Raw genomic sequence first — 72,089 nt, 5'->3', positions numbered from 1 at the left:
AAGTGTTGTCACTTGATAACGGGATCACATCATTAGGAGAATGATGTGATGGACAAGACCCAAACTATGAACGTACCATATGATCGTGTCATTTTATTGCTACTGTTTTTTGCATGTGAATGTATCTGTTCCTATGACCATGAGATCATGCAACTCCCGGGCACCGGAGGAATACCTTGTGTGTATCAAACATCACAACATAACTGGTTGACTATAAAGTTATTCTACAGGTATCTGCGAAGTTGTTTGTTGGGTTGGCATGGATCAAGATTGGGATTTGTCACTCCGTGTGACGGAGAGGTATCTCGGAGCCCACTCGATAATATAACATCACAATAAGCCTTGCAAGAAATGTGACTAAGGAGTCATTCATGGGATCTTGTATTACGGAACGAGTAAAGAGATTTGCCGGTGACGAGATTGACCTAGGTATAGAGATACCGAAGAACGAATATCGGGCAAGTAACATACCGGAGGACAAAGGGAACAACATACGGGATTAACTGAATCCTTGACATATAGGTTCAACCGATAAATATCTTCGTACAATATGTAGGAGCCAACATGGGAATCCAGGTCCCACTATTGGTTATTTATCGGAGAGTGTTTCAGGTCATATCTGCATAGTTCTCGATCCCGTAGGGTCTGCACACTTAAGGTTTGGTGACGTTTCAGTATTATTGAGTTACGTCTGTTGGAGACCGATAGTTTTTCGGAGTCCCGGGTGAGATCCTGGATGTCACGAGGAGCCCCGGAATGGTCCATAGGTAAAGATTGATATATAGGAAAGTTGCATTTCGCTTCTAGAATGTTTTTGGGCATTACCGATAAAGTACGGGGCGTGACGAATGGGTTCCGGGATTTTACTGGGAGGGGCCACCCACCTGGGAGTGAACCTAATAGTTCTAAGGGTGGTGCAACATCCCTTAGTGGGATGGTGCAGCCAGGCCAAGAAGGCCTATTTCGGCCAAGAGGTGGGGAATGGAAAAAACCCCAAAGGAGAGGAAGGATTCGAAGTAGGAGAGGAATCCTATTTGGAGTAGGATTGGAGTTGGACTCTTCCACCTCCTCCTAGTTCGGTCGAACCCGTGGAGGGTTTTTTGGATGCCTCCTCCACTCTCTCCCTCCTACATATACCAGAGGATTTGAGGGCAGGCTAACCCTAATGAGCCAGGTGCTGCCCTCTGTCTCTCTATATCGTTTTCTCCTCTAGATCAGTTTCGAAATGCTTGGATTGTCCACCACCACCACCACCACCACGGCGTCATGCTGGAGAACTCATCTACCTCTTCGCCCCTCTTGCTGGATTAAGAATGCCGAGATCGTCATCGAGTTGTACGTGTGCTGAACGCAGAGGTGCCGTCCGTTTGGAACTAGATCGGGACGGATCATGATGAGATCACGGGACGAATTGTGATGAGACCACGGGACAGAGCGTGATTGGATCACGAAGACGTACGACTACATCAACCGGGTTATATACGCTTCCACTTATCAATCTACAAGGGTGTGTTGATGCACACTCCCCTCTCGTAGATGGTCATCACCATGGATAGATCTTGTGTGCGCAAATGAATTTTTTTGTTTCCCATGCAACGTTCCCCAATACTGGCATCATGAGCTAGGTCTATGAGTAGATGACATCTCGATTAGAACACAAAGGAGTTTGTGGGCATTGATATTCAGATTGTTGTAGTCCTTAGTCTTTTATTGATTCGACGGTATTACTGGATGAAGCGGCCCGGACCAACATTACTCGTACGCTTACGAGAGACCGGTTTCATCGACTAACATGCAATTTGTTGCATAAATATGACTGGCGGGTGTCTGTTTCTCCAACTTTAGTTGAATCTGATTTGACCGAGGCAGTCCTTGGAGAAGTTTAAATAGCAACTTGCATATCACCGTTGCGGTTTTGTGTAAGTAAGATGCGATCATACTAGATACCCATAGCAGCCACATAAAACATGCAACAATAAATTAGAGGACGTCTAACTTGTTTTTGCAGGGTATGCATGTGATGTGATTTTGCCAAAGACATGATATTATATATTTTATGTACAAAATGATCATGGTGTAATAGCTAAATATCGACTTGCACATCCATGCCACGACAACTGGCAGGAGCCATAGAGTTGTCTGTAATTATTTTTGCGACCGATGATGCTTTACTTTATCGCGAGTTTAGTATCTTTAGTAGTAACAACATAGGTGGAGCCGCAACCTCGATGGCAGCACAATGATGGAGATCATGGGATGACACCGGTGATGATGGGGATAATGGCAGGGCTTTGGTGATGGAGATCAAGAATCACAAGTTCATGGCCATATCATCTCACTTATGATTTGCATGTGATGTTAATCATGTATGAACTTTATTTTTCTTAGGACGACGATAACATTATAGGGTGATCCCTCACTAAAATTTCATGATAAAATTGTGTTCTCCCTGAGGGTGCACCATTGCGACAGTTCGTCGTTTGGAGACACCACGTGATGATCGGGTGTGATAGACTCTACGTTCACATACACCACGTGAAAAACAGTTGCACACGCGGAACACTCGGGTTAAACTTGATGAGCCTAGCATGTACAGACATGTCCTCGGAACATTAGAGACCGAAAGGTTGAACATGAGTCATATAGTGGATATGATCAACATAGAGATATTCACCACTGAAGCCAACTTAACTCATGTGATGATTGGACTTGAGTTGGTAAATTTGGATCATCTTCCACTCGAATAACCAGAGGGATGTCAATTTGACTGGGAGTTCTTAAGTAATATGATTAATTGACCTCATTATCATGAAAATAGTCAAAATGTGTTTGCAAATTATGTTGTAGCTTGTGTTGTAGCTCTACAGTTTTTGATATGTTCCTAGAGAAAACTTAGTTAAAAGATGATAGTAGCAATTATACGTAATGGGTCCGTAAACTGAGGATTGTCCTCGTTCTTGCGGAGAAGGCTTATGTCCTTAATGCACCTTGGAATTGAGGCGCCGAAGATGTTTTGAATGTTATGAAACATATGAGATGTTCCAAGATATGAAACTGGGATTTCAGGCTCATGCCTGTGTTGACAGGTATGAGACCTCTGACAAGATTCTTGGCCTGCGAAGTATGGGAGAAAAGCTCAATCGTTGAGCATGTGCTCAGATTGTCTGGGTACTAAAATCACTTGAATCGAGTGGGAGTTTATCTTCGAGATAAGATAGTGATTGAGATAGTTCTCCAAAGTCACTGCCACCAAGCTACTTCGCTTCGTGAATAACTATAACATGTCAAGGCTAGAGATGATGATCCTAAGTTATTCGCGATGCTTGACACCGCGAAAGAAGAAATCAAGTAGGAGCATCTATTGTTGATGGTTAGTGAAACCACTAGTTTCGAGAAGGGCAATGGAAAGAAGGGATACTTCATGAATGGAAAAACAATTGATGCTCTAGTGAAGAAACCCAAGGTTGAACCCAAACCCGAGACTAAGTGCTTCTAATATGAGGGGAACGGTCATGGAAGCAGCACTACCCTTGATACTTGGTAGATGGGAAGGCTGGCAAATCGCCGAAAGTATATTGGATATGCATGATATTGCTGTGTACCTTACTAGTACTCCTAGTAGCACCAGGGTATTAGAAACCGGTTGAGTTGCTAAGTGTTAGTAACTCGAAATAAAAGCTACGACATTAAAGAGACTACGTAAAGGCGAGGTAACGATCTGTGTTGGAAGTGTTTCCAAGGTTGACGTGATCACCATCGCACGCTCTCTTTCTTTTGAGATTAGTGTTGAACCTAAACGTTGTTTCCTGTTTGCGTTGAGCATGAACGTGACTGGATTGTGTTTATTGCAATACGGTTATTCTGTTTACTTGAATAATAACTCCAATGGTCATGCACCTAGTATGAATGGTTTATTGAATCTTGATCGTAGTATTACACATGTTCATAATTTTTTATGCCAAAAGAACCACTTACTTGTGGCACTGCCGCTTGACTGATATTGGTGTAAAACACATGAAGAAGCTCCATACTGATGGATCTTTTGACTCACTCGTTTTTGAATCGTTTGAGACATGCAAACCATGCCTATTGGTGTAAACACATGATGAAACTCCATGCAGATGGATCGTTTGGACTCACTTGATTTTGAATCACTTGAGACATGCAAATCATGCCACATCAGCAAAATGACTGAAGACCTCGTTTTCCAATGAGATGGAACAAGAAAGTAACTTATTGGAAGTAATACATTTTGATGTATGCAGTCCAATGAGTGCTGAGGCACATAGTGGATATCGTTATGTTCTTACTTCAGACATGATTTGAGTAGATACTAGTATATTTACTTGATGAAACACAAGTCTGAATTATTGAAAGGTTCAAGTAATTTCAGAGTGAAATTGAAGATCATCGTGACAAGAGGATGAAATGTCTATGACATGATCATAGAGTTGAATATCTGAGTTGCAACATTTGTACAAATTTAAGACTATGTGGAAATTGTTTCACAACTAATGCCACCTGGAACACCATAATGTGATGGTGCGTCCGAACGTCATAGCCTCGCGCTATTGGATATGGTCCATACTATGATGTCCCTTATCGAATTACCACTATGTTTTTGGGTTAGGCGTTAGAGACAACAACATTCACTTTAAATAGGGCACCACGTAATTTCGTCGAGATGACACCGTATGAACTATGGTTTGGAGAAACATAAGCCATCCTTTCTAAAAAGTTTGGGCTGCGACGCTTATGTGAAAAAGTTTCAGCCTGATAAGCTTGAACCCAAAGCGGAAAAATGCAGCTTCATAGGACACCCAAAATAGTTGGCTATACCTCCTATGTCAGATCCGGAAGCAAAGTGTTTGTTTCTAGAAACGTGTCCTTTCTCAAGACAAAGTTTCTCTCGAAATAATTGAGGCCGAGGATGGTGCAAACTTGATGAGGTTATTGAACAGTCACTTCAGCCAATGAGTAGCAGGGCGCATGACGATGTTCCTGTGGTGCCTACACTAGTTGAAGTGGAAAGCTGATGATGGTGATCATGAAGCTTCGGATCAAGGTACTACCAAACCTCATAGGTCGACAAGGAAACATACTCCTCCATAATAGTATGGTAATCCTGTCTTATAGGTCATATTGCTGGTCGACAATGAACCTGCGAGCTATGGAGCGATGGTGGGCCTGGATTCCGACAAATTTCAGAAGGCCATGAAATCCGAGACATGATCCATTTATTAAAACAAAGTGTAGACTTTGGAAGAAGTACTTGATGTTCGTAGGGTTGTTAAGTAGAATTGGATCTTTAAAAGGAAGACAGACGATGATGGTAAATGTCGCCATTAAGAAAGCTCGACTTGTCGCAATGTTTTTTCCGACAATATCAAAGAGTTGACTTTGACGACATTTTCTCACTCATAGAAATGCTAAAAGTTTGTTGGAATTATGTTAGCAGTTGCTGCATTAGTTATGAAATCTTGCAAATGGATGTCAAAACATTGTTTCCCTGACGGTTTCCTTGAGGAAAGGTTGTATGTGATACAACCAGAACGTTTTGTCGATCCTAAGGATGCTAACAAGTATGGAAGCTCCAGCAATCCTTCTATGGAAAGGAGCAAGCATTTCGGAGTTGGAATATATTCTTTGATGAGATGATCAAAGTTTTTGGGTTAGTACATAAATTATGAGAAACTTGTATTTCCAAGAAAGTGAGTGGGAGCACTATAGAATTTCTGATGGGTATATGTGGTTGAAATATTGTTGATCGGAAATGATCTAGAATTTCTCGAAACCATATAGGGTTGTTTGAAAAGTGTTTTTCAAAGGAAAACCTGGATTGAGCTACTTGAACCTTGATAATCAAGATCTATAGAGATCGAACAAAATACTTAGTAGACCTGTCAAATGAATACTTATCGTGACAAGATTTTGGAAGAGCTAAAAATAGATCAGCCAAAGAAGGAGTTCTTGAATGTATTCTAAGGTGTGAATTTGAGTAAGACTCAAAACCCCACCATAGTAGAAGAAAGAGAAAGGACGAAGGTCAACCCCTATGACTTAGCCGTAGGCTCTAAAGTATGCCATGCTGTGTACCGCACCTGATGTGTGCCTTGCCATGAGTCAGTCAAGGGGTACAAGAGTGACCAGGAATGGATCACTCGATAACGGTCAAAGCTATCCTTAGTAACTAGTGTACTAAGGAATTTTTCTCGATTATGGAGGTGGTAAAACAGTTCGTCGTAAAGGGTTACGTCGATGCAAGTTTTGACCATAATCCGGATGACTCGCAGTAATAATCCAGATTCGTATAGTGGAGCAGTCGTTTGGCATTGTTCCAAGTGAAGCATGGTAGAAGCATCTACAGTATGACATAGGGATTTGTAAAAGAACACATGGATCTGAATGTTTCAGACCCGTTGACTAAAAACCTCTCTCACAAGCAAGACATGAACAAACCCCACAACTGTAAGGGTGTTAGATTCATTACAATCACATAGTGATGTGAACTAGATTATTGACTCTAGTGCAAGTGGGAGACTGTTGGAAATATGCCATAGAGGCAATAATAAATTGGTTATTATTATATTTCCTTGTTCAAGATAATTGTTTATTTTCCATGCTAGAATTGTATTGATTGGAAACTCAAATACATGTGTGGATAGATAGACAACACACTGTCCCTAGTGAGCCTGTAGTTGACTAGCTCGTTGATCAAAGATGGTCAAGGTTTACTGGCCATAGATAAGTGTTGTCACTTCATTAGGGGACCACATCATAAGGACAATGATGTGATGGACAAGACCGAACCTATGGACGTAGCATATGATCGTGTCAGTTTATTGCTATTGTTTTCTACATGTCAATATGGCTCGGGTTGGGGATTCTAGATCTGACTGGTTCTTATCTGTGTTCGCGTGCAGCTAGATGGCTTGCCAGTGATGGTGCAAGCGGTTCTCTCGGAGGACAACACCATGCAGCTCGAGGGCACCACCCACTGGGATTTGGGTCCTCACCGGGAACGAGCTTACTAAAGAGCTTGTCGCTGCACTAGATCCAATCGAGCGCGTTCTTACCCTGTTTAATCCGATTTATGTAATGCCATCAACGGATCCCACATACGGTACATGAAGAAAGATGATGTACTTATAATGAAAGAAAATTTATAGAATCTCTCAGCCTTTAGTCTCCTCAATATGCAGGGTGCCATCAGGATTTGTTCTGCCACTGATGAACATTATTCACACGCGTGCATATGCCCTCGGTGTTGTGAGGAACCCTGTTACCTTAGCAACCGATACTGCTGAACACATAGTCATGTCGGGATGGAAGAAAAGGTGAGCTCATGGATCATTCCACCCTTATAAACGTTTGCCATTTGCGTACATGAAGGGCAGGAGGGCGTCATTTTTATCTAGTGTGTGAGCATATTGGTGGTTCGTACGAATATAGATGTGGGGGTATTAATTTATCTGCTCGTGTGTTCATTGGTAGAACACATTGTATCATGAAACTCAGATGAACGTTTTGAGTGTTAATCTGTTCTAGATTAACACAGAGATGAACTCAGTAGAAGGTTATTTTTGCCCCATTTGAATTATGTGGAATGAAATTAGGATTGGTTTTGGCAAAATCATGGATGAATAACGCGAGAGGTCCACTAGTTCTAGATTTGCTCGTGGCTAAACAACGCGTATAGGACTTGGTATATACTTGTGTATTAGGTGGGGTTTAATCAATTACTTGTCCCCATTCTACTTTATGATATTTAAAATTCGTTGAACATGTCAATTCCATTCATCTTTTGGATGCTCCTGCACCATATCAAATGTTACTACTACTCATAGTGATCAATTTAACTGTTGCCTTTTTAAATCAATTTTCTGTTCATCTTCTGAGTCAACTGTTTCCCGATCTAGGTAACATTATTTCAATAATGTGATCCTGCAATGCTTATGACAATAATAACTAGAGATAAAACAACAGTAGTTTGGTTCATGGATGGATGAACACGCACAACTATTAACCTAGCAGTCTTAGCAACAACAAAAATGAACGTTGCGATTCATTCTGTTGAGTCAAGCATACTCTATTCGTTTTACATCCCAGCCATGCACATACTAATAAACTAGCTCAAGCACACACACATGCAGCTCAATTTATTTCTATAGGTATAACGCCAGTATGTATGTGTCTACATACTCCATCTAATTGATCCAGGTTCTAGTTATTAACAGAAAAATAATGAATTGCATGCACATTCTAAAACCTGCATGTGAAGCTATATCATTAAATTACTGTTTTGCAGTACTCATCCGAGACGAGAGCTATTATTTGTATGATGTTGTTGTTCCTCACTAATATAATATTTACTAGTTGATGTCAGTCACTAGTATTCACAAATAACTAGGCCTTGTTTTGTTTTTCTACTATTATTTATGCATAGTCAGCCTACAAGTTAACATGTTAAAATTTATTTGTTCCTAATCATTTTGTTTTATAACATGTAGATGGTGGTCTTCATTCTTGTTTCATTGCGAGCTCCAGGATGAAGAAATCAGAAAAAGCAAGGCATGCCAAATCTTGGCATGCATGCATGCTCTAGTATCGTTGCTTCTGCACCTAACTAGGGAGGTGCAACACTTTGTTGTAATGCTGAATATTTTGGAAATTTTGCTGAGAATTTTCTGTATATTTGCTTTTTATATATTTCTAATGCATTTCGGGACTGGAAAATATAATGGACCAAATCTATTTAGGCTTTGAAAAGTCTATGGCCCAAAATATATTACTTAGATCAAAGGGTATGGCCCAAAATATATATTAGTGAGAACAAAGCCATTGAAATGATTTAGTCCAATTAAAATGACTAGGCCCAAAAAATAAATTTCACGTAACAGTCCACAATCCAGAAAATAAAAGGCCGATCAGAATTAATAGGAAAAATATATTAAATGGGCTGAATTACTGGGCTCGACCCATATAGACATCGAATTGGACCAGACTGATTCTAATCGATGACCTTTTCATTTGGTCCCAATTTTGCCACGTCAGTTTGCCACGTCAGATCAGACGTGGTGCGGCCAGATTGTGAGCGACCAAAAAGTTGGTCGTAGAACCAAGGACCTTTCATTTTGGTTGTTATACTTCATTAGAAACGCTCAGCTTTTGACCAACTATTTTTGGTCACAAAAAGGTCGTAAATGAAAAATAACGTTCATTTAGTGACCAATATTGATGGTCGCAAGTTAGCATATTTCTTGTAGTTGCCATATTTTAAAGGACAGTCGCAAGGAGGATGCTCGTAACACCATCGAGAGGCGGCGGGAGACACGTCACAAATCAAATGGCCGTGCGGACCCAGCCGTCGATGGGCCTACGCCCGAGGTACACGACAGCCTACCCAATGAGATAAGTTCCCAGACATTGACCCACAAGCTGCGACAAGTCCGTTGGCCCTCCAGCAGGGCCTTCAATCCTGAACTGTCGGATAAGTATGAAGGCAAGATCAGCCATCGTAGTTCCTCGGCATCTACACCATCGTGGTACAGGATGCCGGGGTACGCGATGAGTAAGTATTCGCCAACTAGTCCCAGATACGTCTCAAACGTATCTATAATTTTTGATGGTTTCACACTGTTATCTTGTTTTCTTTGGTTGTTCTATGTACCTTTTTTTTATCTTTTTTTGGGACTAACTTACTAATTCAGTGCCAAGTGCCAGTTCTTGTTTTTTCCGTGTTTTTGACTCTTTTCAGATCTGATTTTGGGACGGAGTCCAAACGGAAGAAAAAACCCGAATTTTTTTCCCGAACGGAAGAAGACCAGGGGGCTTTTGGGCCAAGCGAGGTGGGCACCAGGGAGCCCACAAGCCCCCACTCTGCCACCAGGGGGAGGCGGCGGTGGGCAGGCTTGTGGTCTCCCTGGCCGCCCCCTGACCTAGATCTTTGGCCTATAAATTCCCAAATATTCTGCAAAAAATCAGGGGAGTCTCAAAAATACTTTTCATCTGCCGCAAGCTTCCGTTTCCGCGAGATCTCATCTGGAGACCCTTCCGGCGCCCTACCGGAGGGGACTTTGGAGTTGGAGGGCTTCTTCATCATTATCATCGCCCCTCCAATGACTCGTGAGTAGTTCACTTGAGACCTACGGGTTCGTAGTTAGTAGCTAGATGGCTTCTTCTCTCTCTTGGATCTTCAATACAAAGTTCTCCATGATCTTCATGGAGATCTATCCGATGTAATCTTCTTTGGCGGTGTGTTTGTCGAGATTCGATGAATTGTGGATTTGTGATCAGATTATCTATGATATATATTTGAGTCTTTGCTGATTTCTTATATGCATGATTTGATATCCTTGTAAAAACATGGGGTTTTTATCATTGGTTTGAGATTATCCCTCTACATCATGTCATCTTTCTTAAGGCGTTACTATATTCTTATGGACTTAATACACTAGATGCATGCTGGATAGCGGTCGACATGTGGAGTAATAGTAGTAGATGCAGAAAGTATCGGTCTACTTGTTTTGGACGTGATGCCTATAGATATAATCATTGCATAGATATCGTCACGACTTTGCGCGGTTCTATCAATTGCTCGACAGTAATTTGTTCACCCACCGTCTACTTGCTTTCATGAGAGAAGCCACTAGTAAACACTACGCCCCCGGGTTCTATTCACATCCATTGTTTACACCTCCACTTTTACTTTGCTTTGTTACTTTGTTGCTTTCAGTTCTCACTTGGCAAATAATCTATAAGGGATTGACAACCCCTTCATAGCGTTGGGTGCAAGCTTTTGTGTTTGTGCAGGATCTTGAGATACTCCTCCGCCGGATTGATACCTTGGTTCTCAAACTGAGGGAAATACTTACCGTCGCTGTGCTACATCACCCTTTCCGCTTCGAGGGAACACCAACACAAAGCTCCAAGGCCACGGGGAAATCCTTTGCATACTTTCCTAGGAAGTCCCTTAAGGCATAGCCGCAGCTGAAGGATTCCTGGTGCCGTCGACACAACTATTTCCGGCGCCGTTGCAAGGAATACACAACAAACATCAGTCCCCATTGGCACTCAAGCCCAATGTGAGGAGCTGGCTGATGAACTTGCCGAAAGAATCCATTTCTTCTTGGCTGGATTTGTGCAACCAAGTCGTTGGTGCATACCATGGGGGTCACAAACTCCCAGGGAAGCCTAGCTACGTGTATGTGCTTCCCCATAAAGATGGCGAATCCCTCAGCAAGTACATCTTGAGGTCCATCCGTGTGCAACACAATATCCCTGACATCCATCCTCCCGCGTTGATTGTCGTGTTCCATATGAACATGCACAACCGCTATATGCACGACAAGATGAGCATCAACAAAGTACACCATCTCGCCAAGCTTTCTGCTTTGTCTAACAAATGTGCGCGTGCTAAGGAAGGGAGGACACTCCCTAGAGAGGATGGTTGCGTGGAGGTTGATTCCAAGGACAATGACGACGCACCCATCTCCAAGGGAAGGGGCCAAGAGCATAGTCGAAAGTGCAAAGGCAAGGCAGTCATGGCGGTAAAAGGGTAAGGTAACTCAAACACCGGCAAGAAGACCATGTCCAAAGGATCCGGCAAGCAGGCTGTCACCTGCTCCATAGATGACAAGGCCATGGCAGGAGAAAAGGTCGGCATGCCATACAGCAATATCCACCTCACCAAGGGCCACGATATCACTGAATGCCGCCGAGTGGAACAGCTTGCCGAGAAGCATAAGCAAGAGTACAAAAGGCGCGACAAGGAGAAGGGCCAAGATGGTGCTGGTGGTTTCGGCAAGAAAAATGGTGGTGGTCGTGATGGTCACTATGGTTAGGCCAAGTAGCAAAAAGAGAAGTCTTCTAGAGGTCGAGAAAAGAAATCTGATGACGAGGACAATGATGATGATGATGGAGATAAAGAGGGATCTGATGGCCAAGAATTCCAGAAGGCGATAGATTCCATGTGTGTCGGCGAGGCGCATCTTTGCACTCCTCCCACCGCTAGCTCATGTAGTGGGCTCGTGAAGTTAATACAGTAGAGCCAGTGGCAGAGGCAAGGAAATCCCTCAAGTGGTTCAATACTCCCATCATCTACGATGCTCAGGATCACCCTAACCGCATCACTACTGTCGGGTATGTGCCATTGTTGGTGTCACCATGAAAGCACATATGCTCCCTTGTTGGTTTTTATAATTCATGACAACATACATTGTCTGTTAGACTAGCACTTTTACCTAGTATATGTTTGGTATAGTCCACACAGTGCTTCGGCTATAGGACTGTGAGGAATAGCCCCTTGATGCAAGGAAGGAATAGGATTGGCTCAAGTTCGACCAAGAAGACTCTACAGTTTATAGTTGTGAGAAATCACTTTGAGTCCATAGGAAAGCCAATACTATTAAAAGCGAATGAGGTATTATGATGAATTGGTTTCTCAAGTGCTTAGAGGTAGCCACCAAAAATACTCAGCCATTCTCCCACAAAATATTGTTGTCCAAAGCCATACCAACAAAATCGGTGCCACCAACATTTCAAACTCAGCTCTACCAATTTTACACTTGACAGATCCTATGCCAAACCCACCATCTCGGTACAACCAACATTCCTATTGGTGCCACCGATATTGTGTGACCAACTTTCTGTTGAGAAGATTTCAAGTTTCGGAATTTTTGAGTTTGAAACCGGTCTCACCGAGATTAGGAAACTAGTCTAGGTCATCGTATCAGTACCACCAAGGTTCCTAAATCGGTCTCACGAAGAATTCAAAAGTTTCCACATTAGTGCAACTCGGCACCACCGAGATTCATTTCGGTGTCATCGAGTTGGGCAATAATGTTGTAATGGTTGGATTTTGGGGGATGCATATATATACCCCTCCACCTACCTATCATTCATAGAGGAAGCACCCAAAACACACTTACACTTGCTAGATCCATATTTCAGAGAGAGAGCCACCTACTCATGTGTTGGGATCAAGAGATTCCATTCCAACCATTTGGAACTTGATCTCTAGCGTCCCCAAGTTGCTTTCCACAAGATCAATCTCTCCTACCACTACCAAATCCGAGAGAGAGTGACTGAGTGTTGAGTAGACTATCTTCTGAAGCACAAGAGAAAGGAGTTCATCGTTCACCGCATCTATTTCTCTTTGGAGGGTGGTGCCTCCTAGATTGGTTAGGTATCGCTTGGGAGCCTCCTACTTAATGTTGTGGATTTGAACGAAGGGGTTTGTACGGGCAAGGATATCGCCTACTTCGTGAAGATCTACCGTGAGTGTGGCTAGTCCTGTGTGGACAGAAACCATGGTGGAATAGACAAGACCGCTTCTTCGTGGACCCCTTATAGGTGGATCCCTCCGTGTACTCTTGCAACCGTTACCCTCCGTGGGTTGAAGGCCCCACTAACATGGACGTACGATAGCGCCACCTATCTCATCCATGCCAAAAATTGTCGTGTCAACTTCTTTGCGTTTGATCTTCCTAAACTCCACTCCTTACTTTTCGCTAACATATTTGTTGACTATCATGTGTGGGGTGCGCTAGACTTGTTAGAATCACTAAAATATGCCAAAAATTAAATTGGGAAAAGGAGAGGATTTTAATTTATGCAAGTAGTCTATTCACCCCCACCCCTCTAGACACCTCTTCTATTGATCTCACACGCCACCAATTCTGGACCTCAAGGTCACAAAGATGTTGGTCGATAGTGGGGCCAGATCAAATTTGATCTCGCCTGACATGATCAAACGGCTGCCGATCCCCGACCCGAATCTCAAACCAATAGGGTCATTCGAGCGTGTCAACCCAGGAAGATCTCAGCCCAAGGAAAAAATTACACTGCCAGTGAAGTTCGGTAGCAAGCTCAACTTCTGAACAAAGAGGGTTGTCTTTGATTTTGCAAAGATGTTATTGTGGTACAATGGAATCATGGGCCGACCGGCGGTGACAAAGTTCATGGCGGCATCTCACGCATGTACAATACACTAAAGATACCAGGGCCGATGAGCATCATCACTATCCACGCCGACAACAAGAACACAGTCATCTGCATCGACAAGCTCTAGCAGGAGGAAGTGGATGCAGCTGCCGACAAGGTATCTGCTCCTACTGACAAAGATCACGGGGGAGAGCAAGAACACGAGTTTCGGCAAATCTCGTGAAGATTCCAGGAAGGGCGCTGTAGAGCGAAGCATGCCCGTTGATGACTTACCAGAAACCTCCGCATGCTAAAGTAGATATCATTACCATTAACAACGTCATTGTTGAAGTCATTCCCATGCATAAATATGAACATTGTCATAGTCACAATTCTGATGAAATTCTTGTTTATGATGAGGATATTTCATCCGACGACGACAATGTGGAGCATGGATACTACGATGAAGATGACGGTTTTGACATCGAGTATGATAAGACCATGATGAACCTTTGTATTATGGTGAACCTTAGAGACTACATGGCAAAAGGAAAGGAGTGGGTTCTTGATATTGGATGCACCGATCACATGACCGTACATAAATACACGTTCGATGAGATCACACCAAATTGTGGACCTCAAAGGTATGTGACTTTTCGGGACAACTCCAAGGATAAGGTACTTGGTCTTGGTAAAGTGGTCATATCTCATGATAGTTCTATTGAAAATGTCATGCTTGTTGAATCCCTTGGCTACAATCTTCTTTCCGTGTCTAGACTAGGAGACTTTGGTTTCAATGTGTTATTTAAGGAAGTTGACTGCCAAGTGTTTTGCCCTCATAAACATAACATGGTCTCTACTAGTTTATTGCTAGATCTTCTAAAGGTTGGTTATTGCATAGAAGGTTTGGACATTTAGTACACGTAACCTTGACAGACTTATCAAAGGTGATCATATTCTTGGTGTTAAAGATGTTATCTTTGACAAAAATAGACTTTGCAGTCCTGGTCAAGCAGGAAAGCAAGTTGGTGGTAGTCATCCCGTGAAGAACATCATGACTACAAGAAGGCCACTCGAGCTACTACATATGGATCTCTTTGGTCCCAATGCTTACAAGATCCTTGGTGGGAATCCTTATGGTCTAGCCATTGTTGATGATTTTTCCAGATTCACGTGGGTATCTATTCTTGATGATAAGTTGAAGTTACAGAAGATCTTCAAGAACTTCGATCGGAAAGCCCAAAATCAATTTGAAGTGAAGATCAAGAAATTTGGAGTGATAACGGAATGGAGTTAAAGAACACAAATGTGATACTTTTCTTGACGAAGAAGGTATCTCACATGAGTTATCGGTGACGTAGACACCACAACAAAATGGAGTTGTTGAGAGGAAGAACCGGACTCTCATAGAGATGGACAGAATGATGGTTGATGAATACAAGACGCCAAGACACTTTTGGGTAGAATCCGTGGAAACAACTTGGCACTCCATAAACTGACTCTACTTACACAAGCTTCTCGGTGAAAGGGCATACGAGGTACTCACTGGTAACGAACCCCAAGTTGGATACTTTCGAGTATTCGGCTCTAAGTGCTATAGTGTGGATAAGCATCGTTGCTCTAAATTTGCTCCTATATCTCATGAAGGTTTCCTACTCGACTATGGATCAAAGTCTCACACTTAGAGTATCTACAACATCTTCAATGAAAAAGTTGAAGAGACGGTAGATGTGAAGTTTGATGAATCTAATGGTTTGCAACTCGAACAATTTCCAAATGATGTAGGAGATGAGGAACATTCATAAGACATCCAAGATCTACCTATCGCAAGACTCGTCTCATGGAGGTGAAGGAGAGTACTTCATCAACTCAAGTGGAAAGCTCCTACTTCGCGTCTAGGCGAACCACAAAATGGCATGGAGGCATCCACAAGCAATACAAGACATGATGAAGAAGAGGAAGAACTACATCGTGAACAACAAAATGCAAGAAGATGATGATGAAGAAGCTCCACCATGCAACAAGAAGAAATTGCCACGAGTTCGAGTTGAATCAAATCTTTAGTGGCATACAAACTGGAAGAATCACTCGCTCCAATTCTCGTTTAGGTATCTTTTGCGAACGTTATTGTTTCATATGTAGCATTGTGCCTTCGAAGGTAGAAGAACCCCATCAGGACCCGGATTGGGTGAATGACATGCACGAAGAGCTACACAACCTAGAGAGTTAAGTGTGGACACTTGTTGAGAAGCCCGAAGGCGAGCAAAATATCATTGGTACAAGATGGGTGTTCCGGAACAAGCAAGAGAAGATAGACAAGTTGTATGCAACAAGGCGCGTCTCGTAGCCCGAGGATACATGCAAGTTGAAGGTATGACCTATGCCCCCATTGCTAGACTTGAAGCCATTCACATTCTTCTCGCTTATGCCAATCACCATGATGTTACTCTTTACCAAATGGATATAAAAAAGTCTTTTCTAAATGGTGAAATTAAGGAGGATATTTATGTCAAACAACCTCCTGGATTTGTGAATGCTAAGAAACCTAATCATGTTTATAAACTTTTTAAAGCTTTTATATGGTCTTAAACAAGCCCCTAGAGCTTGGTACAAATGCGTAACGATGTTTCTCATAGAAAAGGGTTTTGAGATTGGTAAATTTGACACAACCTTATTAACTAAAAGAGTTAATGGCGAACTATTTGTGTGCCAAATATATGTGAATGATATTATGATTGGTTCTACTAACCAACATTTTAGTGAGAAATCTGGAAAGTTGATGTCACAGAAATATGAGATGTCAATGATGTGCGAGCTGAAATTCTTCCTTGGATTGCAAATCAAACAATCGACAGAACATATGTTTATCTCTCAAACCAAGTAGACGAGGGACTTTATCAGGAAGTTCAATATGCAACAGTGCAAGGGTATGAGAACCCCCATGCCTACTAGTGGACATATTGACCTCACTAAGGAGGACAAACCAGTTGATCAAAGAGTTTATCGATCAATGATTAATTCATTGCTATATTTATGTGCCTCCCATCCCGACATCATGTTGACTGTATGCATGTGTGCCTGATACCAAAAGACGCCTAAAGAGTGTCATCTATTGGCTATCAAAGAATCGTGAGATACCTAATACGTACACCAAACTTTGGCATTTGGTATTGTAACGACTAAGATGCGGCCCTTTCCTTATTTGGGGGTGAGTCCTCAAAAGGGAAAGGGGCGCATCTAAACGTTTCGCAAGCGAGATAATCATAACATTACACAGCCGAAAGAGTGATAAGTAGGACATACACTTGCCATTTGATAAGAGTACATCATAAAGCTTAGAGGCACACAATATTCAGAGCATAGTTTAGTCCAGCTACGGACAACATGAAAACAGGTAAAGCTATGAAATCCCGCATGCTGGCCCCACGATCACGACCAAGGCCTCTAGTCCTCCGGGTAAGTCATGTACAATCTGCGAGAGTCCTCATCGAACTCCCACTTCAGCTAGCTGTCATCAGGATCTCCTGCATCAGGCGTACCTGTACCTGTGGGTGTTTGTAGTAAACCGTGAGCCACGAGGACTCAGCAATTGAATGACCTTGGTATCGAATCTAGCCGAGTTAATGGGTGAGGAAGGTTTAGTGTATGGGTTTGCAGCATCCTAAGCATATATGGTAGCTACCTTACGATGTTAAGAGTAAACATGTGGTGGTCTACGCAAGTCGGTCGAACTCTTGATTGATCACTAAATGATCCTGAACACCTACTTACGTTAGACATAACCCCGCTGTGTTCTCGATCAGAGAATGATCTCCGAAAGAGACAGTCACGGTTATGCACACAGTTGTCAGTTTTATTAGAATTACTTTAAGTTGTCTAGAACCGGATGTTAACAAAATATCCATATTTACCACATAACCGCGGGCACGGCTTTCCGAAAGATTAAACCCTACAGGGGTGCTCCAACTAGTCCATTACAAATTACCACAGGCCGCATAGTAATCCTCTATCACAAAACCTCTGATCCCGTTGGATTCCTAGGAGGAAAACCTCAACTTTGAGGAGACCCAAACTTTCACCGGAATCCCAATGCGCAAGATATATCACTAAGGTAAGAAAAATCTAGCAGGACCGCCCGACGTGTCGACAACCCCGATAAGATCCGCGTATCTCAGTCTCAGGACACGACGGATGAGTCACACTACGGGTTAAACCAAACCTCGAGTTGCCCCGCGGTGGCCCCCTAGTCTGCCCAGTTTGGACCAACACTCATGAGGAGCACTGGCCCAGGTTGTTGACTAATTCCTCGGGGTAGCTATTACCTATGTATTTAATTATTAAGTTATTAGCATATTAAAACCAAAGTTGGGTCCTATGAGACAAGCCTTAACACTATACGATTTATCAAGGGGTCCCCATAACAACCCCGAACGTGATAGGAGAGCTCATGGAATCAAACACCGGTAGTCGAAACTAAGGCGACAACAACGGAACAAATCACCCGTCAAAAGGCTAGGCCTTCCGTTATTTACCAAGTATATAGGTGTATTAATTAAATAGCAGTTGAACATAATGATATCAAAAATTCCCATGTTATCACATGGACCAGGTGTCACCTGCAACTAGCAAAGGCAGGTGGCATATATATCAAGTGGTAGGCAGCGAGCATGTAACGAAGGAAACGTGTTTCTATGCATAACAAAGCTAGAAACGGTGTCTAGGTCATGGTCATCTTGCGTATGATTTCTTCAGCCTGGAACTGCTCTTTTTCTTCCTGCACGTACTCTCCAGAATCCACGTACTCGCTCACCGTTCCCCATTCTACCCAAGACAAGATAACAACAAATAAACACCGGCAAAACATAATGCAACAACCAATATGATGCATGTGTGAAGAAGGAAGCATGCATCACTATTCTAGTCACTTTCATCTGCATTAGTTGATTAATTAAATTCAGGACAGAACCTCACTTTAAGTTATCTTGACATGCATAAACATGGCATGAACATGTACATCACGAGAAAACGATGCAAAAACATATGAAGAAGGTCGTGAACGGAGTCTTGGATCAACCGGAAACTACGAAACAAGTTACAAAGGCCTACGGGTTCAAAACACCCACAAACACAACTAAATGGGCACTTACTGGTGTAACCAGGATGACAAGTGATCAAGCACCACAATACAAGTGGAATGATTCCTAAGAACACACCACACCATCAACCAATGCTCACACAAGCTCTAAAACCATACAATCATACAATCTGTTTTTAACAGCAACATAGCAGTTTGACTACCAGATCTACAGCAGCTACTACCTCTAAATAATTTGAACAAGACATGAAACGGAAGCCATCCCAAAGCATTACAACCCTTGAAAAAAAGATAAGGCAAAGGAATCACCCATGAGCATATCTACAGCCTCTAACTAGGACAAAATATCACAGATTGCGACTTAGTGAAAATTACAGATTTTCACCAGCTGCTTATGCTCTAAAGCATTTTGGAAGAGTCCAAAATGATATCTACAGGAGGTTTCTAAGCTTGAAATTTTACAGGGAGCTAAACAAACATAACTGCAAACAAACTTTAGTTTGTTCTTTGGGCTAATTCCCAACACAGGAGAAAATACACACAAAACAACATGGGAAGAAAATAACTGCAGATTCCCTGACTTAGTGAAATTCTCAGGGTTTCACAAATCTGAAAATTCAGTCAAGTGCCCACTTTGACAAGGTACAATAGGTACATACAAAAACCTAAGAACAAAATAAATGCCCCATGCTGTAGAGGGGTTCACCCTCTACCATTCCATCAATGAAATATTCACAAAGTCTCAAATCACCACCTGATACAAAGCTCTAAACAAGGCATGAAAATAAGAAGTGCAGCACCTAGTGAAATTTAGAGCATGCAGAAAACAAATATCATAGCAAGTTTAGAGCAAGGTTCCCACTGATATGTTGACTTAGCATAAGAAAGAAAAATACTGGGACATCCACAACATGTTTATCTAACACTTTCATGTTGACAGCAAGTTTTAAACATGCATATATAAAATCATAGAAAAGGGACAAAAAGGGCATCACAACTGGAAATATCGGTTTTATGAAGTTGCTCTAAAGAGAAATCTGATTGCACCAATGGATTCCTGGGATGATTCTACCCCAAAACTCATATTCATACATAGGTACTTGCATGAAACACCAATGCACAAAGGCAGCTCGAAAATTAACACATGGATTCCTATAAGCTACAAGTTACTTATTTCCATACATGGAAGCTACCATATTTTGCATGTCCACATTTGGACACCTGCTAGAAATGGACTAGACACCCATTAAACTACCTAGGCATGGCATAGCATCACAAACAAGGATAAACTTACATCGGGAGATGTGTTCATCCACACACACACACATGAGCACACACACATGTCCAAGGCATATGTACTCACACATGCACATGTATATGTGGTATTACAAAAACACACACACACAAACAACCCTACATCTAGACATGCACTTCACATACAATAATCTACTGACACACACACACATAGTAGATAAACACACCACACTATATGTATATATACACTTATGTTTAAATATGCCTACTTGCACAAGTGTAGATGTGCATATACACATGCACACATACAGTCCACACACCTACACTCTCAACACACACACAAGATATAAAACCCTAGTGCACACAGGCGAGAAAAACATCAAGAACAACCCTAGCAACAATTAAAACAAAAAAAAGGAAAAAAATGGGGGGCTGAGGGAGTCGAACCCACGACCTGCTGGTCGTCACCCAAACGCACACACCACTATGCTATCGACTCGGGCTAAAAGAGAGGCGGTTGTTACTCTTTTGATCAGATCCCTCTGCTCTAACTATTACTCTGGCGACCGAAACAGGAAAGTCTCCGACGATCTAGTCGACATGGCAAGCCACGACGCGGGATGCGGGGTCGCTAGGGTTTCCATCCCCACGCTTGGAACTACGGGAGGGAGCCCCCAACGGCAGCCTGACGGCGCGGGACCTACCTGCTACGGCGGGGACAGCAGCACGGCAAGCACCCTACGGCGAGCCTACGGGAGAAGGGAGAGGGGAAGGAACCGACGACGCTCACCCTGGAGGTCAACGGATCCAACGCATGGGAAGAAGAGGTCGGAGAAGCAGCCGGCGTTGAAGCAGAGCGGCTCGCGCAGAGCAGAACTACGTCAACGCAGACGGGGAAGGAGCCGTTAACGTGGTGGTTCCCCGGGGCTCCTAACGCCAGGAATGGAACACGGGGAACAACGCCGAGCTCCTGGACATCCTCGCCGACGCCAGGGACGGCGGCGACACGGAGTACACGACGGCGACCTTCCTCTCTCTCTCGGTTTGCTCTCTGACCGATCTACAGAAGCTTACCTCGGGGAAGAGATGGAGGAGAAGGAGGTGAGGGTTTCGGCGCGAGGGAGGAACCCTAGGCACGGATGCCATGGCGGGTTATAAAGGAGGAGGAGGAAGGAACGGCGTCCGGCGCCCATGTGCGTGCACGAGTAGAGGAGGAGGGACGAGTGGGAGGAAAAGGTGGCGGGGAGGAGACCCACTCACGAGTGGGGCCTCAGCGCCTCGCTGGAAAGGGAGAAGAAGGCGTGGCGTCTCCCTGGGCTCGAGGCCTTGGGCCAAGCCCACAGCTCTCTTATGCACATGCTAAAACTAGCAGGACAGAAAAGGTTTTCTTTTGAAATATGGTTTTACACCTAAATTCAAACAGAGGCAAGCAAAGGGTTTTGGTAAGAAGTAAAAATAGTTAGGGCATGAGGGAATTATGCCCTATTTAACAAAAATAAATACCAGATTTTTAGGACAAGATAATTCACACCTAAAACAGAAACTATATGATGTTTTGTTTAAAAACTCTCATTAAGCCAAAGTCCAAAACAACAATGAGATCATCCTACACTCACAATTAAATCCTCTAAAGCATTAACATTTTTATAACAGGTTCAAGCAAAGTTTAAAACACAAGTTAGAATAACTAATGGGATGAGGGTTTTGCAAGGTTGTAAACTCCACACTCAAGCCAAACACATATATGAGTACTAGCACTTCCATGATGGACCAAACACTAGAAACACAAGTAAGCGGGGGTGCAAGAATGCAAAAGAATGCCATGATGCAAGATGATGACATGGAATGAAGGCCACATGAAATGATAACCTCCTCATAACTTTCATACATGGTTCAACAAGGTCTCCACAAATTAGTAAAGGAATTACAATTAAGGAAAGGGAAACATGTGTGCTGTTACAACTCTCCCACACTACAAGAGGATCTCGACCCGACATCTAGGACTGAAAGAACTCTGGAAAATCGGAACGGAGGTGATCCTTGCGCTCCCAAGTGGCCTCTTTGTCGGAGTGATGTGACCATTGCAGTTTGAGAAACTTGATTGACTTATTGCGGGTCTTGCGCTCAGTCGCTTCAAGAACTTCAACTGGATGCTCACGGTAGGATAAGTCGGGCTGGAGGACGACATTTTGAAGGTCAACTGTGCGCTCGGGAGTCTTGAAGCATCTCCGGAGCTGAGAGACATGAAACACATCATGCACATTTGAGAAGTTGGAAGGGAGCTCTAACTGATATGCAAGGTCGCCTCTCTTGCCAACAATTCTGAAAGGCCCAACAAAACGAGGAGCAAGCTTTCCTTTGATGCCGAAGAACTGAGTGCCCTTCATGGGAGACACTTTGAGATAGACGAAATCATCGAGCTGAAAAGTCATGTGACGATGCTTGCTATCGTGGTAGCTCTTCTGACGGGACCGCGCTGCTTTGAGATTATCCGAATGACACGACACATTTCTTCTACTTCAGCAATCATGTCATTCCCAAGAATTTGACGCTGACCAATCTCTGACCAATTGAGCGGGGTACGACACTTCCTGCCATAAAGAATCTCGAATGGAGCCTTGCCTGAGCTAGCCTCATAGCTGTTGTTGTATGAAAACTCAGCAAAAGGTAGGCAGTCTTCCCATTTCATGCCAAAGGAAATCACACAGGCTCTTAGCATATACTCGAGGACCTGATTGACTGTCTCAACTTGCCCACTAGTCTGAGGATGGAAGGTTGTACTGAATCGAATCTTAGTACCCAACGCAGACTGAAATGAATCCCACAACTTGGAAGTAAAGATGCTTCCTCGGTTCGAAGATATCAGCATGGGAACACCATGCAATGAGACTATCCTTGACGTATACAGCTCTGCAAGCTGAGCTGCCGAGATAGACTCCTTGACTGGAAGGAAATGAGCAACTTTGCTCAACTTGTTGATGACGACGAAGATGGCATCGTTACCTTTCTTGGACTTTGGAAACCCGGTGATGAAATCCACCTCAACATGGTTGAATTTCCACCCGGGAATGGGCAAGGGATGCAAGAGACATGCTGGACGTTGATACTCTGCTTTCCCTCTTCGACGGACATCACATTCATTTAGGAACTGAGCAATTTCACGCTTCATGCGAGTCCACCAGAAGGCCTATTTCTGATCCTGATACATCTTGGAACTTCGTGGATGTATCGAGAGAAGAGAGTTATGAGCTTCTTCCATGATAACCTTCCTGAGATCCCCTTTCGGAACGACAAGTCGATCCTCAAAGAACAATGTATCTCTGTCATCAACACTGAAGCACTTATAGTTGGGAATGCTCTTTGCCAAGCCAATCTTAACTTTCTTCACCATCGGATCAAGAAGTTGAGCTTGTCGGACTTGGTCTTCCAAGGTAGGATAAATCTGGAGATTAGCAAGAAATCCATGAGGTACTAACTGAAGGTTGAGCTTCATGAAAGAATCACAAAGATCAGGCTAGAGAGGCTTCATAATGAGACTATTGCAGTAAGCCTTTCTGCTCAAAGCATCTGCAATGATATTAGCTCTTCCTGGAGTGTAGTCAATGCTTGGATTTTAATCTTGGAGCATTTCCACCCAACGAGTTTGCCGAAGATTAAGGTTAGGCTGGGTGAAGATCTATTTGAGACTCTTGTGATTGGTGTAGACCTCAACTCGTGTGCCCAAAAAGAGATGTATCCAAGTCAACAAAGCAGATACCACTGCCGCCAACTCAAGATCATGAGTGGGGTAATTCTTCTCACTTGGCTTCAACTGCCTGGAGGTAGAAGCTACCACTTTCTTCTTTTGCATCAGAAAAGCACCAAGACCTTGAAGAGAGGCATCGCAGAACACATGATAATGTTTGGAATCATCAGGAGGAATCAAGACTGGAGTGGAAGTGAGCTTCTCTTTGAGTGTGTCGAAGGCCAACAAACACTCTGGAGACCAGACATACTTCGCACCCTTCTGAAGAAGACTTGAGAGAGTCTTAGCAATCTTGGAGAAATTCTCAATGAATCTTCGGCAATAGCTTGCAAGCCCGAGAAAGCTTCGAAGCTGCTTCACATTCTGCGGAGGTCCCCACTCAATAATGGCATGCACCTTTGATGGATCAACTTTGATGCCCTCGGCAAAGATGATGTGCCCAAGGTACACAACTTCCTTCAACTAGAACTCACATTTGGAAAACTTAGCATGGAACTTATGCTCTATTAGCTTATCAAGCACAAGACTGAGATGTTCTTCATGCTCTTCCTCGGTTTTCGAAAAGACCATAATGTCATCAAGATACAACAAGACAAATTCATTCTTGAATGGGGAGAAGATATAATTCATCATCCGACAGAAGGTCGGTGGAGCATTGGCCAGACCGAAAGACATCACCATGTACTCATACGTGCCAAAGCTTGTCCTGAAAGCAGTCTTAGGAATGTCCTCTTCGCGAATGCGAATCTGATGATAACCCATCCTGAGATCAAGCTTCAAGAAGATCTCAGCCCCTTTCAATTGCTCAAACAACTCATTGATGTTGGGAAGTGGGTACTTGTTTTTGATTGTCTTCTTATTCAATGGACGGTAATTGACCTAGAGTCGGTCCGTGCCATCCTTCTTCTTGACAAAAAGAACTCCACAACCCCAAGGAGATGAGCTTGGTTTGATCAGACCCAGACGCTCTTGCTCATCAAGTTGTTTCTTGAGCTCCTTCAGCTCTTCTAGACCCAGTTTGTACGGCCGCTTGCACACTGGTTCAGTACCCGGTTCAAGCTCAATTATGAACTCAACTGCTAGGTGCAGAGGCATTCCTGGGAGTTCTTCTGGAAAAACATCTTCATACTCGCAGAGCACTAGGACTTGAGAAATTGGAGAGATCTCACCCTTCTCATTCAAGGAAAACATACGTACCATGTCATCACGCGTCGCAAAGATAATCATGTCCTCCGAAGGATGAGTTAGCTCCACTTCCTTAGCTTCATAATCAATAGACGCCTTGTTCATAGCCAACCAATCCATCCCAAGGATCAAATCAATATGAGAGTTGCCAAGGACAATAGGAGAAGCCAGAAAGGCATAATCACCCATCTTGACAAAGACATCAGGAACAAGCCAACGAGAACTCGTGAGCATCCCCGGAGAAATAATATCTAAAGACTTAGGAAACTCTTCAAGATGCAAATCATGCTTTGCCGCAAACGGATAAGATAAGAAAGAATGTGATGTACCAGAATCAAACAAGACCTTAGCAGGAATATCATTAACTGAAAGACTACCCATTATCACGTCTGTGGAGTTCTATGCTTCAACTGCATTCACCATATTGACTCTCGCAGACCTGGGATTGAACTTCACCATAGCATTTCCTGGATGCTTCCCTGGAGGAGGGGGCGGAAGACGCTGCTAAGAGGTGCACTTGCTGGAATAGTGACCCTTCTGCCCACACTTGTGACAAGAGACATATGATAGTGGATGGAGTTGCACTTGAAGACTCCTTTGCTTCAGCTACTAAAACCTCTGCTGGAAAGCTAGGTTGGGTGGGTGGGAAGAACCACGACCACCTGACTGCTTGAACTGCTGAGTCTGCCGAGGAGGAGGAGGAGACACCCAATATTGCTGCTGCTTCTGGACCACCTGAGTCGAGGGTGATGAGATGGAATCCCTGAAATGCTTCCTCGAATTCTCGACTCTGAGCAAAGCTGCCTCAGCCATGAGAGCCAAGTCATAGAACTTATCAAACTCATCGGGATCGTGCAAGGCAAGGGCCAGCTGCAAGTCCTCTCTCAGACCACCTCTGAACTGATAGATCTAGCTCTTCTAATCTGGAATGTCCTGCAAAGCATATCGAGCCAGCTCATGGAACTCGACGTTGTACTTGTACACATAGGATCCACCATGCTTCAAGCGTGTGAACTTCTCACGCATATCTTCCACAAAGCTAGATGGGATATAGTGAGACCTGAAATCTTTGTAGAAATTCTCCCAACTAATCATTCTGCCTCCCCTGGAGTCCTTCAACTGCTTCCAACATACTGCTACCTTGCCACCTCTGAACTGATAGATCTTCCTCTGGACGGACATTGCTGCACTCAATGTGTTTAATGATGTCCTAAATCCAGTCGTCAGCGTCGAATGGCTGGTCACAAGACGTGAAGGACTTCGGTTGATTCACCAGGAATTGATTCACAGATGCAATCTGATCAGCACCATGGTTGAAATTGCCCTGCTACTGATTGTTCCTCTCGTGCAACAACTGAATTAAAATTTGGGTGTTAGGATTCGTTGCAGCCATCATCGCTTGCCATTCCTCTGCAGGAGGAGGCGGCTGCGGAGGAGGAGCCGGAGGAGGCGGTGGCGGAGCATCAGCACCCTCGCGACCTGGATTCTGGCGAGTTGGTGGAGCCATCCTGAAGACGGACAACACATTAGGCCAGAGAATAACATTCAAGGTAAAGCTGAATCACAGCATCTCTAACAGCTACCCTAAATAGGGCAGTGTTGCATATAAACTGTCATATAGGGCACAAAACAGCCAAAAACGTGCTCCAACAGCTGCCCTATCTTCATCAACTGCCCTAAAAAATTTACAGCACTGCCCTAAATTTTGCCCAACTGTTGTATATTTGCATCACCTGCGTGGCTGCCCCAAATTCCATTCCCCATGCGCGCACAGCCCAACCGCCACCCGGAACGCTCCCGCCCCGCCCGCCTCGCCGAATTCCCGCCGCCGCCGCGCGCCGGCGACCACCGTACCACCATGGAAGGCCAATCCGCACCCCCCTAACGATCCCCGGTCCGTCGGACGGCCAATCGCCGCTCCCCGCCGGCCCCGCAGCCGCCCCCGCAGCCACCACCTCTACCGCGATGCTGCCACCCTCGAGGCCTAGATTTGTGCCACCGCGGCCGATTGGCGCGGCATATCCTAGCCAGATACTGGCCGCGAAGCCGCCGACGCCATCGAAACGAGGGAGGAAGGCCGGCACGGGCGCGGGGAGGCAGACGACGAAGAGGCCGGCAGCCGGCGAGGCGAGCGTGGGGATGGCGAAGAGGAAGGCCACTGCAGGCTGCGGGAAACCTCCACTCCCCTCCCCGGAAGATATTCAGCCGTCGCCGCCGCCGTAGGCCGAGGAAGTGGTGGAGGAGCAGCCGGAGCAGCAGGCCGACCCCAACATGTTCGATGATATGCCGCACATGTGATTTTTCTTCTTCTTCATTTTGTTTTGTCAATTGATCATGTGTTGTATCTAAATTGTTTCTTCTCCTCTTATCTATGTAGTATGGACGATGAAACTTATTTGCAAAACATGAACGTTGCAAATTCCGAGTATGTTGGATCCACGGAGATACCATCGCAAGAAACGCAGGAGGAAATTGATGCCGAGGATGAGGGCTTCGTGGACGTAGTTCCGAAGAGAAGGTCGGGCAATTTTAGCAACGCCGAAGATGTTGTCATCGTTGCAGGATGGAAGAAGATCGGCGGTGATCGAGTCAAGGGCACTGAGCAACATCGCAACAAATATTGGTCAAGGGTGAAGGAGTTCTTTGATGCTCGCAACCCACATGGGAATGATAGAACCGCCACTTCTCTTCATCATCGGTTCGGGACAATTAAAATCGATTGCCAAAAGTGGTCGGCATGTTTGGCAATTGTGCAAAGGTTAAATCCTAGTGGCACAAATGAGAACGATAGGGTGAGTGTCGTGGGTATAAGTCTGACAGTAGATGTGTACGGTACGAAAGGATGGGCAGAGTCTTAGCTACGACGAGGTTGTATGAGTTCAGGCCCCTCTACAGTGGAGGTAAAAGCCCTACGTCTCAGTGCTCTTGGGAGCTTGTTGTCGAGTGGAATATGGATTACAGTGAATTGCTAACCCATGCACCAGTGGGGAAGGGAGGTTTATATAGAGTGCGCTACCCTTCACAACGTTTCGGTGCACAGGGGTGGAGTAGTGGCGAATAAATGCCTACGTTACAGGTAACCTATGTATTAAATGCTAATAAAGGTACGTGGAAACGTATGACCGTTGCCCTCTAGGGGGGTTACGGTGTACAGAGTGGGATCCAGTCGGTAAGTTTGATAAGCTCCGAATGCTCATCTCCGACTGGATGATGGAGGATTCATCACCGACTGGATGATGGGAGGTCCTTAATTCAGTCGGAACTGACTAAGGGCCTTATCCCTTATGAAGGGTAGTCCTTGGGTAGGACCCATGGGGCAGGCCTATGACCCTACCCTAGGACTATAACCCCATCATTAGTCCTCGAATGGATTGGGGTTGGAACAACGAAGCGATGCTCAGAGTACGGATCCGACTGGTATGGATGCGACTTTGGCGTTGTTTGCCTCGATCCATTTTATCCTCTTGACCAGTGATCCGAGTGGATGTCTCTGTGAAACGAACCGTCAGGGACCGAGTGCTCCCGTGGAATCTTTTGACGTGACCAGTCAACTGACAGCGGCGGATTTTCTGGGATATTCAAATTTCGGTTGCCGCACGCTCGGCGGGGATGACGACATCGTAATCGAGTAGTATATGCCGCCTCGATTTCCGCGCATTCATCTCCTCCACTAATATCGCAGCGACCGGTAGGGGGATAATATTTCGGGGCCACCTGCTAGTGACCCAGTCGGAAAATTATTTAAACCTCTACAGCGAGGGTTTTTTGTTGCACTCGCCTGACATCTCGCACTTGCCGCGCTTCTCTCGTGACCTCCTGCGCATCCCGAGCTCCTTCCTTCCCTTCCTCCTCCGCGGATCTGTAGCTTCCGCCATGACGAAGGGGCAGACGAGCAAGCTCGAGGCGCGGAAGAATAAGAAGGCGGCAGCTCCTGCTCAGCGGCGGCAGCGAGCACTGTCGGCGGGTTGGATCCAGGGGGATTTCCTCCTCTCCACGATGATGCTGGAGCTGGTGGAGCAAGGCATGATCGAGCACAAGACGTGGAGGTTGCCGGCGGTGGGCAAGACGGAGCCGGCGCCCCAGGAGGGGGAGCGCGTCTTGCTGCTCAGTCACGTGCATCGAGGCTTCTCTCTGCCTCCTCATCCCTTCTTCAGAGGTATAATGAACCACTTCGGGGCGCAGCTCCACCATTTTCCTCCCAATGCAATAGCTCATCTCTATGCCTTCGTCGTGCTGTGCGAGTGTTTTATCGGCTGTCCTCCGCATTGGGGGCTCTTTAAGCACATCTTCTCTGCTAGATCTCAAACCATCAAAAGACTTAGCCAGTCGGACGACAAAACTCACCTCCTCTAGCTCTACGGAGGATTAGGCTTCCAAAAGAAAAGTAAAAGTAGCTATCCCACTCTTCAGCTGTCCGAATCTGTTAGGAACTGGCAGTCGACTTGGTTCTACTACCAGGACGTTGCTTGCCCGAATGCCGCAACCGGACTGCTACCTTTTAGCTTAGACCGACCGGCTCCGCCTAGGCAGCTTGCGCTCACAAAGATGGAGAAGATCCAGATCCAGCCTCTGGTCGATGCGTTGGTAGATGTCGTCCGAAAGGGGGTCACTGGCATAGATTTGCAGGAGATTTTTCTGGGTCGGCGTATCCGGCCTTTGCAAGCTCGACACCACGCCATGTGGCACTATACGGGGCCTGAGGAATCCACTCGGACTAACCCCGAGTGCGTGATTGGGGAGCTTGTGGCGTCGTGGGTCTCAACATCACAGGCGCCTGTGATAACCCCAGAGGAGCCCGGCGAGTGAAGCCCTTACGCGCGGACAACCCTCCTCCGAATGAGGTGAGTATAACTTGTCGAGTGCACACAATTGTCTTAGATTTATCGCTTTTTCTTGTATCACTATCTGACGTCTGATGTTGTCGACTGTATCTCGTGCAGGCGTGGACCAACTGGTTTTCTCCTGTCTCGAACGGGAATCCAGCTGAGGAAGAGGAAGGTAGCCAAGAGGGCAGAGTGGAGAGCATCGAGTACGTCTCCGACACTGGGGAGACGGAGGAGGAGTCCGGAGAAGAACAAGGGGAAGATGAGGAACATAGCTCGCCACCCCCACCACCAGAGCCTTGGACTGAACGCCATCACGAACCTGTGGCTCCGTCGGCTCCCCCAGCGGCCTTGAGTGCCCCGCCAGCTCCTCCTGTGGTTCCGAGTGTCTTGCCAGCTTCTCCCGTGGTTCTGAGTACTCGGAGCACAGAAAGGACCAGGGACTCTGCTGCTGAGCCCGCGGGCCAGCCCTCTAAGGTGGCCAATCCGAGTGGATCCAAACCTCGGAAAGCTTTGCCGCGGATGAGGATCACCGTTCCCGTCGCCTCAGCGTAAGTATATTGTTCTTCTATCTTCTTCCATTATTTGATTGAACTCATACTTATTGGTCGAGTGAAGTTTACTCAACAGAGCTGCCACCTCCGCCACTTCCCTGCCGCGCCAGGAAGAAGATCCCATGGATACGGACAATGTTGTCACCTCCCAGCAAGGTACGTCGTGGCGACTCCGAGAGCTTACATTATTGTTTCGCGAATTCTGTCTTTGGTCTTGCCCTTTTTTCTGTGGTCTCACGTCGTTTGGTCGGGCTTCCTTGAGAGGTGATTCATGTGGAGGATGATGACCAGAAGAGGTTCGAGCAAGCTGCGGCGCCTGTCCTTGAGGCTGTTCCGTCTGTTACTACTCCCGCCATGGAAGCGCCGCCAACCGAGACGATGTCGTCGACTGAAACGGCGCTTATCGCTGCTGAACCGACTGGAGCAGGACTTGGGATGCCCATGGAGTCTCTTGTGGTGCCAGGTCCGTCGACTGTCCAGTACGACGCCCAGCGCCTCCCGGAAGATCAGGTGGGAGCTGCCAAGGGGGCCATGGTGCAGGCGGAGTTGATGGCGGGTGATGCCAAGAGAGCGTACGACTCCATCGCGTCTCTGTACAAGCGAAGCTTGGAACTCCGGGACGATATCCGAGTAAGTGGGCTAGTAAGTATTTTCTTTCCCCTTGTAACCCACTAGGTGTTTAAGCAAGACACTCGGATACAGAATGATTAGTTTGCAGTGGTTTCACTCTTAGTAAACCAGTGGGTGTAGTCCCCGAGACTTCTGTCGAGTGCTTGCACCGGCAGTTGTCTTTATATAAATTTTCTTTAACTTGATCAGATCAAAACTAATCTGTTCGAATGTTACCGGTGGGGGCATTCCGAGTGCACCTACTAGATTAGTCCCCGAGAGTAACTTTACTCAGGTCGGGTAGTAGTAGCCTCATAGGTTTGGTTTTTCTTATGTATCTCAACAGGGCGGACCTGTTTGAGGTTCATGCCAGTGGGGTCACTCTCATTGAACCCACTGGGTGTAGTCCCCGAGACCGCTGTCGACTGCTTGCGTCGGCAGGGGTCTGAAGAACTTCGAGTTTTTATTGTTGTCCTTGTTGAATTTGTCTGATCGTCTCTTGGCGTTGACTTGGAGAAGACTTGCGAGATGGGATCAGCGTACAACACTCTGAAGGCTGAAAAGATTCAGTTTGCTGCGGAACTGGATGCAACAATGCTTGCCTTGGCTGGTATGAAGGGTGTTCTGGCTGAACGAGAGAAGTCCTAGGAGGAGTCCCGTGAGGCAAACAAGGCATTGGTGTCCGAAATGGAGAAAATGGGGAAACAAAGAACCGAGCGGATGGGACAGATGCAGGTGATGAACAGGCGGTGCATAGCACTGGAGAAGTACGTCATTGACTGGGCAAGGAAGATGATTGCGCTTCTCGGTGGTAAGTTCTGTTTTTCCGAGTGCTTCTTGACTGTGTATTTCATTGTGCGCTTACTTTTTGCTCGTCTTTTCTTTGCAGATATTTGCATGGACGCTAAGGCTGAAGCAGTTGACGTTGAGTGGTCGGTTCTTCCGAACGTTCCACTCGGCGAGGACGCCAATCGAGACATGCTCCGAGCGCACATTCGCCTGGGCAAAGTGGGAACTTTCATCGGTCGACTAAGAGAGGTCGTCGGTCGAATCGACAAGGAGCTGTGGCGCGAAGACGAGTCTCGGCAAGAGATGGAAGGGTTGATGACTCGACTGGAGTAGGTCCCGAACCGAGTGCAGGCGTGGAAGAAGTATGCGGCTCGGTGTGGTGCGGACGTGGCGCTCTCGCTGGTCCGAGTGCACTGCAAGGAGGCTCGCAAAGAGAAGCTGAAGGCGTTGCAAGTCACGAACACAAAAAAGCTTCGATTCGAAGATTTCATGGAGACCTTCCATGAGAGCGCCACTCGCATCACAGACGGGATCGACCTCGACACTTCCGTGGAGCCTTCCAGTCCCAGTGCCAATCCTGACGACGCTTGAGAAATTTTTTACCTCGGTATGCCGAGTGTTAGTTGTATGAAACTTTGTCCACTGCTGTTGGCCATCACATTCGTGGTTCGGTGTGGATAAGCTTGATCTACACCGAACCAACTATTTTTTGACGAACTTTGAATTTGAATCGAATCTTTTGCTCTTCCTCTGCCAAAGAGTTGTTGACACGATTTTGGCTCGTTGTTTTTGTTTGGCGTTTCTTGGTGAAGCCAATGGCAAACATGCGGAGCATGTAATTGTCAGTTGTCTTGACATCTGCATGAGCCTCACAGAGGGTCTGCTGAGTTTCTGAGTGGATCTGTAGGATACACTCGAAGGCAATTGTGTACTTAGGAGATTCGTGATCGCGGCTAAGTCTTCGAGTGCGACTGCAAGGTCGTACTCGAAGCGAGTTGTTATGCATGTAATTGTCAGTTGTCTTGACATCTACATGAGCCTCAATGAGGTTCTGGTACTCATGTAATTGTCAGTTGTCTTGACATCTGCATGAGCCTCGCTAAGGGTCTGCTGAGTCTCCGAGTGGATCTGTAGGATACACTCGAAGGCAATTGTGTACTTAGGCGATTCATGATCCCGGCTAAGTCTTCGAGTGCGACTGTAAGGTCGTACTCGGAGCGAGTTGTTACTCACGTAATTGTCAGTTGTCTTCACATCTACATGAGCCTCAATACGGTTCTGGTACCCACGTAATTGTCAGTTGTCTTGACATCTCCATGAGCCTCAATGAGGTTCTGCTAAGCCTCCGAGTGGATCTATAAGATACACTCGAAGGAAGCTTTCTACTTAGGCGATTCTTGGTCGCAGAGAAGTCCCCGAGTGCGACGTTTAGTGCACACTCGGGGAAAGTTTGTACTTAGGCGATTCTTGATCGCAGCTAAGTCCCCGAGTGCGACGTTTAGTGCACACTCGGAGAAAGTTATTACTGAGGCGATTCTGGATCACAGCTAAGTCCCCGAGTGCGTCGTTTAGCGCACACTCGGAGAAAGTTTGTACTTAGGCGATTCATGATCGCAGCTAAGTCTCCGAGTGTGACGTTTAGTGCCCACTCGGAGAAAGTTATTACTTAGGCGATTCTAGATCGCAGCTAAGTCCCCGAGTGCGAAGTTTAGTGCACACTCGGAGAAAGTTAGTACTTAGGCGATTCTGGATCGCAGCTAATTCCCCGAGTGCGACGTTTAGTGCACACTCGGAGAAAGTTAGTACTTAGGCGATTCTGGATCGCAACTAAGTCCCCGAGTGCGACGTTTAGTCCACACTCGGAGAAAGTTTGTACTTAGGCGATTCTTGATCGCATCTAAGTCTCCGAGTGTGACGTTTAGTGCACACTCGGAGAAAGTTAGTACTTAGGCGATTCTGGATCGCAGCTAAGTCCCCGAGTGTGACGATTAGTGCACACTCGGATAAAGTTAGTACTTAGGCGATTCTGGATCGCAGCTAAGTCCCCGAGTGCGACGTTTAGTGCACCCTTGGAGAAAGTTAGTACTTAGGCGATTTTGGATCGCAGCTAAGTCCCCGAGTGCCACGTTAGTGCACACTCGGAGAAAATTTGTACTTAGGCGATTTTGGTTCGCAACTAAGTTTTTTTTTGAGACCGGTTTCTGCGAACGCGGAAGAATTTTGAATCTGCAAAAACTCAATCTGCTTTGTATTACTTCAACGATGATTGTTCTTTACATTGCTTCAGTCGACGGTCACGTGTAGAAGCGCTTCAGCAGATCTCCGTTCCATGCTCGCGGCTCGTCCGTTTCCCTGTCGAGGTTGTAGAGTCGATATGCTCCGTTGTCAGCACCTTGGAGATGATGAAGTGTCCTTCCGAGGCGGGAGCCAACTTGTGAGGTCTTTGTTGATCCACTCGGAGCACCAGGTCGCCTGCTTGGAATGTACGACTCCTGATGTGTCGCGCGTGAAATCGCCGCAGATCTTGTTGATAAATGGTTGAGCGAGTCAGTGCCATCTCGCGCTCCTCCTCTAGAAGATCCACTCCATCTTGCCTTGCTTGCTCTGCTTCAGCTTCGGAGAAGAGTTCAACTCGTGGAGCGTTGTGAAGCAAGTCACTCGGAAGGACTGCCTCTGCTCCATAAACGAGGAAGAAAGGGGATCGCCCTGTACATCTATTTGGGGTTGTGCGGAGACCAAAAAGCACCGAAGGCAGCTCGGTGACCCATGCGCCGGCGGCATGTCCCACTTCTCGCAGGAGTCGAGTCTTCAAACCTTGCAGAATAAGTCCATTCGCCCGCTCCGATTGCCCGTTTGTTTGGGGATGCGCCACAGATGCAAAATCCACTCGGATACCTTGGCCTCTACAGAAACTTTTGGATCTGTCCGAGTCAAAGTTTGTTCCATTGTCAGTGATTATGCTGTGAGGTACCCCGAATCTGGAGATGATGTCCCTAACAAACTTGATGGCCGTAAGGGCGTCGAGCTTCTTGATGGGCTTGGCTTCAATCCACTTTGTGAACATGTCGACTGCCACCAACAGATGTGTGAATCCCCCTTGGCCTGTCCTGAATGGACCGACTGTATCTAATCCCCATACTGCAAACGGCCAAACAAGAGGGATTGTCTTCAACGCAGATGTTGGCTTGTGGGACTTTTTAGAGTAGAACTGACAGCCTTCGCATTGGTCGACCATATCCTTCGCCGTTTCATTCGCCTGCAGCCAGAAGAAACCAGCTCTGAATACTTTGGCGACGATTGCTCTTGAGGAGGCGTGATGACCGCAGGTTCCTAAGTGAATTTCTTCCAGGATTAACTGTCCCTCCTCAGGGGAGATGCATCGTTGAAGGACGCTTGAAACGCTTTCCTTGTACAACTGGCCATCAATGACAGTGAACGACTTTGACCTGCGGACGATCTGTCTGGCTTGGACTTCGTCTTCTGGTAATTCTTGCCTCAGGATGTATGCAATAAATGGCACAGTCCAATCGGGGATGATAGCAAGAATCTCCAAGATCAAATCAACCACAGCAGGGACTTCGACTTTAGTTGGATCTGTCGAGCTCTTTGGTTGTACTGGTTCCTCTGTGAAAAGATCCTCTTTTACTGAGGGAAGGTGAAGATGCTCGAGGCAGACGTCACTCGGGACTGGTCTCCGAGTGGATCCAAGTTTCGCCAATTCATCAGCTGCTTGGTTTTTCAGTAGCGGAACATGGTGGAGTTCCAGACCTTCAAACTTTTTCTCAAGCCTCCTCACCGCATTGCAGTATGTGGTCATGGTGGGGTTCTTGACGTCCCACTCTTTCATCACTTGATTAACCACCAAATCCGAATCGCCATAGACCATCAGGCGACGGACGCCGAGTGCGATGGCCATGCGCAGTCCATAAAGGAGAGGTTCACACTCTGTCTCGTTGTTGGAGGAATCAAAGTGTATGTGCAACACATACTTGAGTTTGTCACCTTTTGGCGATATGATCGCAACACCAGTGCCGGAGCCATTCAACATCTTGGACCCATCGAAGAACATTTTCCAATGAGCCGAGTAGATGTGGGTCGGTTGCTGTTGTTCTACCCATTCTGCTATGAAGTCAGCCAGAGCTTGAGACTTTATAGCTTTCTTGGCCTCGAACTTGATTTCGCAGTATAACATCTCCATTGCCCAATTCGCCACTCGGCCCGATGCGTCCCGATTGTGTAGGATTTCCGACAACGGAGCATCAGAAACGACGGACACCGAGTGGTCTTGAAAATAATGAGCCACCTTCTTCGCAGTCATGTAAATCCCGTAGATAAGTTTTTGATAGTGGGGATACCTCTGCTTGGAAGGAGTCAGGACTTCGGAGACATAATACACTAGCCGCTGAACCTTGTATTCTTTGCCTTCTTCTTCCCGTTCGACTGTGAGAACAATGCTCACGACTTGATTTGTAGCCGCGATGTACAGAAGAAGGGGTTCTTTACTGAGCGGAGCAGTAAGAACCGGCTGGGTGGAAAGTAGGACTTTGAGGTCGTCGAATGCGATTTGGGCCTCATTTGTCCAGTCGAAAGTATCTGATTTCTTCATGAGTCGGTACAGAGGAAGTGCCTTCTCGCCGAGTCGACTGATAAACCTGCTCAAAGCCGCTAGGCAACCTGTGAGTCTTCGAACATCATGTATTCTGACCGGCCGCTCCATTCGGACGATGGTCCCGATCTTTTCGGGGTTGACATCGATCCCTCGTTCGGAAACGAAGAAACCCAGTAACTTTCCGCTGGGAACGCTGAATGAACACTTGGCTGGGTTGAGCTTGATATCGTACCTACGAAGGTTGGCGAATGTTTCTGCCAAGTCAGCCAGCAGGTCGGAACCTTTGCGTGACTTGACTATGATATCATCCATATACGCCTCCACATTCCGACCGATCTGGTGAAGGAGGCATTTTTGGATCATGCGGATAAAGGTTGCTCCTCCATTCTTTAAACCAAATGGCATAGTGATGTAGCAGAAGCACCCGAATGGGGTGATGAAGGCTGTTTTTAATTCATCAGGGCCATACAGACGGATCTGGTGATAGCCCGAGTAGGCATCAAGGAATGACAAACGCTCGCAACCCGCAGTCGAATTGACAATTTGGTCGATGCGGGGGAGCGGAAAATGGTCTTTCGAGCAGACCTTATTGAGATGCTTGAAGTCGATGCACATTCGGAGCGACTTGTCCTTCTTGGGAACCATGACAACATTGGCGAGCCACTCGGAGTGGTGTACCTCGTGAATGAAGTTGGCTGCCAAAAGCTTAGCCACCTCTTCTCCGATTGCCTTCCTCTTGTGCGCGGCGGACCGACGCAGGCGTTCTCGGACAGGCCGAGCGGCGGGAGCCACATGCAGTCGGTGCTCAGCCAACTCCCTGGGTACACCTGGCATGTCAGCGGGCTTCCATGCGAGGATGTCCCAGTTCTCACGGAGGAATTGGGTGAGCTCGGCTTCCTATTTAGGATCGAGGGTGGTGGAGATGTTCGTCGGGGCAGCGGTGTCGTCCGTCAGGTGGATGCTGACCTTCTTCGTCTCTCCCGCTGACTAGAATGCGGACTCCGAAGCTGGCTTCTTCGAACGCATCAAGTCAGCGGGGTCGACTGTCTTCTTGTACTTGTCGAGCTCAAGGACAGCCATCTGCTGATCGGCGATCCTAGATCCCTACTACAGACAATCCTCGGCCCGCTGCCGATTGCCTGTGATAGTGATCACACCATTTGGGCCTCGCATCTTCAGCTTCAGGTACACGTAACATGGTCGGGCCATGAAACACGCATATGCCGGGCGGCCCAGAATTGCGTGGTACGCACTCTGGAAGTCCACCACCTCGAATGTCAGCTTTTCCTTGCGGAAATTCTTGTCGGAGCCGAAGACAAAATCCAACGCGATCTGGCCGAGTGACTTGGCCTTTCGTCCAGGAACGACTCCATGGAACTGCATGCTGCTCTCACTAAGTTTGGACATCGGAATGCCCATCCCCTTGAGAGTGTCAGCGTACATGATGTTCAAGCCACTATCGCCGTCCATGAGGACTTTGCGCAGTCGGACTCCTTCCACCACCGGGTCGATGACCAGAGCCTGCCTCCGTGGGGTGGGTACGTGCGCTGGATGATCCGACTGGTCAAAGGTGATTGCAGTCTGACACCATTTGAGAAACGTAGGGTTGGTCGGCGTGGCCATGTTCACCTCCCTGTTCACCAGCTTCAGTCGACTCTTGCTCTCAACATCAGCAAAAATCATCAATGTTGCATGGACTTGGGGGAACGGATCCTCCTTGTCCTTCTCATCCTGTTCATTGCCCTTCTCACTCGGTTGCCCTTCGCGGAACCCCTGGATCAGGAGGCGACATTGCCGAGTGGTATGCTTCGGATATATGGCGTTGCCCTCTTCATCCATCTTCGTGTGAATTGGACATGGCTGGTCCAGGATGGGGTTTCCGAACTGCTTCTTCTTGGGCGTGAACTGAGCCTTCCCCTTGCCCTTGAACTTGGCATTGGTAACAGCTGCGGCCTCTGCGTGCGGAGTGGATGGAGCTTTCTGCTTCTGCTTCCGAGTGCTATTCCCATCCTCATCGGCAACTGCTTTGTGCTTGCCGCTACGAATGCGGTCCTCTTCTTCGCCATTTGCATAGCGTGCTGCTATCTCCATCATCTTACTCATCGAGATGTCGCCTATTCGACCGAACTTCAGGTACCGATCTCTGTACCGCACGCCTGCCTTGAAGGCGCAAACTGCTTGGTGCTCTATGACATTCTCCACCGTGTGGTAGAGGGTCGTCCAACGCTGGATGAAATCACGCAGTGGCTCATTCTGCTTCTGGACACAGTGCTGGAGCTCCACGAGACCAGTAGGGCGTTTGCACGTCCCTTCGAAGGTCCTGATGAAGACTCGGGCCAGATGTGCCCAGCTGTAGATGCTTGAGGGAGCCAACTGGTTCAGCCACGCTCGTGTCGAGCCGTCGAGCATCAGAGGGAGGTTTTTCATGGCGACATGGTCGTCCCCTCCTCCGATCTGGACTACCACTCGGTAGTCGTCCAACCACGTTTCTGGCTTGGATTCTCCTGTAAACTTGCTGATCCCCGTCGCCAATCGGAAGTTGGGAGGGATGTCAGCCGAACGGATGGCTCGACTGAAACACTCGGGACCAGAGACGATGGTCCTGCTTCCACTCAGACGGTCCATATCGTGACCATCGCGGTGAGCTCGGCCCTTTTCCACCCTCCTCTGGGCGATATGACCTTTCGCGTCGGGCCTCAGATCATAAGTGTCACCGACTGAACGCCGATCATCATGATGTCGGGCCCGTAGGGCCCACCCCGCAGAGGGGTGCGTGAGCGGCGACGATCTTCGGGATTCATGGAACCGCTACCTCCCCTCTGTCGCTGATGAGAACCGGGGCTGAACTGACCGATGCGTGTTCGCGTGAACAGAACTATTGTGAATCCTGTTGTGCGACTGGGAGACCGCCGAATTTTGCTGCTACGCCGTGTGCAGCAGGGCACGGATTTGCTCGATCCCTCTGCCAGCCTCTGAATCAGTCGGCTGGAGAGAATTGGCTATCTTGGCGGCGGCAGCCAGGTTGAGGAGGGGTGTGCGGAACACCTCCACGTTGCTCTGCCGAGTGTGCCGACTGGCAGAATGGCGGAGCTGACGGCGAGCGCCGGATGTTTCGCCGACCTCGTGCTCGTTCCGGCCAGTCTGGCGGGGACTTTCATGGGAGTTGGCCATGTGCACTTCTGTTGCAGGCCCGTGACCCAAGTACTCGGAAGGAAACTCAGTCGGAACCGAGTCCGAGTGCTGGGATGGCGGCGCCACTACAACCGACAATAGGACCGCCACTTGTGAGGACGCATGCTGGCGCGCCTGGGCATGTTGCACCCAACGCTGGAGACGCGGACGGCGGGACCACTTATTGCGGCATGCAACGGCGGCGTAGGTCAACACCGGAGCTGACTGTTGGAGAAGAAGGATACCGCGGGCACCGACACGGAAGTGCGTAGCCCCGTGACTGAGGAGCGCCTCGACGTCGAGAGGGGCGTCCCGAAGCCATGCCGAATGGTCGACTATGAAGGAGAGAGCGCCGAAGAGGATCTCGTGACCTATGCTCAAATCTCCACCGGATGACATGATGAAAAGATGTAGTCGCAAACTCGCCGGAAGTCGCTTAGACGCCTGCCCCAGGGTGGGCGCCAACTGTCGTGGGTATAAGTCTGACAGTAGATGTGTAGGGTACGAAAGGATGGGCAGAGCCTTAGCTACGGCGAGGTTGTATGAGTTCAGGCCCCTCTACGGTGGAGGTAAAATCCCTACGTCTCAGTGCTCTTGGGAGCTTGTTGTCGAGTGGAATATGGATTACAGAGCATTGCTAACCCCTGCACCAGTGGGGAAGGGCGGTTTATATAGAGTGCGCTACCCTTCACAACGGTTCGGTGCACAGGGGTGGAGTAGTGGCGAATAAATGCCTAAGTTACAGGTAATGTATGTCTTAAATGCTAATAAAGGTACGTGGAAACATATGACCGTTGCCCTCCAGGGGGGTTACGGTGTACAGAGTGGGATCCAGTCGGTAAGTTTGATACGCTCCGAATGCTCATCTCCGACTGGATGATGGAGGATTCGTCACCGACTGGATGATGGGAGATCCTTAATTCAGTCGGAACTGACTAAGGGCCTTATCCCTTATGAAGGGTAGTCCTTGGGTAGGACCCATGGGGAGGCCTATGACCCTACCCTAGGACTATAACCCCATCAGTGAGTCTTATCTTTGTTGTGTGTCTTGTTTCAAGTTTGTCTTATCATTGTTGTGTGTCTTATCTTTGTTGTGTGTCTTGTTTCTTTTTGTGTGTAGAATGCCATGGCACAAAACCTTTTCAAAGGCCGTTTGAAGAAAGGGGCAAAGAAGGATGGAAAGAAGGGGGGACATTCACTTTGCATCATTGTTGGAAGGAGCTAGAGAATGATGAGAAGTGGAAGAACCGTGACATCTACGAGATTCCCAATGGAAAGAATAAGTTGAAGAGTTCCTTGGGTGATCTTGTGGATGTTGATGGTGATGTCTCAAGTGATGATGAAGACGATGATGAGCAAAGAAGCCCAACTCCCAACTCCGTTGCAACAACAAAGAGGCCCGATGGAAGAAAGGCGGGGAAAGAGAAAATGAAGGGGAAAAACGCCGATGATGATGACATTCAAAAATCATTGGATGCCATTATGTCTACTCGCATGGAGTTGAATGATAAGAGAGAGGCGATAAAAATGAAGCAAATGGAGGAGGCCAAAAAAACCGAGCTACGCAAGGCGGCGGTGGAGGAGAGGAAGGCGGCGGCCGAGGAGCTAAAGGCGGCCACCGAGAATGGGAAGGTGTTGATGGATGAGAGGAAGCTCGCGATGGAGGAGGCTCATAGGGCCATGGAGGTTGGGCGCCAACTCATGTTCATGGACACAAGCAACATGGATGAGAAGCAAAAGGCATATGTGGAGATGTGTCGGGATGAGGTGTTGCGGAAGAAGAAAATGTTGGCATGGGAGGAGAAGCAAAAGGCATATGTTGAGATGGGAGGAACCATGGGAGGTGGAATGACAAGCTTCATGAGTCCCATGGGAGGAGGAATGGGAGGAGGAATGGGTGTTGGCATGGGTGGCAATGGAGGTGTTGGAGTGGGTGTTGGCATGGGTGTTGGCATGGGTGGCTATGGAGGTCTTGGCATGGGAGGAGGCATGGGAGGAGGCATGGGAAGAGGCATTGGAGGTGGATATGGATCCATGGGAGGAGGGGAAGCTAGCAACATCAACAACAACACCGGCACCACCAACAACATCAACAACACCGACACCACCGAGGAAGAAAAGGAAGCAACCGATGTCGACAAAGAGTAGTTGTCATTGTTTGTTTCATTTTTTCTATGTGATGTGAACTACCGTATGTGATGTCCTTCGTTTTGAGCTACCGTATGGGTTGAACTATGCTATGATTATGTACATTTGTGTTTATGTTGACTATGGCACTATTTTCAGTTTATTTTTAGATGTTTGTGATGATGTTGTGCTTGTTTTCATTGAAAAATGTCATATTTTGGCCACAACCGTTTTGCATCTGTGCCCTATATAGGACAGCTGTTGGGGCGGATGTTGCCCTATCTTGGGCTGCTGGTAAAACGGCTGCTGTTTTGCTGCCCTATATCTCGATTTTGCTTGCCCTATAATTGAAAAGAGGCTGCCCTATTTAGGGCAGCTCTTAGAGATGCTCTCAATAGACAGATATATCTGAACAAGAATATTTAGCAATTGCACTCGAACAAAATAGTAAGAATGCTTCCTCAAAGGGACTGTCGACAACATCTGATTAAATACCACTTGCAAACCAAGTATCAGCTAGAACTTCTTGGAACAAACGTATGACAGAGATTCCATCCGATATCTTCGTGGATATGATCGCACGGGCTCGAGCTTACTGTAGCCATCCTGTGCAAGGTAGTGCACACGACATACGAAGCGTCCCCGAGTCGTAGCAAGCTACAAGGACTCATAAGACACAACGAGAACCGCTGTAAAACGACCATGAACAAACGTACTCACTGAATGTCGAATCCCAACCTCACATCATGCATTTGTACGAAGATTGCCCTATAAGTCACTACCTTATATCCCACCTATGAATTCACGAAATATCCCGTCATGCAATCTGGTCGACGGATACAAGGAGTAATATCACTTAACTCCTATACTAACCCGTCAAGTGTATCACATCCGTCAACACATAACTAGAATCTCAAAACTTCATCTAACACAGACCCTCGTAATCACAACGATAGAAAGTGTGGCGATACATCCGGAACTCTCTGCGCCAGTACTGGGGAAGCCGGACTCCGCTTGTCACTACTATTATTGAAGCAATTACGAACATCGTCCGTCCTGAGATACTAAGAGATCTGAATGCCAGCGATGTGCTCAAGAATCCCCTGGAGCTCAACTCCCCGGAAGAAATAAACTCAGACATGAGGCACCAAGACAGAACTCCGTCACATCGACATCATATAGATTCCAAAAATATCCGCGTGATCCTAAAAAAAATTGAGCGGGAAGAGGGGTAGAATTAAGATTTCCTAAGTCGTGAACCTCAAGAGAGCATAGAAGAGGAGAAAAAAGAAACCTACTCTCCGATATAACTAAGACTCAAATAGTTTTACTAGACTTGACTCGGCCAAGTTCGATCACACAAGGCTCCTATGGGCGTAAGGCTCTGATTACCAACTTATAACGACTAAGATGCGGCCCCTTTCCTTATTTGGGGGACTACTGGAAAACAGTTTTTTGCCATCTGCCTAATCTTTGGCGTCTACTAGCTGATGGCAAAGAGTGTCTTTGCCGTCAGCTTCAACAAAGCATACGGCAAAGCACTAGCTGATGGCATAGAGTGTTTTTGCCATCAGTCACATCTTTGCCGGAAGCTAGGAGATGGCAAAGAGTCCCACAGCGGACGGCAAAGATGTAGATGGGCCCACCTGACCGCGGGGTGGTTAGGTCAAACTGGAGTCCCTTATTTGTTGTTTGCTAGCGGACGACAAAGAGTCCGGAGGCAGAGCTAACTCCGTTAACGGCCCTTTCCCCACACCCCGCCCCTCTCTCTCTCACCCACACTGTGTAACGGCAGCCCGCCCCTCTCTCTGTCCCCCAATCCCCGACGCCCATCGGCCGCCAACACTACCGTCGCAACGCCGCCCCCGTCGTGCCGCCACCCCTGTCGCCCCCGCCGCCGCCCCTATCACCCCCACCGCCGCGCCTGTCACCCCCGCCGCCACCGTCGCGCCACCACCACCGTCCCGCCGCTGCCCCACCTCGCCCCCGCTGCCGTTGCCCCACCACCGTCGTGCCGCCGCCCCTGGCGCCCACGGCGCCGCCCCGCCACCCCCAACACCCCGGCCCCTCCACAGCCGCCCCTCCCGGTGAGCCCCCACACCCCCACCCCCACCCCCCCGCAGCCGCATTATTTTTTGGAATTAGATTCTAACTACATGAATGATTTTTTATTCTTGTTGTAGTAGTTGTTCTTGTTACTAGTTTTAGTGGTAGTAGTTTTAGTAGTTGTTCTTGTTAGTAGTTTTAGTAGTTTTTCTTGTTAGTAGTTTTAGTAGTTTTAGTAGTTGTTCTTGTTAGTAGTTTTAGTGGTAGATTTAGTTAGTTGGTAGATTTAGTAGGTAGTTTAGTGGTATATTTTGTTTTGCTAATTAGTGGTAGCTTGTTAAATTAGTTAGGTTAGTTAGTTAGCTTGGTTAGTTAGGTGGAGGAGGAGAAGAGGAGGAGGAGGAGGAGGACGAGAAGAGGAGAAGAAGAAGAGGAGTAGGAGGAGGAGGAGGAGAAGAAAAAAAGAAGAAGAAGAAGAAGAAGAAGAAGAAGAAGAGGAGAAGAAAAAAAAAGAAGGAGAAGAAGAAGAAGAAGAAGAAGAAGAAGAGAGGAAAAAAATAAGAAGGAGAAGAAGTAAAGAAGAAGAGAAGAAGAAGAGAAGAAGAGAATAAGAAAAAAATAAGAAGGAGAATTTAGTTAGCTTGGTTAGTTAGCTAGATTCTTTTTAGTTACTTAGTGGTAGATTCTGTTTTTATTATTTTGTTGTTGTTTAGTGCTATCTAGGTTTAGCGATAGGTTTAGTTAGCTTGGTTAGTTAGGTTAGTTAGTTAGTTAGCTTAATAGAAAGAATAGGACGAAGAAGAAGTGGAGGAGGAGGAGAAGAGGAGAAGAGGAGGAGGAGAAGAAGAAGAAGCAGAAGAAGAAGAAGAAGAAGAAGAAGAAGAAGAAGAAGAGGAGGAGGAGAAGACAAAAATAAGAAGGAGAAGAAGAAAAGAAGAAGAGAAGAAGAAGAGATGAAGAATACCTTCTCCTCCTTCTCCTTCTTCTCCTCCTTCTTCTCCTCCTCCTCCTTCTCCTTCTTCTTGATTTCTTCTTCTTCTTCTCATCCTCCTCTTTCTTCTCCTCTATCTTACTCTCCTTACCTTATTTTCCCCAACAATGAGATAATTAGCCCATTTAGCTACAAAATGGCATAAAAACCTTGGTTAGATCGTGAATATTATATTTTTAACTTGTTTTCATCTAAAATGACATAACTAGAATATTTGTGTTGATCGGGTGGATTTACATGTGATAGTTGTCTCATCGCTGTGAGGTCTGCTGTGCGAAGACCTCCCCGTGCGTTGTACGAGCTCCGCCCCTACATTCGTGGGTCAGTACAAATTTCATCTCCTCCCCGCCCCTTCATTTACTGTGGCTCGGTTTTCAGATGAAACTTTCTAGATTTAGGTAATTAAATTAATTTATCAGTATGCGTGAGCAGTATGCGTCTGCCGTTCGAAAGGGCGACATCTATAAATATGCATGTCTTTGCATATTTCTAACCGCCATCCTTTCGAATTGTCCAACGTTATCCATGGACAGCCCGAGTATGTGTAGATTGGGTTCGTTTTCCCGTATGTTGTGCTCTGGATCCGATGCGGAACTTCGTCAGTGCCTCCCTGTTGTTCTCCGGGTGCACATCCTCTCTGTTTATTGCGGAGACGTGTATCAGGAGAGCAGCGGGGAGGTGCAGCCAAAATTTTGCATTGGACCCGGAGCAGAGCATGGGAAAACGAACCCAATCTACACATACTCGGGTGGGATTATGACCTATCTTTACCTATTAGAGTGTAGGTTGCCTGGACGTAATAAAAATGGCGAACCTGATTAACCGATGCTATAAATGCTAAATTATATATAAATATATTTCTTCTGTCTTTAGTAGCTAGGCAAGATGAGTGATCGTGCGTGGATGTATACCGGTCACCCTAGTCAGAAAGAGATGACGAAAGAATGGTTTGTAAAAACAAAGGAATTTGTGAAAGCCGCATTCGCAAATGGCCAGGAAAGAAACTATTGCCCCTGTCCTCGATGCGACAACTATAAAAAGACGATAGAAGCTGTAATGATTAAACACCTGCAGAGGAGGGGTTTTAAGCCTAATTATACGGTGTGGACATTTCATGGTGAGTCTATACAACGCACAAGAGCTGAGGTGGTCCGTCGTCGCACGGACGAGCATGGTACCGGGATCGAAGACATGGTGCAAGACTTTGATGATGCTCGGGATTCGGAAGATGAGATGGAGGAATCTGCAAATGCCTTTTATGAAATGTTGGAGTCTTCAAAACGTACTCTCCATGAGCACACTGAGCTGTGTGAGCTGGATGCAAATGCAGAAGCAATGGCTCTGAAGGCTCAGTTCAACTTGGGAAGAGAATGCTACGACGCGATGATGACACTATTTGGACGCTTCCTACCCAAAGGCCATGTCATGCCTGCAAAGCTGTACTGGTCGAACAAAATACTTCGTGTACTTAAGATGCCCTATGAGAAGATAGATGCATGTGAGAAAGGATGTGTCTTATTTAGGAAGGAGTATGCACACTTGGACTATTGTCCCAATTGCGAGTCTTGCAAGTATCTTGTGGTAGACAACGGTATGGGTGAGAAGAGGCAGACCAAAATTGCAGTTAGTGTTCTTCGGTATATGCCAATCGTACCAAGACTTCAACGTCTTTTCATGGTCGAAGAGACAGCCAGCCAGATGACATGGCACAAATTAGGCAAAAGAACCGAACTAGATGCAGATGGGAATAAGATGGTGGTACACACATCGGATGGGGAAGCGTGGAAACATTTCGATGGATTGCATCAGGATAAAGCGGAAGATCCAAGGAATCCTCGAGTCTGCATCGCCACGGATGGTTTTAATCCCTTCGGCATGACGGCAACCAAATATAGTTGTTGGCCTGTATTTGTCATTCCACTCAATCTCCCCCCCGGACAGATTATGCAAAGAAAGAACATATTTCTGACGTTGATAATTCCAGGGCCCAATTATTTGGGGAAGAATATGAATGTGTACCTGCAGCCGCTTATGGATGAATTGGAAGACGCTTGGGATAATGGGGTCAAGACATACGATGCCGCTAGAAAACAAAACTTCAAAATGCATGTGTGGTACATGTACTCTATGCATGACTTGCCTGCTTATGCACTATTCTCTGGATGGTGTGTGCATGGAAGGTTCCTGTGCCCCCAATGCAAGGCAGCTCTTCAGTTTCATTGGTTGCAGGAGGGTCGGAAGTATTCTTGCTTTGACTTGCATAGACAGTTCGTGGATCCTGACCATCAGTTCAGAAAAGACAAGAAGAACTTTACGAAAGGTAAAGTTGTCAAAAACTTGGCACCACCTGCTTTGACAGGGCAACAAATCCTGGATCAGTTAAACGCCCTCGAGCCTAATCCAGAGCGTCCATGGTATTTCAAGGGGTATAATGGAAAACACGCCTGGACTCACAAGCCATGCTTCTAGGATCTGCCTTACTTCAAAGACCTCCTTCTTCCACACAATATCGACATGATGCACACTGAAAAGAATATCGGAGAGGCTATTTTTGGTACATTGTTCGACATAGATGGGAAGACGAAGGATAATACTAAGGCTAGAGTCGATCAAGAGACACTATGTCATAGACCGTTACAAAACATGCGAGAAGGCAAAGGAAAGCAGAAGTGGTCGAAGCCAAAGGCTTGGTTCAATCTTGGAAGGCCAGCTATGAGAGAAATTATCTTGTGGGTCAAAATGCACTTGATGTTCCCCGATGGGTATGCCGCGAATCTAAAGAGGGGAGCGAGTCTTTAAAAATTAAAAATATTTGGTCTCAAGAGTCATGATTGGCACATATGGCTAGAGCGGGTAATGCCAGTGATGTTACTTGGCTTTATTCCTGAGGATGAATGGCTAGTACTGGCGTAGCTGAGCTATTTCTTCTGTGTTCTTTGTGCGAAAGAATTGTCGCCTAGCGTGGTAGAAGACATGGAGGAGTTTGCACCGGAGTTGTTGTGCAAGTTAGAGAAGATCTTTCCACCGGGCTTCTTTAATCCAATGCAGGATTTGATTTTACATCTACCAACCGAGGCAAGATTGGGTGGGCCCGTGCAAGATCGTTGGTGCTATGCAACTGAGAGGATGCAGAAGACCCTTCGAGCTAAATGTAAAAATAAGCGTAGAATTGAAGCATCGATGGCTGAGGCATTCATTACTAAGGAGGTTGCAAACTTTGTGACAGCACACTACGAAGCCAAAAATCATCATTTGCATAATCCGAAGCCTCGGCACAATGATGCAGAACCTAAAAAAGGTGGGCCCAACCTCAGCCTATTCAAAGGGAAGCTCGCACCAGCCGGTGCTTCGAAACCAATAACGTTGGATGTGGAAGAATGGCGGAACATTTCGTTGTATATCTTCAACAACGTAATAGAAGTGCGGCCGTACATCGAGTGAGTTCTCGGCACATTTTCCCGTAACTTCTAATTCCTTTGAACTGCTCTTATTCCCGAAAATTTCAAATAGCCATTACGTCGCCAAATTCTCGGATGGAGCGGTGATCGAAAATGATTCCGTCGAAGAGTATGAGCTTCTGTCAAAGACAGGAGGCGGCTATCCCAGTTTCATCTCTTGGTTCAAACAAATGGTAATTATCAATAATGGACCATTTCGTTTCTTCGTCTAACTTGTGGCTAATGCAACAATCGTTTCATATTAAACTTGTAGGCTAATTCAGAGTCTATGGACGCCGAATTGAGACAAGTCGCTAATGGTTTTGACTATAAGGTCCGTTCATTTGAGAAATACAACATCAACTGGTATCTCTTTCGTGCCTTTGGCAAAGAGCTATCTATGCCCGACTGGAAATCAACATATTGTGGTGTCTCTGCTATCGGCGAAGGTGTTATCGAGTATTATGGAAGAGTTGAAGCAATTTATGAACTTCAATTCTATGGTGAAAACCCACCGAATGTCGTAGTCTTCAAATGTTATTGGTTCCAGCCGAAGGAGACTAGAAGGACTCATGAACATATAGGACTAGTCGAAATCAATCCAAACACCCATTTAGATGTTCGCGATGTCTATATTACGGCTCAACAGGCGACCCAAGTTTTCTATCTACCGTGGGCATGCCAAACGGATAAGAATCTGGAAGGTTGGTATGTTGTTTATGAAGTGCCGCCACATGTCAAACCACCTCTCCCAAATGAACAGGATTATGAACCTCACATTAACCCAGACACATATGATGGAGAATTCTTCCAAGAAACACGTCTTTCCAAGAAACGTTTCAAGAACCGTCGTGCTTCACCCAAGAACATGGAAGTAGATGATACGTCTCAAACGTATCTATAATTTTTGATGATTTCACGCTGTTATCTTGCCTTCTTTGTATGTTTTATGTACCTTTTCATATCTTTTTGGGACTAACTTATTAATTCAGTGCCAAGTGCCAGTTCTTGTTTTTTCCGTGTTTTTGACTCTTTTCAGATCTGATTTTGGAACGGAGTCCAAACGGAAGAAAAACCCCGAAATGATTTATTCCCGAACGGAAGAAGTCCAGGGGGCTTTTGGGCCAAGCCAGGTGGCCTCCAGGGAGCCCACAAGCCCCCACTCCGCCACCAGGGGGAGGCGGCGGTGGACAGGCTTGTGGCCTCCCTGGCTGCCCCCTGACCTAGGTCTTTGGCCTATAAAATCCCAAATATTCCGCAAAAAATCAGGGGAGCCTCGAAAATACTTTTCCACCGCCGCAAGCTTCCGGTTCCGCGAGATCTCATCTGGAGACCCTTCCCTGGCGCCCTGCCGGAGGGGACTTTGGGGCTGGAGGGCTTCTTCATCATCATCATCGCCACTCCAATGATTCGTGAGTAGTTCACTTCAGACCTGCGGGTCCGTAGTTAGTAGCTAGATGGCTTCTTCCCTCTCTTGGATCTTCAATACAAATTTCTCCATGATATTCATGGAGATCTATCCGATGTAATCTTCTTTGGCGGTGTGTTTGTCAAGATCCGATGAATTGTGGACTTGTGATCAGATTATCTATGATATATATTTGAGTCTTTGCTGATTTCTTATATGCATGATTTGATATCCTTGTAAGTCTCTCCGAGTCTTGGGTTTTGTTTAGCCAACTAGATCTATGATTCTTGCAATGGGAGAAGTGCTTGGTTTTGGGTTATGCCATGTGGTGGCCTTTCCTAGTGATAGTAGGGGTAGCAAGGCACACATCAAGCAGTTGCCATCAAGGGTAAAAAGATGGGGTTTTTATTATTGGTTTGAGATTATCCCTATACATCATGTCATCTTGCTTAAGGCGTTACTCTGTTCTTATGGACTTAATACACTAGATGCATGCTGGATAGCGGTCGACGTGTGGAGTAATAGTAGTAGATGCAGAAAGTATCGGTCTACTTGTTTCGGACGTGATGCCTATAGAAATAATCATTGCAAAGATATCGTCACGACTCTGCACAGTTCTATCAATTGCTCGACAGTAATTTGTTCACCCTCCGTCTACTTGTTTTCATGAGAGAAGCCACTAGTAAACACTACGGCCCCCGGGTCTATTCACATCCATCGTTTACAACTGCGCTTTTACTTTGCTTTGTTACTTTGTTGCTTTCAGTTCTCACTTGGCAAACAATCTAGAAGGGATTGACAACCCCTTCATAGCGTTGGGTGCATGTTTTTGTGTTTGTGCAGGATCTTGAGATACTCCTCCGTCGGATTGATACCTTGGTTCTCAAACTGAGGGAAATACTTACCTCCGCTGTGCTACATCATCCTCTCTGCTTTGAGGAAACACCAACGCAGAAGGATTCCTGGTGTGGTCAACGTGCCCATTTCTCGCGCCACTCGAAGGTCTTTTGTGCAACAGCATAACAACATCAGAAGCATTCCTGCGCCATTGCCGGGGATCCCTTTTGAAACATCAGAAGTATTTCTGGCGCCGTTGCTGGGGAGGATAAATCAAGATCTATCCAAGTAGGTCTCACAAACTCTTCTCTTGCATTTAATTTTATTGCCAGTTGCCTCTCCTTTTCCTCTCCCCGACTTGACATTTGCCATTTTCATTCGCCTTTCTCCTTCGCCGTTTTCTTTTTCCCTTGCAGTTTTCCTTTGCCGGTTTCTTGCTTGCGTGTGTGCTTTTTTGTTTGTCGAAGACATCATGTCTGAAAACACCAAACTTTGTGACTTCTCGAGCACTAATAATAATGATTTTATTAGTACTCCGATTGCTCCCCCCACTAGTGAGGAATCGTATGAAATCAACGCAGCTTTGCTGAATCTTGTTATGAAAGAGCAATTCTCTGGCCTTCCTAGTGAAAATGCCGCATCCCATCTCAATACCTTCATTGAGCTTTGTGATATGCAAAAGAAAAGAGATGTGGATAATGACATGATTAAGTTGAAACTTTTTCCTTTCTCGTTGCGAGATCGCGCAAAAAATTGGTTTTCTTCTTTGCCTAAAAATAGTATCGATTCTTGGGATAGGTGCAAAGATGCTTACATATCCAAGTATTTTCCGCCGGCTAAGATCATTTCCTTACGTAAAGATATCATGAATTTCAAGCAACTTGATCATGAACACGTAGCACAATCTTGGGAGAGGATGAAGATTATGATTAGAAATAGTCCCGCTCATGGCTTGAGTTTGTGGATGATTATACAAATCTTTTACGCTGGCTTGAATTTTGCTTCTCGCAATATCTTGGACTCCGCCTCAGGTGGAACGCTCATCGAAATCACGTTAGGAGACGCTACAAAACTCCTAGACAATATCATGACCAACTACTCTCAGTGGCACACTGAAAGGTCGCCTGCTAATAAAAAGGTGCACGCTATTGAAGAGATTAACTCGCTTATTGCTAAGATGGACGAATTGATGAATTTAGTTGCTAGTAGAAATTCTACCGTTGATCCTAATGACATGCCACTATCTTGTTTGATTGAGAGTAGCAACGCTAGTTTGGACGTGAATTTTGTTGGTAGGAACAATTTTGGCAACAACAATGCTTTTAGAGGAAACTATGTTCCTAGACCTTTTCCTAGTAACTCCTCTAACAATTATGGCAATTCCTACAGCAACACTTATGGAAATCATAACGAATTACCCTCTGATTTGGAGAGTAATATCAAAGAGTTTATCAACTCTCAAAAGATTTTCAATGCGTCCATAAAGGAAAAACTACTCAAAATAGACGATTTGGCTAAGAGCGTTGATAGGATGTCTTGTGATATTGATGCTTGGATTGTTAGATGCTCTCCTCCCAAGATCAACTTGGATGAAACTTTGAAAGCTATGCGTATCTCCATGAATGAGAGCAAAGAAAGAACCGCCCAAATTCGCGCTAGACATGAATGGTTTAAAAGGGTGTGTTCTAGTGATGCATATCACGAAGATCTTAAAGTGCTTGGTGTGTCTCCTCTTGAATCTTTGTTTTCGCGTGTCAAACCTACTTATGAAGGGGCTGGATATGAATCCACTTTGGTTGAAAAACACCCCAATGATTCGGAGCCCACCTATCTTGATGATAAAGGTGTGGAGAGTGGAGTAGAAGAAGTCAAAATTTTGGGTAGTAATGATACTCCCACTTTGGATTTCAAGGAATTCAATTATGATAATTGCTCCTTGTTTGAATGCATTTCTTTTATGCAATCCATTGCAAACTCTCCACATGCTTATAGCCAAAGCAAAGCCTTTACCGCGCATATCGTAGATGATATGATGAAATCTCTTGAAGAGAAGCTCGAACTAGAAGTCTGTATACCTAGAAAACTTCACGATGAGTGGGAACCTACTATCAAAATCAAGATAAAAAACTATGAGTGCAATGCTTTGTGTGATTTGGGTGCTAGTGTTTCCGCGATTCCAAAGTCTTGATGCGATATTGTGGGTTTTCATGAGAATGAAGAGTGTTCTCTTAATTTGCATCTTGTGGATTATACTATCAAGAAGCCCATGGGGAGGATCGATGATGTTCTTATTGTTGCAAATAATAACTATGTACCCGTGGATTTCATTATACTTGACATAGATTGCAATCCTTCATGTCCCATTATTCTTGGTAGACCTTTCCTAAGTATTATTGGTGTTATCCTCGATATGAAGGAAGGGAATATTAGATTTAAATTTCCCTTAAAGAAGGGTATGGAGCACTTTTCGTAGAAAGAAAATAATATTGCCTTATGAATCTATGATGAGGGCTACTTATGGCTTGAGTACCAAAGATGACTATACGTGATTCCATCACTTTCGCCTAGCTAAGGGCGTTAAACAAAAGAACTTGTTGGGAGGCAACCCAACGAATCTATCTTTTTTCTTTATGTTTTGTTTTTTCCACACTTTCATAATTCTGTTATGATTGTGTTTTTTGTGTTTCTTTTTGCGTTTGTGCCAAGCGAAACCGTTATGATTAGTCTTGAGGATGATCGTTTGGTCACGCTGGAAAAGACCGAAAATTTCTGCTCACGAAAAGAATTTTCATGTTTTTTCAGTAAGAGATTTTGAGTTGATTCTTTTTTTTCTGATTGCTACGCAAATTCTTCAGACTGTCGTAACTTTTCAGAATTTTTGAGGTACCAGAGGTATAGGAGATATACAGATTGCTACACACTGTTCTGCTGTTAACAGATTCTGTTTTTTGTTGTGTTGGTTGCTTATTTTGATGAAACTATGGATAGTATCGGGGGGTATTAGCCATGGAAGATTGAAAGTACAGTAACCCAACATCAGCAGAAATAGAATTTAAGTTTGCTGCAGTACCTAAGGAAGTGGTGGTTTGCTTTCTTGTACTAATGTTATCACGAGTTTCTGTTTAAGTTTCGTGTTGTGAAGTTATCAAGTTTTGGGTGAAGTTCTTATGGACAAAGAGATAAAGATTGGTAAGAGCTCAATCTTGGGGATTCCCAAGGCACCCCAAGATATTCAAGGATTCTGTAAAATCCCAAGCTTGGGGATGCCCCGGGAAGGCATCCCCTCTCTCGTCTTCAATCCATCGATAACGTTACTTGGGGCTATATTTTTATTCACCACATGTTATGTGTTTTTTCTTGGAGCGTCTTGTATCGTAGGAGTCTTATATTTTGTTGTGTCACAATCATCCTTGCTGCACACCTAGAGAGAGAGACATGCACACACCATGATTTTGTCGAGCTTCACTTATATCTTATGGTAGACAATTCAGCTCACATGTGCTTCACTTATATCTTTTGAGCTAGATACTTTTGCTCTATGTGCTTCACTTATATCTTTTAGAGCACAGCGGCGCGTGGCTTGCTATTTGATCTATGCTTTGAAAATAGTCTCAAAAGGGGTATTTATCCAAAGGGATATGAAAACTTCAACCTTCATGCGCATTGAATAGTTAGAGAAGTTTGATTCATCTCAATTAGTTTTGAGTTGTGGTTATGGTAATATTGAAGTCATGCTAGTAAGGTGTTGTGGATCTAGAAATACTTGTGTTGAAGTTAGTGATTCCCGTAGCATGCACGTATGGTGAACAACTATGTGATTAAATCTGAGCATGATTAGTCTATTGATTGTCATCCTTTGCATGGCGGTCGGGATCGCGCGATGGTTTATACCTACCAACCCTTCCCCTAGGAGTATGCGTTGAAAGCCTTGTTTCGATCACTAATAAAACTTTTGTAACAAGTATATGAGTTCTTCTTGACTAATGTTGAGTCCATGGTTTAGATGCACTTTCACCTTCCACCATCACTATCTTCTTAGTGCCGTGCAACTTTCGCCGGTGCACAAAACCCACCATTAGCCTCTCTCAAAACAGCCACCATACCTACCTACTATGGCTTTTGCAAAGTCATTCCGAGATATATTGCCATGCAACTACCACCATGACATGTGCCACCACGTCTACATTGCCATTGCATGATCGTAAGATAGCTAGCTTGATGTTTCATTGATGTCTATGCCATGCTAGATCATTGCCACGGTACACTACCGAAGGCATTCCATATAGAGTCATAGTTGCTCTAAGTTTTGAGTTGAAAGTGTCATGATCATCATTATTGGAGCATTGTCCCATGTGAGGAAATTAAAGAGGCCAAAGAAGCCCATAAAAAAAGAGGCCAAAGATCCCACCAAAATAAAAAATAAAAAATAAAAAAATGAGAGAAAAAGAGAGAAGGGACAATGCTACCACATTTTCCACACTTGTGCATATTGAGCACCATGATCTTCATGATTGAGAGTCTCTCGTTTTGTCACCACCATATAGCTAGTGGGAAATTTTCATTATATAAACTTGGCTTGTATATTCCAATGATAGGCTTCCTCAAAATTGCCTTAGGTCTTCGTGAGCAAGCAAGTTGGACGCACACCCACTAGTTTTCTTGAAGAGCTTTCACATACTTGTAGCTCTAGTGCATCATTTGTATGTCAATCCCTACTCATTCACATTGATATCTATTGATGAGCATCTCCACAGATCATTGACATGCCTAGTTAATGTGACTAGCTTCTCCTTTTTGTCTTGCAACCTCCACCACATTCCACACCATCTATAGTGCTATAACCATGGCTCACGCTCATGTATTGCGTGAGAGTTGAAAATGTTTGAGAAAGTAAAGGTGTGAAACAATTACTTGGCCAATACCGGGGTTGTGCATGATTTAAATTCATTGTGCAATGATGATAGATCATAGCCAGACTATATGCTTTTGTAGGGATAACTTTCTTTTCGCCTTGTTATTTTGAAAGTTCATGATTACTTTTCTAGTTTGCTTGAATTATTATTGTTTCCACGTCAATAGCTAACTATTGTTTTGAATCTAATGGATCTGAACATTCACGTCACATAAGAGGAATTACAAAGGACACCTATGGTAGGGAGCATGAAAGCATAAAAAATTCATTCTTATCACTTCCCTACTCGAGGACGAGCAGGAGTTAAGCTTGGGGATGCTTCATACGTCTCAAACGTATCTATACTTTTTGATGATTTCACGTTGTTATCTTGCCTTCTTTGTATGTTTTATGTACCTTTTTATATCTTTTTGGGACTAACTTATTAATTCAGTGCCAAGTGCCAGTTCCTGTTTTTTCCGTGTTTTTGACTCTTTTCAGATCTGATTTTGGAACGGAGTCCAAATGGAAGAAAAACCCCGAAATGATTTTTTCACGAACGGAAGAAGTCCATGGGGCTTTTGGGCCAAGCCAGGTGGGCTCGAGGGAGCCCACAAGCCCCCACTCCGCCACCAGGGGGGAGGCGGCGGTAGGCAGGCTTGTGGCCTCCCTGGGCGCCCCATGACCTAGGTCTTTGGCCTATAAATTCCCAAATATTCCGCAAAAAATCTGGGGAGCCTCGAAAATACTTTTCCACCGCCGCAAGCTTCCGTTTCCGTGAGATCTCATCTGGAGACCCTTCCCGGCGCCCTGCCGGAGGGGACTTTGGAGTTGGAGGGCTTCTTCATCATCATCATCGCCCCTCCAATGACTCGTGAGTAGTTCACTTCAGACCTACGGGTCCGTATTTAGTAGCTAGATGGCTTATTCTCTCTCTTGGATCTTCAATACAAAGTTCTCCATGATCTTCATGGAGATCTATCCGATGTAATCTTGTTTGGCGGTGTGTTTGTCGAGATCCGATGAATTGTGGACTTGTGATCGGATTATCTATGATATATATTTGAGTCTTTGCTAATTTCTTATATGCATGATTTGATATCCTTGTAAGTCACTCCGAGTCTTGGGTTTTATTTGGCAACTAGATCTATGATTCTTGCAATGGGAGAAGTGCTTGGTTTTGGGTTCTGCCATGTGGTGACCTTTCCCAGTGATAGTAGGGGCAGCAAGGCACACATCAAGCAGTTGCCATCAAGGGTAAAAAGATTGGGTTTTTATCATTGGTTTGATATTATCCCTCTACATCATGTCATCTTGCTTAAGTAGTTACTCTGTTCTTATGGACTTGATACACTAGAAGGTATTTTGTGCAGCAGCATAACGGACATCAGAAGCATTCCCGCGCCATTGCCGGGGATCCCTTTTGAAACATCAGTAGACAGCGACAATGAATCCGACTCCACCCCTGAGCCGGAACTAGAAGACCTGGAACTCGTAGAGGTTACTGATGCGGATGACGTGTCAATGCTTCAACGATTAAAGAAAGGCCTTTCACAACTTCATGCCGTTGAACCCGACGAGCACGTCATTCATGAAGACATGCGTGACAGTGATGATGATGCATTTATTGATGATGACTATTAGTTTGTAAGATTGACAACTTAAGTTATATATATTTTAATATTTATCATGTACATATTATTATTCATGTCAGTTATTCAATTTTTTTATGTTGTACTAATTTCTTTTAATCTTTATCATGGCAGGTCACCAGGTGTTGGAAGATGGTCGGCGCTGGTCCAGAGCGCTCGACGTGTTCTTGCTAGCCGCCCCACACGAGGGGTGGTACTTCCCTTCCACCCCTATGTCTCCGTAGAGCCTTGGCAGACAGTCTGTCAACACCACCCGTGGGTTCTTCTTCGTCGGCGGCATTGCCCAGTAGGAGAGGTGCTGGTCGGGTAGGGCAGAAGGGGAAGGGTACAGGGAGAGGTGGTGGCCGCGGAAGATCCAGGAGGACTGTTGAGCCGTCCTCGCCACCACCACCAGCTCATTCACCCGAGCATAGGACTACTATGGTCGACCCGTTTGCGGAGGAGGCTACGGGGACTCCGGTTCAGGAGCCTGGTGTTGACGGGCATTCGTCCCATTAGACTCCGGTCTAGGATCAGCCTCGGGTCGAGGTGCATTCAGCCGACGAGACTACGGTTCCGGAGGCTTCACCCGACGTGGAGAACCCCGGATGGGATACCTGGCCCGATCGGACCGAGTTGCCAGATTGGACTAAGGGTCGCCTCAGGGGGCGGGGATGGCGGGGATGAGTTTACAGATAGTGAGGGCGATGTGCAGGTGGACGGGCCACCGTGTACAAGCATGGTAGTACACGTCTCCCGGTCGTGCCGGCTACCCGCAAGCAGAGGCCGGTGATTAAACCTGAAGGAGATAGGGAAGTACATTTACTCTTGTTTTAGCTTTTGCCTTCAAGTTTGTTCAAATATCTAATGCGTTGACCTTATCATACTGCAGGGGATGGGTACACCATCTTGGAGTCCGCAGGCCGAACTCCGTCCTTGGTGTGCTTTGTCAGACAAATTTCCCAGGGTTTGTCACGTTGCCTGGTGAGAGTCAGGTTCCCACACTAGGATTTTCCTGGGGGCACTACCAGGCTGCGCAGGCCCCGCCGGAGGAGATTATAGATGGTGTCTTGTGCCACACGAGGGCCGAGATAGTGATCAAGAGCTTTTGGGTAAATTATCCTTTTACACAATCTAAAATTAACAATATAGCTAATTATTGTACTAATCGGTGTTTTCACGTTTGATTGCAGACCTTCTATAGGTGTGAGGATTCATATGAGGAGGAGGCGGCCAAGGTTCTACAGAACCTACGCCACGAGGCTCGGCCGGAGGCTATTTGGGACTACTACGCCACGTGTGGTATTAAGAAGCAGAAGAAGGATTGCCGCGGAAAGTTTCTGAAGAAGGAGCAATACATGAAGGTAATTACCTATTCTTAAGTCCTTCTACGTAGTTTTCTTGATTTCATTCATAGGCGTAGCGCTCAAAATTCTTTCTAATAACTTACAGGTGCCCCCGAGATGGTGTGCGGATAAGATGGATTGTTGGGAGGCGTTGGTTGATGAGTGGTGCACAGGCAGCTGGCGACCCGTCCACGAGAATGCGAAGGATCGGCGTAGCCAAATGGTTGTTGTGCCACACCATCAAGGTAGCGCCAACTTACTTCAGTTCAGACAAAACTGGGTATGTGATTTGCTTCATGATTCATGCAATTCATTCTTCATGCTAATATTTTGTTCCTCTCTTTTAGGAGCATCACAATAAGACGGAGATGCCACACTTGTACGACCTTTATGGCATGGCCCATACTGCCTTGTACAAGAAGGCGAAGGCATTCTCTGAGTCTGACCTGGATGATCCCAATAACTTCACCAGCATATCATCCCACCACAAGCTCGTGGCATACAGGAACGCGGGGAAGGCTACGAAAGGCGATGACTTTAACCCTAGCCAGGAACCTTTGGATCAAGAGCTGGTGATGATATCTGGTGGCGGGAGACCCCAATGCTCGATAGCCATTGGAGATGGGATAATACGTTGTCCACTCACTCTCCCGGAGATCAAGGCGCGCCAGTCGAGCAGCTGTCCTGAGATAACGCGTCGTACACGGCGAGTCGATCTTGCCATCGAGGTTAGTTGTACGGACTAAGAACACTTTCTTCCATTTCATTATGTGTGTCACCATAGATCATTACTGTGGTAACGAGGAATGGTGTTTCGTGCTGCTCTTCAAAAAGAGAGATTGGCAAATCAGGCTGCTCTTGAGAAAGAGAGATTGGCAAGCCACGCTGCTCTTCAGGCTGCTCTTGATGAGAGGGACCAGACCACGGCACGATTGATTGAGGAGGAGAGGTCCCGGAATGAGGCGGGTCAACGGACCCTGTACGAGCTTTTTGTGGTAAGTTTTTTTCACATTAGCCAAATCATGTGTGTTATGTCTGTTTCATTACTAAGTAATACGATCCACTCTTCAGGGTCTGTGCGAGAAGAGCGGTCAAGTCCCTCCGCCGATGCCCGTCTTCTGTTTGATTGGCACGGTGAGTTTCATTATAAACTAGTATTAATAATTGAGTGTCATCAGGCTAACTGAGACATTGCAAAATATCTATTCTGCAGAATAACTCCCGAGCAGCATCGCACGACCCTTCTCCAGGTGTTTCTCCTCCTTGATGACCACTACGATAAGTTTCTCTTCTCCTCTTTCATATTCTCCTTGCCTTAATTTCCCCAACAATGACATAATTAGCCCATTTAGCTCCACAAAGACATAGTTAGCTAATTTAGCTCCAAGAAGAGGAGAAGAGGAGAAATGAAAAGGAAGAACAAAAATAAGAAGAGAAAGAGAAGAGAAGGAGAAGGAGAAGAAGGAGGAGGAGAAGTAGGAGAAGGAGGAGGAGGAGGAGGAGGAGAAGGAGGAGAAGGCCAAGGACCTTCCAGTCCTTCTCCTCCTCCTCCTTCTCCTCCTTCTTTATTTCTTCTTCTTCTCCTCCTCCTCTTTCTTCTCCTCTTTCATATTCTCTTTGCCTTAATTTTCCCAACAATGACATAACTGGCCCATTTAGCTCCAAAATGCCATAATAACCTCAAAATGGCATAAGAACCTTGGTTAGCTCATTAACATTATATACTTAGCTTGTTTTCATCTAAAATGGGATAATTAGCCCATTTAGCTCCAAAAATACATAGTTAGATAATTTAGCTCCAAGAAGACGAGAAGAGGAGAAGAAATAGGAAAAATGAAAAGAAAGAAGAAGAAGAAGAGAAGAAGGAGGAGGAGGAGGAGGAGGAGGAGAAGGAGGAGAAGGCCAAGGACTTTCTACTGCTTCTCCTCCTCCTCCTTCTCCTTCTCCTCCTTCTTCTTTATTTCTGCTTCTTCTCCTCCTCCTCCTCTTTCTTCTCCTCTTTCATATTCTCCTTGCCTTAATTTCCCCAACACTGACATAATTACCCAATTTAGCTCCAAAAAGACATTATAAGCTCAAAATGGCATAAGATCCTTGGTTAGCTCATTAATATTATATACTTAGCTTGTTTTCCTCTATAATGACATAGTTAGCTAAATTAGCTCCAAGAAGACGAGAAGAGGAGAAATGAAAAGGAAGAACAAAAAGAAGAAGAGAAAGAGAAGATAAGGAGAAGGAGAAGAAGGAGGAGGAGAAGAAGGAGGAGGAGGAGGAAGAGGAGGAGGAGGAGGAGGGGGAGAAGGTCAAGGACCTTCCAGTCCTTCTCCTCCTCCTCCTCCTTCTCCTCCTTCTTCTTTATTTCTTCTTCTTCTCCTCTTCCTCCTCTTTCTTCTCCTCTTTCATATATTCCTTGCCTGAATTTCCCCAACAATGACATAATTAGCCCATTTAGCTCCAAAATGCCATAATAACCTCAAAATGGCATAAGAACCTTGGTTAGCTCATTAATATTATATACTTAGCTTGTTTTCCTCTAAAATGGGATAATTAGCCCATTTAGCTCCAAAAAGACATAGTTAGCTAATTTAGCTCCAAGAAGAGGAGAAGAGGAGAAGAAATAGGGAAAATGAAAAGAAAGAAGAAGAAGAAGAAGAGAAGAAGGAGAAGGAGGAGAAGGAGTAGGAGGAGGAGAAGGAGGAGAAGGCCAAGGACCTTCTATTCCTCCTCCTCCTCCTCCTTCTCCTCCTTCTTCTTTATTTATTCTTCTTCTTCTCCTCCTCCTCTTTCTTCTCCTCTTTCATATTCTCCTTGCCGTAATTTCCCCAACAATGACATAAGTAGCCAATTTAGCTCCAAAAAGACATTATAAGCTCAAAATGGCATAAGAACCTTGGTTAGCTCATTAATATTATGTACTTAGCTTATTTTCCTCTATAAGGACATAGTTAGGTAATTTAGCTCCAAGAAGAGGAGAAGGGGATTAATGAAAAGGAAGAACAAAAATAAGAAGAGAAAGAGAAGAGAAGGAGAAGGAGAAGAAGGAGGAAGAGAGGAAGGAGAAGTAGGAGGAGGAGGAGGAGGAGAAGAAGGAGAAGGCCAAGGACCTTCTAGTCCTTCTCATCCTCCTCCTTCGCCTCCTTCTTCTTTATTTATACTTATTCTCCCTCTCCTCCTCTTTCTTCTCCTCTTTCATATTATCCTTGCCTTAATTTCCCCAACAATGACATAATTAGCCCATTTAGCTCGAAAATGCAATAATAACCTCAAAATGATATAAGAACCTTGGTTAGCTCATTAATATTATATACTTAGCTTGTTTTCCTCAAAAATGGGATAATTAGCCCATTTAGCTCCAAAAAGACATAGTTAGCTAATTTAGCTCCAAGAAGAGGAGAAGAGGAGAAGAAATAGGAAAAATAAAAAGAAAGAAGAAGAAGAAGAAGAGAAGAAGGAGAAGGAGGAGGAGGAGGTGGAGGAGGAGGAGGAGAAGGCCAAGGACCTTCTAGTCGTTCCCCTCCTCCTCCTCCTTCTCCTCCTTCTTTATTTATTCTTCTTCTTGTTCTCCTCCTCTTTCTTCTCCTCTTTCATATTCTCCTTGCCTTAATTTCCCCAACAATGACATAATTAGCCAATTTAGCTCCAAAAAGACATTATAAGCTCAAAATGGCATAAGAAGCTTGGTTAGCTCATTAATATTATATACTTAGCTTGTTTTCCTCTATAATGACATTGTTAGCTAATTTAGCTCCAAGAAGAGGAGAATAGGAGAAATGAAAAGGAATAACAAAAAGAAGAAGAGAAAGAGAAGAGAAGGAGAAGGAGAAGAAGGAGGAGGAGAAGAAGAAGAGAAGAAGGAGAAGGAGGAGAAGGAGCCCTCCTTATTCTCCTTCTTCTTCCCTCCTTCTTCTCCTCTTCTTCTTCAATTTAGCTTATTTTCCCCAACAAAGACATACTTAGCCAATTATCATCCAAAATGACATAATTAGCTTACTTAGGTAAAACATCATAAGAACCTTGCTTAGCTCAATAAAATGACTAATTAAGCTCCTAAAAGACATAATAAGCTCAAAATGGCATAAGAACCTTGGTTAGCTCATTAAAATTATATACTTAGCTTGTTTTCCGATAGAATGACATAATTAGCCCATTTAGCTGCAAAAACACATAGTTAGCTAATTTAGCTCCAAGAAGAGGAGAAGAGGAGAAATGAAAAGAAGGAAGAAGAAGAAGCAGAAGAGAAGAAGAAGAGAAGGAGAAGGAGAAGGAGAAGAAGAAGGAGGAGGAGAAGAAGAGAAGAAGGAGAAGGAGGAGAAGAAGGAGAAGGATCCCTCCTTCTTCTCCTTCTTCTTCTCACCTCCTTCTTCTCCTCCTTCTTCTCCTTCTTCTTCTCTTCTTGTTTTTTCTTCTCCCCCTCCTCCTTCTCCTTCTCCTTCCCCTCCTCCTCCTCCTCGTCCTCCTTATTCTTGTTTTTCTTCTCCTTGTTCTCTTCTTGCTTCTTCTCTTTTTTCTTAAATTTAGCTTATTTGTCATATATATGTTGTTGTTCTTCTTCTTCTGACTTTCTTATTCCCATTTTGCAGATCGGATGTACTACATGCATGGAAGCTGGCATTGGAGTGCTTTAGTTCCCGTTTTTATTTGAGTTGATGAAAAATGTGGAACTATATGTATATGTATATATGGATGAATAATATATGTGCAACTATATGTACGTATATATGGATGAAACTTTGTATGTGTTGGTTCTTTTGATATACGGGATGTACGTTGATGAACAAATGGCATTGATGAGCTTTATATGTATATCATATATGTGTTGTGAACTATTTATCATATATGTGCTATGAATTATATATATATGTGCTGTGAAATAGAAAAGTAAACAAAAATGTGACAATATAGGCTCTTTGTCGTCTGCCAGCTGATGGCAAAGGCCTTTTCCATCAGCTGACCGACGGCAAAGGTGCCACGTGGCGCCCAGCTGTGCAACCTGGGCAGCAGCAGCTGGCCATATAGTATCTTTGTCGTCTGCTTCTAGTGGGGCAGACGGCAAAGAAGAGTGCACAGAGGAGGGGGAGGAGGTGGAGGCTCATGGCAAAGAAGAGGGGAGGCAGACGACACAGAAGAGGGGGGAGGCTGACGACAAAGAAGAGGGGGGAGGCAGACGGCACAGAGGAGGTGGGAGGAGGAGGGGGAGGCAGATGGCAAAGAAGGGGGGGGCAGACGACACAGAAGAGGGGAGGCAGACGGCAAAGCCTCCGTTAGCCCCTAATGGAGGCAACGCCTGCCGGCTGCCGTCTCGACATATTTCCCGACTACTCTCATGGAAAGCTGATGGAAAAGCTCTTTGTCGTCCGCTTCGGTGAGGCGGACAGCAAAGAAGCTACAATGCTGTCGTAGGCTGACGCAAAATTTTTGCCGACAGTGAGATTCTTTGCCGTCTGGGATATACTCTTTGCCGTATGTGATATACTCTTTGCCGTCTGTGATGGGAGACGGCAAAGAAGCTAATTCCTGTAGTGGCGAGGCCTCAAAAGAGAAAGGGGCGCATCTGAACGTTTCGCAAGCGAGATAATCATAACATTACATAACTGAAAGAGTGACAAGTAGGGCATACACTTGCCATCTGATAAGAGTATAGCATAAAGCTTACAGGCACACATTATTCAAAGCATAGTTTAGTCTAGCTACGGACAACATGAAAACAGGTGAAGCTATGAAATCCCGCATGCTGGCCCCACGATCGCGACCACGGCCTCTAGTCCTCCAGGTAAGTCACGTACAATTTGCCACAGTGCTCATCGAACTCCCACTTCAGCTGGTTGTTATCAGGATCTCCTGCATCAGTCGCACCTTTACCTGTGGGTGTTTGTAGTAAACCGTGAGCCACAAGGACTCAACAATCGAATGGTCTTGGTATCGAATCTAGCCGAGTTAATGGGTGAGGAAGTTTTAGTGTATGGGTTTGCAGCATCCTAAGCATATATGGTGGCTACCTTACGATGGTCATAGTAAACATGTGGTGGTCTACGCAAGTCGGTCGAACTCTAGATTGATCATTAAATGATCATGAACACCTAATTACGCCAGACATAACCCCATCGTGTTCTCGATCAGAGAACGATCTCCGAAAGAGATAGTCACGGTTATGAACACAGTTGGCAGTTTTATTAGAATTACTTTAAGTTGTCTAGAAACGGAAGTTAATAAAATGTCCATATTTGCCACATAACCGTGGGCACTACTTTCCGAAAGATTAAACCCTGCAAGGGTGCTGCAACTAGTCCATTACAAATTACCACATGCCGCATAGTAATCCTCTATCATGAAACCTGTGATCTCGTCAGATTCCTAAGATGAAAACCTCAACTTTGAGGAGACCCAAAGTTTCACCAGAATCCCAATACGCAAGATATATCCCTGGGGTAAGACAAATCTAGTGACTCCTGTGAAGGTCACGGTCATATTGCTTGTGATTTCTTCAGCCTCCAACTGCTCTTTTTCTTCCTCCACGTACTCTCCAGAATCCACGTACTCGCTCTCCGTTCCCGATGCTACCCAAGACAAGATAACAGAAAATAAACACCGGCAAAACATAATGCAACAACCAATATGATGCATGTGTGAAGAAGGAAGCATGTATCACTATTCTAGTCACTTTCATATGCATTAGTTGAGTTCATTAAATTCTAGACAAAACCTCATCTTAATTTATCTTGACATGCATGAACATGGCATGAACATGTGCATCACGAGAAAACAATGCAAAAAACATATGAAGAACATCGTGAACGTAGTCTCGGATCAACCGGATACTACGAAACAAGTTACAAAGGCCTATGGGTTCAAAACAGCCACACTATCAACCGATGCTCACACAAGCTCTAAAACCATACAAGCATTCAATCTGTTTTTAACAGCAACATAGCAGTTTGACTACCAGATCTACAGCAGCTATTGCCCTCTAAATAGTTTTAACAAGACAAGAAACTAAAGCCATCCAAAAGCATTACAAACCTTGACAAAAAGTTGAGGCAAATGTATCGCCCATGAGCAGATCTACAGCCTCTAACTTGGACAAAATATCACAGATTGGGACTTAGTGAAAATTACAGATTTTCACCAGCTACTTATGCTGTGAAGCAGTTTGGCAACCTCCAAAATGATATCTACGGGAGGTTTCTAAGCATGAAATTTTACAGGGAGCTAGACAAATATAACTGCAAACAAACTTTAGTTTGTTTCTTGTCTAATTCCCAACACAGGAGCAAATGCAGACAAAACAACATGGGAAGAAAATAATTCCAGATTCCCAGACTTTGTGAAATTCTCAGGGTTTCACAAATCTGACAAATTCAGTCAAGTGCCCACTTTGAGAAGGTGCAATAGGTACATACAAAAACCTAAGAACAAAATAAATGCCCCATGCTGTAGAGGGTCTCACCCTCTACCATTCCATCAATGAAATATTCACAAAGTCTCAAAGCACCACCTAATATAAAGCTCTAAACAGGGCATGAAAATAACAAGTGCAGCACCTAGTGAAATTTATAGCATGCAGAAAACAGATATCATAGCAAGTTTAGAGCAAGGTTCCCACTGATATGTTGACTTAGCATAATAAAGAAAAATACTGGGACATCCACAAAAAGTTTATCTAACACTTTCATGTTGACAGCAAGTTTTAAAGATGCATAGATAAAATCGTAGAAAAGGGACAAAAGGGCATCACAACAGAAAATAGCAGTTTTATGAAGTTGCTCTAAAGAGAAATCTGATTGCACCAATGGATTCCTGGGATGATTCTACCCCAATACTCATATTCATACATAGGTACTTGCATGAAACATCAATGCACAAAGGCAGCTCGAAAATTTACACATGGATTCCTATAAGCTACAAGTTACTTATTTCTATCCATGGAAGCTACCATATATCACATGTCCACATTTGGACACCTGCTATAAATGGACTAGACACCCATTAAACTACCTAGGCATGGCATAGCATCACAAACAAGGATAAACTTACATGGGGAGATGTGTTCATCGACACACACACACACATGCCCAAGGCATATGTGCTCACGCATGCACATGTGTATGTGGTCTCACTCACACACACACACAAACACACCTACATCTACACATGCACTTCACATACGAGAATCTACTCACACCCACCCACATAGTAGATACACACACCACACCATATGTATATATACACTTATGTTTAAATGTGCCTACTTGCACAAGTGTAGGTGTGCATATACACATGCACACATACACTCCACACACCTACACTCTCAACACACACACACAAGCCATAAACCCCTAGTGTATACAAGAGACAAAAACTTCAACAAAAACCCTCGCGACAATTAAAACAAAAAAAGGAAAAAAGGGGTGAGGGAGTTGAACCCACGGCCTGCTGGTCGTCAACCAAACGCACACACCACTGTGCTATCGACTGGGAGCTTAACAGAGAGGGGCTTGTTGCTCTTTTGTAGCAGATCCCTCTGCTCTAACTACTACTCACGCGACCGAAACAGGGAACGTCTTCGGCGACACTCCGACGATCTATTCGACACGGCAAGCCATGGCGTGAGACGCGGGGTCGCTAGGGGTTCCATTCCCACGCTTGGTACTATGGGAGGGAGCCCACAAAGGCAGCCTTGCGGCGCGGCATCTACCTGCTACGGCGGCGATAGAAGCACGGTGAGCACCCTATGGCGAGCCTATGGGAGAAGGGAGAGGGGAAGGAACCGACGACGCTCACCCTAGAGGTCAACGGATCTAACGCAGGGGAAGAAGAGGTCGGACAAGCAGAAGGCGTTGAAGTAGAGCAGCTCAGGTGGAGCACAATGACAGCGACGCAGACTGGGAAGGAGTCGTCGATGTGGTGGTTCCCCGAGGATCCTAACGCAGGGAATGGAACGCGGGGAACAACCCCGAGCTCCTGGACATCATCGCCGACGCCGGGGACGACGGCGACGCGGAGTACACGACAACGAGCTTCCTCGCTCTCTCGGTTTGCTCTTTGACCTATCTACAAAAGCTTACCTCGGGGAAGAGATGGCGGAGAAGGAGGAGAGGGTGGCGGCGCGAGGGAGGAACCCTAGGCATGGACGCCAAGGCGGGTTATAAAGGAGGAGGAGGAGGGAGGAACGGCGTCCGGCGCCCATGTGCGCGCACGAGCAGGGGAGGAGGGACGCGCGGGAGGAAAACATGGCGGGGAGCAGAGCCACTGGCGAGTGGGCCTCGGCGCCTCGCTGGAAAGGGAGAAGAAGGCGCGGCATCTCCCTAGGCTTGAGGCCATGGGCCAAGCCCACAACTCTCTTATGCACATGCTAAAACTAGTAGGACAGAAAATGTTGTCTTTTGAAATATGGTTTTACACCTAAATTCAAATAGAGGCAAGCAAAGGGTTTTGGTAAAAAGTAAAAATAGTTAGGGCATGAGGGAATTATGCCCTATTTAACAAAAATAAATACCAGATTTTAAGGACAAGATAATTCACACCTAAAACAGAAATTAGATGACATTTTGTTTAAAAACCCTCATTAAGCCATAGTCCAAAAGAACAATCACAGCAACTCCTACACTCACAATTAAATCCTCTAAAGCATTAACATTTTTATAACAAGTTCAAGCAAAGTTTAAAACAAAAGTTAGAATAACTAATGGGATGAGGGTTTTACAAGGTTGTAAACACCTCACTCAACCCAAACACATATATGAGCACTAGCACTTCCATGATGGACCAAACCCTAGCAACACAAGTAAGTGGGGGTGCAAGAATGAAAAAGAATGCCATGATGCAAGATGATGACATGGAATGATGACCACATGAAATGATAACCTCCTCATAAATTTCATACATGGTTCAACAAAGTCTCCACAAATAAGTAAAGGAATTACAATTAATGAAAGGAAAACATCTGGGTTGTTAGAGGTATCCCAAGGGACGTTCATTTAATCTTGTTGGCTATTCTAACTCGGACTATGCCGGAGACATGGTTGATAGAAAGTCCACCTTGGGTACAGGTATCCCAAGGGATGTTCTTTTAATCTTGTTGGCTATTCTAACTCGGACTATGCCGGAGACTTGGTTGATAGAAAGTCCACCTTGGGTACGTGTCAATTTCTCGGGAGATCTCTTTTGTCTGGTCATCCAGGATACAAAACTCGGTATCTTTATCTACTACTGAAGCTAAATATATAGCCGCCGGATCGTGTTGTGTGCAATTACTATGGATGACTCAAACTCTGAAGGATCATGGCATCCATGTTAGAAATGTTCCACTATTGCATGACAATGAAAGTTCAAGTAAAACTGCATATAATCATGTGCAATAGTCTCGAACAGAACATATTGAAGTGCAGCATCATTTCATTCGTGATCATGTTGGTAAAGGAGAGCATGTTCGTACTGACAAACCATTAGCTGGTATATTTAACAAACCACTTGATGAGAAAGTGTTTTTCCATTCGAGGAGTGAGTTGAACATCCGTGATGCTTCAAACTTGAGCTAGACTCACTCGCATGCATGCAAGGGCATGAGTTTGATTGAGTATTCCTTGATGCCATTGATATGATACTACCTTATATCTTGGAAAACTATGCTCCCTTGTATTGAATCTAATCTTTTGTAGGTACTTGTAAGAAATACATTCCACAATATTACCATCAACTCACATCAAAAGCAATCTTGATATGGCCAAGTATCAACAATCCCTTCTTTTAAGATGGAGGAAGAAGACAACAAAATCATATCCTTGACAACTATATGATGATGAAATTCACTCATGTCATTTGGATACATTATGATGAGTATGACCTATGATCAAGCATTCTTACATGACTCCTCTAGTCAAATACTCTAATATATGTGACCTAGTCACCGCCCCACATCTGGATGGAAATTATTACATGGTTCATACTTGTCATCACATACTTTCTTGGAACCATACAACTCTCATCTAAATGTGTTGTTTTATGTTTTTAAAACTAAACAAAAAAATTATTTGGTGTTGTTTTATGTTTTCTTTCACAATTGTATCTTATAACAATCTTCAGATTATTATCTGCCTACTTTCAGTTAAGGAGTTGATTTTCATTGCAACAGTATCAACGATCTGGGAAACTCGGTCAAACCAATTTCTCCTAGAGGCCCACTATCATTCTCGATTCTACCGAATCACATTGCATGGGTGACTCCGAAACATATCACTCCCTAAGGATTTCTGATATTTTCTGAACTTTTGCCTTAGGGTGAGAATGATTATCATTGATCCCAAGTTTCATCACGTTCTAAGTTCTTATTGAACATTCTAGGAAAAAATATTAGTTTTATTATTATCTTAGAGGGGGATAAATCTTCAATACGGGAAGAAAACCTCAGTTCTTCCATACAATATAAGAGGGAGAATCATCTAGGACCCCTAACACACGGGGAGATAGTTCAAGGAACTCTTATTAATTCTTAAGGGTGAGAAAAGTCAAATTCAAGGAACCCTTATCAAAGAGAGAAGTATCAAGGATCCATTTCTCTCAATGAGCCCTTACCCTCTAAACTTCTTGGAAACTAATGCCAAAGGGGGAGAAATATCAAACCTTCCAATAAGCTTACATAAAGGAGGAGAAATATCACCAATAACCTTACAAAAGGAGGAGAAATATCAAAAGGGGGAGGTATTTCTTCCAATGGGAAGGTTTTCCTAAGGGGAGATTGTAACTCCCAAGATACGATCCTATCCTTATTTTGGCACGATGGCCTCGACAAGGATAGAAGTGCATCTCATCGTTTTGCAAGAATAAATATCGTTACAGGTACATGTACAGAGAGCTGAGTTTATGGAATTGTCTTACGCTCGCCACAAGCTACAACAATATCACACAATAAATCAATACATCCAATCATCATATATAAGATCAGGGTCCGACTATGTACGAAAAAAACGATAAAAGAACGACGTCCATCTTTGCTATCCGAGGCTGCCGGCCTGGAACCCAACCTAGATCGATGAAAAAGAACCTCCAATAACACACGTCAAAGGTATGGTTGCACCATATAAGAATTCTCGTTGCGCGTTGTCCCTCTTTTGCCGTTCCCACAACACATGGGAACCCGGTAACAGGGATCACCCAATCATTATTTGGCATGACACGAACACGCTGACAATTCTTTTGCATGAGTATCTCATCGAGTTATCGGGACCGGAACGTTGCCATGGCATCGTTTCTGTTTTCCCGCCAAGGTTTCCTTTCTTTTACCATGGCGACACATGCTTCATTTCCTTCTTGCCAGTGTTTTAATAAAATTGCATGCATGTTGCATTCATGGTATAATATCTTGTGTTGCACGTATCTTTTAACGGTAGCTCCGTTAGCTATGACCTATATGTGTAATCCGACTAGAATGACATGTAGAATCACATGGTTCTCCTCTTTCCATGTTAACAACAATTAATATTAATGTGTACCTAAACGGGAGTGAACTAAGTAATTCAAATGTGGAGTTTCGTCAATATGCAACTCATTGCATATTGAGCTTCACTTAGTGTGTAGTTTTCGATTGTTGTGTCGTGCCTTGCATAATTAAACCAATCATGCAGCATCTGTATTGTGCATTATGTCGTGCATATGTTGTGGTGTTATCGTTTGTTCATTCTTGTTTCCGGTTTTCTTCTGCTCCATAGAGTTCCGCTTGCGCATCAGAATGTGAGGATCCGTTCGAGTAAGTTGGTTCGCTTGCTTCATAGATTCGTTCTTCTTCCAAGCGGGATCTCAGGCAAGATGACCATTTCCCTAGATAATAATACTATCAATGCCATGCTAGTTGTCTTGTTTCTTTCATTATGTTTCGCTGCCTGCCACCTGTTATATATCAGCCTCCCAACATTGCCATGAAAACCTGTAACCTTTCCACAACCTAGAAAACCACTATTTGGCTATGTTACCACTTGCTTAACCATTTGATAGCGTTGCTAGTTGCAGGTGCCGTTGCTTCCATGCGAAAACATGGGTTCCTTTTTATATCACCATATTAATGCTATTTAATCATTGCACCTATGTACTTGGTAAAAGGTGGAAGGCTTGGCCTTTCTAGCCTGGTGTTTTTTTCCACCTTTGTCGCCTTAGTTTCGGCTACCAGTGTTATGTCCCTCCCTTTTCTTCAATGATTCATTTATCATGCAAGTATCTTCCTTTCAGTATTGCTTCCGCTATATTTTCTTTTCTTTTGTTCCCGGTGATCCATTGTGAAGGTTCTTAGGAGTTACTACTTCATCATTATTTATTCTTGTTTTTTTCTCCTATGGAGTGAATTCAAGCTTTCAATGTTCGTCATATCCTTTTCATTAGATCAATGATTAATGCGCGGAAATTCTCATCAAGCATCTCTTATTTATTCCTTCCTCTCTATTATATCCGAAGTGTTGAAGATATCTCACACGTTTCTTGTTTTCAACCCTTTCAATTATTTCGAGGGTCTCACCTCATCAAATTTTGATTTATATCGGTGCAATCTCTCTTTTCTAATCAATTGCTTCAATGGTGGTTTCTTTTGAGTGGGCCCATAACCCACTGGTTTTCCCAGGATCTTACGTGGCTATTG

The sequence above is a fragment of the Hordeum vulgare genome, chromosome 4H (assembly GCF_904849725.1).
Source record: "Hordeum vulgare subsp. vulgare chromosome 4H, MorexV3_pseudomolecules_assembly, whole genome shotgun sequence".
Taxonomy (NCBI): Eukaryota; Viridiplantae; Streptophyta; class Magnoliopsida; order Poales; family Poaceae; genus Hordeum; species Hordeum vulgare.
The sequence above is the reverse complement of the archived record's forward strand: the minus strand, read 5'-3'. Positions refer to the sequence as shown.